The following is a 72,089-nucleotide window of genomic DNA, read 5'->3' as shown; positions in this document are numbered from 1 at the left end:
CGGGCGGGAAGAGGGGGCTTTTGGCGGGAACGAGATTGGGACGGCTGGGGACAGGTGTGGAGAAGAGGAAAGGATTAAAAAACAAACCCCCCTGCAATCTTGTGTCGGCTCTCCTTTACACTTGCAGGGATTATAATGTGGTTAAGTTCGTGGTTACAATGCAGTTGTGGCTGTAATTATATTCGCAGCTGATGTTGTTACGTGTCGTATTGCGCGTGGTTATAATGTGGTTGTAGTTATGGTTGTAGGTGTGGTTATATTGTGGTTGTTGTGGTTATGTGGTTGTAGTTTTGGTTATGTGGTTGTAGTTTTGGTAATAACGTGATTATAGTTTTGGCTATAATGTGGTTATGAAGGCTATGGTTATATTTTGGCTTCGGTTGTGGATGTGAAATAGGTATATAGCTGTTGCTCATATTCATACACGCAGTGTCGGTGACATTAACATCAATGTTGTTTTTGACAAGTCATTGTGAATGTTGATGTTTATATATCACTAGCGGGAAGTACCCGGCGTTGCCTGGGCGAAAAAGACACACACACATCGACTTACACATACACCGACATCGACCCACACACAAAAGAATGTGCATATCAAGAGGAATTTAGCATATTCATGGGAAATGCGTAGGAGGTGGGCGGGGGGGTTTCAAAGTCATATTATGCCCATGCATTATGCAGGATCAGCAGCACCAAGGGAGGGTGCAGGGAGTAGCATTAACAAAGGAAAGGAATGTTAATAGTATGTAGCTGCAGTTACTAAACAACCACGTAGAAAACTAAAATATAAACTACATAAAAAACTAAAGTATAATCTGCATAGCACCATCAGTATATTTACTATACTCTACAATAAGCTGAGTTACTAACAGCAAGTAATACATTACAATTCTACATCGTAAAGAGCCGTCTCGAGAAGGTTTATTACATTGGTGTCAGAAGTTCTTCTGGGACCGTTTGGGCGATCTTCAAGATGTCCAAGCACCTCAGAAAGATGAACCCGCCCGAGCCTCCATCGGAGGAAGAGGTCGAGACGGACGAAGATGATCTGCTGGGGGCTACAGCTCCTCTGCCGCCGGCTGCTGCTACTCCCCTCGACGCCTCTCAACGCCAACAGGGTGAGGATACGACCACCGCGGGGGCGAAGGACGGATGGCGGCTGATGGCGGAGCAGATCGAGTCATTACGCGCTATTCTGCTCAGTTTGGTGACTGCGGTGGCGTCTTCACCAGCCGTGGGTCGCCAGATAGCGGACCAGCTTAACGCCGCGAATAGAGATCCTGCCCAGGAATCGGCGTCCGCCATTGCTCCTGCCACGCGGGAAGAGACCGCCATCGTGGGCGGGGCGGCAGCACCGGAGCCGTTGGGCGCCATTTTGTGCGAGCCTGCCACTACGCAGTCGCCGGACGCCATTTTGCCTGCGACGGGTGGGGCGCGGGAAACGAAGTCGGAGACGCCCGCGGCGTATGCCTGCCACCGCGGACATCGCCTTCCACAGATCAAGGAATTTATCACCGGGGGCGATTGGAGTGCTTTTAGGTGGCGCTTCGAGTCGGCCTTCAGATCCGTGCATTGGACGGAGGCGGAGGCGCTGGAAGCGCTACCTACACTGCTCGATGATGTTTCTTTGGGGGTCTTCCGCTCCATCACGGCGTCCAAGAAGAAGACGCTGCGTGATGCGTTCGCAGAGATGGCGGAATTCTACGACCCGCCGACGGCGACCACGAGAAAATTTATGTCGCGTCGCCGAGGACCGCAGGAGTTGCCTTTGGCTTATCGGGGGGCGTTGGTGGCGCTGGTCCATGGCCGCGTACCCCAACGCGACAGCCGATCATCTGGATCCTCTCATCCTCTCCCGTATGCTGGAGCTGTCCCAGGAGCTCAACATCTCGCTGCCGGTATACGGCCACGAACCGCTTACATCGCGATGGGTGGCGCGCTGCCTGGACGCTAAGTTTAACATCAAGCGCTGGGACCAGATGGCGGCGTGGACGGGGAAACCTGAAATCGACGGGCCACCATTGGGGTGGTCTCCACGACTGGTCGTCCACTGCTCCGACAACTCCGGCGACGACGACGTGCTGGCTGCTGCTGCTGTTCCGCACGGGATTCCGGGACGGCGGCCGCGCGACTAGCGTGGTGGCTACGCGAGCCGTCCACGTGCGAGGGCCGAGTTGTCCAACCGCCGGCCGACGACGGCCACGTGTTTCAAGTGCGGCCGACGAGGCCATTTCGCCCGCGACTGCCGCTGCCGACCTCTGCCTTCGCCTCTTCCGCCGAGGGGGCCTCCATCTCCCCCGCCGGGGGCGGAGCCGCAACACCAACGGGCGAGTCGGCACAAATCGGACACCCGGCAGGTCGTGTCACATCATTCATCCACTCGCACACATTGTTGTACTCCTGATGATAATTGTCCCTCTTCTACATCATTTCCACGCTCTGCTACACAATGGAAAAAATTGGCTCGTAGGGTTGTGGCTGCGGCATCGGGCTCATCGACGGTACGGGGTACCATTGAGGGCGTCGACGTCCGTATTTTGGTGGACACTGGTGCATCTGCCACCATCATTTCCGATGTGATCTTTCATCTTTTGTCCATTCCCACGTCACGGATACGTCGGGTTAATGATGCGTGCGTAGCTGCAAATGGGGGTAGCATGGGTATCTACGGTCAGGTCGATGTGAGTATCGCTATCGGGAATATTACCGCTAAGGGGTCCGTGTTGATCTCGTGCTCGCTAGCTGTCCCATGTTTGCTAGGTACAGACTTCTTGCGCCAAATGCCACTAACTATACGGGTCGACCAAGATTGTTTGGAAATGCCGGGGGGTCGTAGGATGTCGTTCCTGCCTTCCCTGCTGGGCAGTACGCCTCCGGGTAACGCTGTTACCGCCGTCGTCGCTGCTACGGTTGAGGTCCCATCAGGCGCACAAATGCTCATTCCGCTGCGTTACCGGAAACCTCTTCAAGTTAAAAAGGGTGCAATGGGCGTGCTTTTGTCCCCGTGAAATTCGGTAGCTAAATCTTTTTCCTTGGCGGCGGCCCAAACGATCGTGCGGCCAGGTCAGGCACCGTTCATACAGGTGTTGAATGGGGGGCCTGACCGGGTTGTTGTCCCGGAGGGATCGGTCTTGGCTCACGCCACTACCGATTTCGCCACTTTTGACGAAAAGCCGCACGCCCAAATACCCACTGGTGGACGTCCACGCGATCGTTCGCAGGAACGGTGGATCGCGGATTTGTGCGGGGAAAATTCTTCCTTGTCGAACGAGCAAAGGACTGCCCTGCAGTCATTATTGCTATGCTACGCTGACGTTTTCAGCAAGAATGACTTGGATCTCGGCCGCACGTCACTTTTGTCACACCATATTGACACCGGTGCGACACCTCCCATCTGTATGCATCCGCATCGCATGAGCCCGGCGGAAAGAGAATATGTGCGCGGCGCTGTGGACGAGTTGTTGGCGGCAGATATAATTTCGCCGTCCAACAGCCCTTGGGGTGCGCCCGTGGTTCTAGTTAAGAAAAAGGATGGTGGGACAAGGTTTTGCGTAGATTTCCGCCGGTTAAATAAGATTTCAGTGGCGGATGCGTACCCTTTGCCAAGGATGGATGACTCTTTGGACGCTTTATCGGGTGCTAAATTCTTTTCCACCCTCGATTTGTCCTCGGGCTTTTGGCAGCTTCCCCTCGATGACGAGTCAAAACCCAAGACGGCGTTCCGCACGCCGCAAGGTCTCTTTGAATTTAATCGGTTGCCTATGGGCCTGAATGCGGCTCCGGCGACGTTTCAACGACTCATGGAATTGGTACTGGCTGGATTACAGTGGGAAACGTGCCTCATATATTTAGACGATATCATCGTTTTTAGCCGTACGTTCAAGGAACACCTCCAACGCCTGGAGACGGTTTTTCAAAGGATGCGGTCGGCTGACTTAAAGTTAAAACCTAGGAAATGCCACCTTTAGCAACACTTCGTCCAGTTACTTGGGTCATATCGTCAGTTCGGATGGCGTGTCCACTGACCCTCAGAAAACGCAATGTGTCCGAGAGTGGCCCACACCCACTTCGGTGGGCGATGTTCGGCGGTTTATTGGGTTCGCATCCTATTATCGCCGCTTCGTTAAGAACTTTGCAACATTGGCTAAACCATTGCATGTTCTGACGGGCAAAAATCAAAGGTTTAAATGGGGGCCGGAGGAGGAAAGCTCTTTTCACTCGCTTCGGGATCTGATGTGCCGGATGTGCCGCTTGCCTCGCCCGTTAATCCCCAGGGGGACTGTTGTGTGCCTCCTGCAGATGAACAGGTTCTGAGGGCTGAAGAAGCCCCCGCGGCCCCCCTTCCAACGGGACCTGGCCTGGACATGACCGAAAACGACCAATCTTCTTCTTCACGCCTACCCCCTCCTGTCAAACCGGCGACGAGGCGACCATACGCAGGAAGCGGAGAAGGCCCCGCGTCGCGTACGCGATCTAAATCTCTCCCGTTTCGTTAGCGTTTGATTGTCTCGCTATTCCTTCCCTGTCGTTACCGCGCTGCAGGGGCGCCCTAATGTATGTCGGATTGTTCATGGGTGATTTTGTTTAAGTGTTGTGTGGCGCAGGGACGCCGTTTCACCCTTCATTGTTAAATGCGCCTTGGTGCCCTAATAAGCAATTTTTATGGAATCGGTTGATCGCCCTTTTCCCAGCCGAGTCGGCTGATTTTTTCACCGGGGGGGGGGGGGGGGGGGGTGATGTAATAAGAGCCATGTATGGCTCACGTGGCGATTGGCTTGCCGGTCCCGCTTTGTAGCCAATGAGGGGAGAGCCAGGGAGCATGGCCTCGGCGTGATCACGGCATGTTAGCTAGGGTCATTGGCTTGGCCAAGTTGAGCCTCAGCTAATGGGAAGCCGGATCAGAGGCGTGGTCCCGGGATTGACGGGGAATGATCTGGAACGGGCTGGGCGGACTACAGAGGATTGGCTGAGGGGTACCACGTGACCGAGGGATGAAGAGGGGGAGTGACGAGGGAGTCGGGAGCAGACCTGGGTGCCACGTGCGCGAGTGACTGAGCTGGTTGTCTGCCCGCTTCCCGTTGCCTGTCAGCAACGGGGAGTGTGTGTAACTGTGGGAGTGAAAAATAAAGAACTGATTCCAAGAGCCGTCTCGAGAAGGTTTATTACATATGGACTCAAGCTCACAAACATCGACTTACACACACATGGACTCACACACACACATAGACTTACACACACACACATGGACTCGCACACATACATACATAGACTCACACACACGTCGACCTACACACGCAAACATATGGACTTACACACCCACATACATATCGACTAACACACAACCGCCATTCGCCACTAAGTGGCGGTGACGTCACCACGACACTTGTGCCAGGCCATGTGCACCTTAAGGCCACGTGAAGTGTTGACTGCCCGCTGGCAGGAGGTCACGGGGCAGACCCAGGTGCCACGGGGGCGACTGACTGAGATGACCGGCTGATGCACCACCTGTGCCCCCTACTGTGCCAACTTGCTGTGCTTTAGCCACCCGGCGCTCCGCTCTTGATGTGAGCGTCGCTCCTCCACCCTCCGTTGTTGTTGGAGGGCGACTGCCTCCAACTGCCCAGTAGTGTCCTTGACACCGCTGGTACCAGTAATCGGCAAGTCCACTCAGCTCCACGTCCTCCTGTACCACACGCACATACTTGGACTAACACACACACACACAGACTCACACACACACACGGACTGACGCGCACACATCGACTCAAACACACCTATTAGGCCGTAAGGTGAACTAGGAAAAAGTGGCTAGAAAATGATTTTCGTTCCCACACCTGGGAACTACTTTTTAAATGAATTTTTTCATAGCCAAAACCATTTTCGACTTTATGTTTAAAGTTCTCCGCAAAATACACTGCAGTTTTTTTTCAAAATCCATAAATGTACATAATTGTGAATTTGAAAAAACTAAAATCTTATGCTGCTGGTTTTGTTTGTAACTTTATTTATATACATTTTAGCAACACCAAATATCTCTCAAACTGACACTTATACATGTACCTAAACACTTGAGACAGGTTTTGGTGCATTATATACTCAAGTGTGAATGTAGACCATGAAATATGGCACATTTGTAGAAAATATGCTTCAACTTCTCGGATTGGCACTAAGCAAAATTAAACAAACATTTTAAATTTAGCAAAACTGTGATGTTTTGTACATCAAAATTTTCAGTAGGTACTGTGTAATCACAGAAAGATACAAATATAAGCACACTTTGGCCAAAGTTGGCTGAAATGACTCGAAATGCTACACTGTCCCCTTGTTTTGGAATGCTGCGAATTTTTTTTACAATTCTACCACAGATTTTTTACAGCTCAAAATCACCTTCAATTATAACACAGCGCATATTTACTCATCGGTATCATCCCTATCACTATCAGAGCCATCATCCCATGTAGGTCTTTCTTCTGTTTCCTGTGAAACATTTGCACAATTTTGGCACCGCCATAAATCAGTACAAGACAGTCTTGCAGACATACAGGAACATCTTCCAGTCTCACATTTGCTATGCTTGCAACTGCAGTGGACTGCCTGCAACACACTTTCAGGGGCAGGATTTCTAGTCATCCAGGTCACTGTTAACTCACCATCCTCGAGGTGCCATCCATTGCCAACGGGTGAAGGGGCACACATTATACCTTTCAGAGAATGTCTCATTATGGCTCCTTGGTAGTTTGTCCTTTTGCAGTGTTGGTACAGGGCGTCACTTGTCGGGGGCATGGATAGTTCTGGAAAAGCTGACGATGCAATACAGAATGCTTTGTAAATTGCATCGTTCACATTTTCGGCAGATGACTGGCCATACAGGTGGCACACATATGTGCAAAGTAGCTCAAAGGTAGACTGGTCTAGGTTAAAACTGATACCCAGATTTGTAAAAGCAGTCAGATATTCATCTTTCTCACAAGCAACAGAAAATGCCTTTCTTTTGCTTTTGCCATAAAAGGCACTTGTAGAGTCACAACCTGAGAAGATATGGATCCCAATAAGTGCCAAACAGACACTTGTGCCAAGAGCTGACGACACCTTAGCTAAGTCAATGAGCCTTGTTTTGTTGCCAACCCCCGTGAAAATATACAACCTACATGGTAAATCTGGCTGCAGACTTAAAGAAATCACTGCCACATCAGTATCAGGGCTTTAGATGACTACAGTTTGATGTTCCTGTGCAGCATGTTGTGCATGTAAAAACACCCTGGTGTCACATTCCTCATGATCACATGTCAGATCTTCAACAGCACTGAGAGTATGTAAACCCTCCATTACAGTCACGCAGTGACACAGGTCTCCATGTGCTATGTACAAGCTTAAGTCCTTTCCCACAGTGGTAAGATCAGCCTCTCGCCACACAACATAGAGGAATTCTGCCAGTGCTTCTTTGTTTGTTCCATCTGATAGAAACTTTTCCATTGTGTTGGTGTCTTCTGATCCCGTCCATAAATTTTCACCAGTTGTGTACCACCACCTAGCTCTACGTGACCGTTCTAGGTTTTTAATACTCATTTTGGGATACTGGTCAATCACAAAGTCTATCCTTGTACAGTTGTGTTTCAGAGCAAGTTTGACTATGTACTGCAGTATGGTCTCTGCAAGCTCTCCAAAGGAACTTGGTATTGACCGAATGGCTTGAATGACTGCCATGCCATCAAAAAGAATAGCTCCATTTGTCGGAACTTTGTCAACTAAACAGTCTCTACCTTTGGTTTCCAATAAATCCATAAGAGCTGATTTGTTTGTTTTAGCAAGTGAACCATCAGCAGTGCCTAAAGGATATGACACAGTTCCCAAGGAGTAAGACAGAATTTCCCGCAGGTCAATTTTTCTACTTTGACCTATGACGAGTAATCTGGAGAATAGTTTCTTGTCGGCACGTAGAATCACTTCCTTGCCTGCTGCAGATTTCTTCTTAGTCTTTGCTTGGTCACTAAAGGTCTTCAGTTTTTGTGTTTTGATGGAAGTAAATATGTCAACTGATGGTGATAACAGTCTTTGGTCCATAAACTCTTTGACAGCATTTTCCCCCTTTTCCGGAGCTACGAGCAAATCCCAGATGATTTCTTCAGCTGCTATTGTCCCAGAGCTAAGACACACAATGCCATCTTGGTGTGTGTCAAAAGGATTCAGCATGGAATCTAGGGTGGAAATTATTCTGGTCACAGCCCTTTCATCAGCATGAATTCGTGTGCTGTCAAGGTCTTTTCGTTTCCTTATATCGGGAGATTTACCTGCCATTGCCTCACATTGTCTTGCTATGGCAGCCCTTTCATGTTGCGACAATATCCAGCGATATACTGCAGCCCGATGCTGTGTTAACCCTGTCCAACCACCCTTTGTCTTGGAATCTCTGTTGCATGTTTGCTCAATGGCCTGGTCACAAGCAATCGAGGCAAATCCATGGACACTTTGACGTTGGACAGTCCACTGGCCTTTAACACTGAGCTCACTGTGGCAAGAAGGATGTGTGAGGGGCAAATTGATCATTTCCAGCCAATAAGAAGATAAATACCTAGCATAATTTACACGATTGTACGCAAAAAACCATGCCATCATCAAGCGCACTGTTGACAGGTGAAGCTGCCAATCCGATTCTCGTGTTGCTCTCACAAATAGAAGGGGTATCTGTACCATGTCGATGTATGAACTCCAGAAGGCAAACGTTGGGTTTTCTGCACTTCTTTTTTTAACAAAGTCTTCATATTTCGAACACATTTTGTCAAATATCTCATTTGCACACAAAACAACAATTGTTCTGTCCGGGAATGCACATTTGATCTCATTAATGACATCCAGACACTCATATCTCTCCTCTTGTGGCAGATAATCTAAGAAGGTGAGAAGTCTCATGCGTTGCAGACTCTCATACAGAAGTTTGTGTGCCCTCATGCTGCGGTTGTAATGATGACCAATGATCACTCCATTGATGGATCCTGGGGCAACAACTTTGGACTCAATGAGTATGTCTTGCAGTCCTGCATCTCCAAACCTTTTTCCTAGAATGCTCAGGTAGTCAATGCATGTGTGAAATTCACCTAGTCTAATCACTTTACGCTGAGTAAAGTCATCACCTTTCCAGCAGATTTGTTGAGCTTTGGCATATATAGCTTTGTCAAAAACTAACACTATATGGTCCAGTTCTAGCTGATTATAAATTTGGACACTTTGCTTCAGAATTGTGTTTACTGTTGACATCTCTGTCGGTGAAGCCTCAATGACTGTAAGATAATACAGTGCTGACTTTTGCAGAGTGCCATCACCTTGAAGTAATGTATGTAAACCTGTCCAGCTTGGTATTGCACATCTTTCAGCATCTGTGGACTTTACAAAAACATATGGCAGTTCAGTTTGTACAGCAGACACCGTGTTAAATTTGTATGTGTCTGCCTGTAATGGCACACTTTCCTGATGAAACAAGTTCTGTGGTCCTTGTCAATTAGACTGATGGTACTGTTCGACAGGGATGCTAGGGGGTACTTTCAATGAGGGTTTTCCCTTCTGTAGTGGTTGTCTGTTGTTGACACAGGTTCAACTACAGAACTTTGCAGCATAATCCCATTTGTGTGGTGGGTAGTTCTACGACCTGACAGTGTCTCCTCCCCAAAGTCAATATTGTCCCACACAAGTACTGTAGGAACCTTCTTTGAGAATCCCTTTGGTATTTTGTCTCTGCCCTCTACTAGTTGAAGTTGGGCAAGGCTAGTTGTATAGACTGACAACTGTGTCCCATGCTGCACAATGTCCTAGTCTATTTAGAAGTGACACAATTTGTGATGAACCTGTTAAATGGCGAACCGTTAGACCAAGACACAATGATTTAGGGGTCTGCCTCCGACCCTTAGATGCAAGATACACAATGTATTGACAGATAGATATCACTTTTAGGTTCAAATCATCTGGAATATCAACATAATGGGCCAGTGTTGGTTCCTCAGTTGCACCAATAATCCAGGAAATCAGATTGTACAGTTCAATTGGAACGACAGATTTTGCCTCGCTCACATTTAGGTCATCTGATGTGGGTGGCCACGGGCATTTCATACCAGGAGAGTCACACAGAAGCATATTTAATATTAATGCCGCACTGTAAAGTGTCCTCGTGTCCTCTGCAGTATTGATGGAGGCCATTGAACTTGGTCTTTGTGGACCAGCTTTTGCACTAGCCCTGTTTTCACAGTCACTTTCGCTAGTTACCTCAGTTGACTCCGTTGTTTCTGTACCTGATGGATGAGGTAGCCTGTTTATCAGCTTATCTGCAGACAATGTCTCAATGAAAACCATCTCACTTATGTTGCGCTTCTTGGGGGAGTGAAACACCAGATGGGGGAAATCACGGGCCAACCTCCTACTTTTGAAATGTGAAAATGTGAGGGAATTATTCATTAATATTTATTAATATAAAATATTGCTAACTCACTGTTCTTCTGAGGTCACAGTAACTGATGTACTAGACTTTGTCAAGAACCTGGTGTACTGTCTATAACAGGACTTGTGGTATCGCACCTCCAGAGACACACAGTCTTTGTCTCGAATATGCACAAGAATGCTAGTGTCTTCCTTCATCTCAGCAGCTTTCAGCAAATTGCCTGTAAATAAATAAATAAAAACGAATTAAACTAATAAAAAACTGTGTTAAGAGTTAAACAATATTGAGTGTTCTGGCTGTAGCTGTATGCAAAACAATGCAAATCTGTCTCTGACTGTAAAATAAACATTACATAAATTATGTAATTGTAATTGAAAGTTAGCCATGGTACCCAGCATAAGGGAATAAAAGTTCAAACGTGTGTTTGTGTATTTTGTTTTTACTTACCTGCTGACGTTTCTGCCTGTGAAAGATGGTCCTTCTGGCGTTTGCCTCCCACAGTAATGTACTTGTCCGTTTTCTTACACATTATGTACAAGGCAGAAAGCACAGGTCCAGCACAAGCTACTGGCAGGCCGGTCCTGGACCTAAGTTTTTTTGCGGGACAATCAACTGCAGCGATACTAACGTTACTATCCAATGGCACAGACTGGCCTTGATCTTGAGCTTCAGGACGCTGTGTGGCCCGTTTCTCGGCCGCATCCAAGCGCTTTTTGTCAATGAAACGCCTGTAGCAAGTGGAGTGAAATCCAGCGTCTTCGGGAACATTGTCAAACTCGATTCCTAGACAATGTTTGTATGTTTCTGCTATTCTCCGATTCTCACCTTGCAAAAAAAGCCACCGTTTGACGCAGTTTCTGAATGTATCCCACCGTGTGCGTGTAAAATCCTTTGTTTCTTCTTTCTTTATGGACGTGAGATGCATGTAGCATTGTTTAAAATACTTTTAACGGACTTTTGAAGGAGGTCTGGCCGTAATTTCCTCCTCTTCACTACTCGATATTGACAACAAGGGCGCAGACATCTTGGACTAATGTTTACCTCTCGTCCCAAAAAGCGGCCACCTTATTGGTCTAGCGGGAAGCACGTGACGATTGTTCCGCGAAGCCTCATCACTGATGATCAAAATATAATTATGCGAGGAAAGAAATATTGCCGACTTTAAACAGTAATAAAAAATAAACTGCAGGATTAGACATGGAGAACTTTTATTTTCATGCCCAAAAACAATAGATCTTTTTATTAGAATGAAAAGAATTTAGTGCCCCATATATGGGAATGGGATTAAACGTAAAAGTCTTCACCTTACGGCCTAGATGGAGTGTGGCGAGATACGACGATGTATCACTCCTACTACTGTCACTGCCACGCATGCCACGCAGCGATATGGTGGGACTATTCACTGAGGGTACGCACGCCACCGCGCTACCATATCACCCCGCGTACTGCATCACTGCAGCACTCAGCCGCACAGCATCTCAAGAAAGTAGTCCGTCGTCAACCGCTCAGAAACTGCGTTATAATGGCGAGCGTTCCACATTATAGCAAGGGTGCATGTTCGACGTTATAGCAAAGGTGCACGTTCTGCGTTATAACAAGGGTGCGTGTTTCAGCCCCGCCCACGTACCCTACCTATATAGCATCTTGCCACGGCAGCTCTCTCGCCTGCTTCAGCAGTTATCCTGCTGTAATTGTCTCACCTGATGACGATCACTTGTGCTGCGATCGAAACATCGTGATCTATTATTTTCTACCTACGTGATTTTACCGAAAGAACCAAAGCACTTGTAAAATTACACTTTGCACTGCTGACAGGGGTTGCCCCTAGCAACGAGCACACGATCGGCACACATTTTCATTCGCGTTAAACATGCAACTAAAACACACAAAACGCTGAGGTTATTTCTTCACAGTATGATGTCTCCTTCTCCCCATCCCACCCCAATGTGTCCTTGTTACCACTATAGAGCCCCTAAATATTAATATTACAGCGCTTAGATAGTATTATTGTAGCGCGGCCGGGGGAAGCGGCCCAGCCCCCAGCCTACCTCAGCCGGCTGCGCACGCTAGGTGAGGCCGGGGGCTCTGCACGGGACTAGGCCGAACCACGGCAATGTTAAAAGTACAATTTCCCTGCTTCTTTCCCTAACCTCACCTTGATAGAAACCAGTGGCGGCTCCTGCAAAATCTTTCAGGGGGGGCAAATGTCTGGATGATTGATAAGGATAAGGTCCACCTGTTGGATCTATGCCCTGTTTTCCGTTATTAATATTAAGAATAATTAAGAAAAAAAAACTATTTCTCTTTTTATTATATCTATATATACCTTTTAATTAAATAATGAAAACAACCCACTACAAACACACCAGGAATCTGTGAAACGGCCATTAAACTGGTAAGAAGTCGGTGACAGAGAGGTCATAGACATCCAGATGGACAAAAGATGTATGGACTAACCTCCCAAAGACATCTGGAGATGTACAGATAAGGTGCAGAGCAAACAACGGTTGAAACTCGCGTTTTCTTAACGTTTTCCTTACCGAAAAGTAGAAACTTAACATAGATAATTAACCAACAAACAATAATATTATTATTAGTAATTCCCTTATATTCACCGCATACATATTATTTAGAAGTATATGTTTCCTATCTACACGACCTTCCGAAAAACTAAAGAGTACGAATTCCAGAAAGCTTAAGTGCATGTGCACTTAACCTCAGGACATAAAAAAATTAACTCAGAATAAAACACCAATCTCTGGAGAACTAAACTTGGCGAACCCAAAATAATAATGTGACGAGGATCATGGCGAATATTCATTAAACATAGACGAATGATAACCCCGATACCAAGACCGAAGGAACTCATAAAATATAATTCAAGAATAAATGTAACACACAGGACCACATAAATGTATTGCAAACATCTCCTCAGCCACCTTTGTCTTCCAGCAGGGCCTGACAAGCAAAGAGGGAGTAAAAAGGTCACAAGGGGCGGGGGGGGGGGTTTGTGCTGACATTGGTTGTTTTCTCTCGCAAGAGACGCGGAGAGAGGAGTGGGTGCTCGCGTGTTTGAGTTAAGCACGGCCGCCTTTGTCTCCCCGCAGCACAAACAGATGGCCCAGGAATGCTTGGAGGGTTAGGAAAAGGTCACGAGGAGGGATCGCGCCGGTGTCTGCTTCTTCTCGCTGTTTGTGTTTTTTTTTTTGGTTGCCCGCTCGCAAGGAATGCAGAGAGAAGGGAGTCACGTTTTAAGTTAGACACACACACAGCGAACGAGCAGTCTAGTCCGAGTCGAGCTCAGCGTTGCGACGGGGCACGCAAGGGAGCTGTGGCAGTCGTGCCTCGAGGAGAGATGGAACGACGAGACATCGTTAAAGTGACAGTCTGAGAGCAGTCTGTTCGAGTCGCGCTCAGTCTCGCAACTCGGCTTGCGACGCAGCGTTGCGACGGGGCACGCAAGGGAGCTGTGGCAGTCGTGCCTCGAGGAGAGATGGAACGACGAGACATCGTTAAAGTGACAGTCTGAGAGCAGTCTGTTCGAGTCGCGCTCAGTCTCGCAACTCGGCTTGCGACGCAGCGTTGCGACGGGGGCTCGCAAGAGAGCTGGGGCGGTTGTGCCTCGAGAAGTGATGGAACGAGGAGGAGTCGTTCGAGTTGCAGAAGTCTGAGTTCAACCTGGGTCGGGGCTGGGTTTCAGCCGTGCTCCGGCTGGTGGAGCGTCGTGAGGACACGAAACACCGATGCCGATAGCCGGAGTCGCTTCTCGCAGAACGAAGTTAAGTGCGAGTGAAGCTGGCCGCTGCACGAACAAGGGAAGCACGGAGCAGAGAGAGTGACGAGTGACGACAAGCAATCAACCTGTAAAAGGGCGGAGATCGCCAAGCGTCGACCAAGTGTGCAAAGCAGAGAGCGCGAAGCAGTGGAGAAAGCCTGGTCAAACGGCTGTGAGGAAGAGGACAGCACCATCAAATGCGCCGTGTGTTTGAGGGCACACCTACCAGAGACCAGTGTAAACAGACAAGACGTCACCGGGCGTCACCGAGCGTCGTGCCAACTCGTCATCCAGCAGTGGAGAAAGCCTGGTCAAACGGCTGTGAGGAAGAGGACAGCACCATCAAATGCGCCGTGTGTTTGAGGGCACACCTACCAAAGACCAGTGTAAACAGACAAGACGTCACCGGGCGTCACCGAGCGTCGTGCCAACTCGTCATCTAGCAGTAGAGAGAGAGCGCAAGAGCAGCACGACTCGGACGTCACCGGGCGTCACCGAGCGTCGTGCCAACTCGTCATCCAGCAGAGGGAGAGAGAGCGCAAGAGCAGCACGACTCGGACGTCACCGGGCGTCACCGAGCGTCGTGCCAACTCGTCATCCAGCAGTGGAGAAAAGAGAGAGCACAAGCAGAGACGCGTCCGAGCGAGGGAGCAGCAGGAGCTTGCGGCGGCCACGCCCAATCGAGAGGAACACCTGGCCGCTGTTTGTATCCTCCTACACCACACAAGCTAACGACACAATTAATATTACGAGAGGACAACGCACACACAGCACGCACACGAATAAGACTTTCAAAAAGTGATCTTTGCGTTTCAAAAAGGGTTGCCATTTCGAGGTGGTGCGTTCAATATCAACTGATCGTGCAAAGCAGTTGCTGCCGTCGAGCTGCATGAATAAGAAATGTTTAGTCATTCATTTTCGTTAACTGCATAATTTCGCCAATGAAGAAGTATTTTTAGTCATTCAATTTCGTTAATTGCATAAGATTGCCCATGAATTTATTGACGTATACTCGCTTTCGCATACTAGAGTGTCATGTGCTTGTTTAGAATTAAAATTGCTTAACACCAACTGTTCGAGTGCTTCTTTCCAAGTCCATGCAAAACTATCTTATTCTTGATAGCTGTATCCTGTGATGAGATCTGAACCTGGAGACCTAAAAATAACAAACACACTAAGATAATCAGCAAATGTTTAATCGATGATAATCGTGTTATCCTGATTGATATAACCCTGGATAAACGAAACCAAGCCTAATTAACATAACTGCACACATTAACATAACCGCAAGCATCCGCATAAATTACTACGATTATCTCTACGATTATCATAATTTATGCATATAATTACACGCATTATCATAATTTATGCATGTTAATACACACACTATCATAATTAATGCGATTTGCGCATTTTTTGGAAAATTATTATTTTTATTATTTTTATCAAAAATTCATAACCCGACACATACAACATAATGGGTGGCGTCGTCCGGGATCTCTCACAGACAGTGTTTTGCATGGATGAAGGAATGAGTCACTACGTGTTAAACAGAATATCGTGATCGAACATTGCATGGTAATTGTAAACGGGCGTAAAAAAAAAACGCCCTCTAAGGTTAAAATCCAGAATAGCAAGTTGAAACAAAGACAGTGGAATTTAGATAAATCATATCGAACCGATTGTATCCTGTGATAAATGGTGTTAGAGGTACGCACTCTGAATCGGAAAATAACAGAATAGATCGAGCAAAAACTGACCACACTCTGTGAGATAACTGTTTTATATGCACTCTGAAAGGAAATGTCAAAGTAACTCTTGGCATACTTAAGATGCTAGGATTAAGAATAATATTTGAATGGGTTACGGGATACTGGAAACTCGTATTAAAACGTACCGACCAATCTGTTACAAAGCAGTACAGTCAGAGAGACATATGGGAAGGGAGCTGTATCGATAACACGAACACACCTCGAGGGAAACTAAGTGACTGGATAAAATGTAACAAAGGCGAACACGATGCAAAAACTGCAGAGAAGGCAGGACAGGACTCATGCCTTCTCACACAGTAATACAGACAGGGATTGTGGAATGAGGAAAAATTCGGAAAGGAAACAGGAGAAAAATCGTCTCTAATAAACGAGGAGAAATGTCCCCACACCCTCGAGAGGGATGAGAAATCAGTGCTCGCGACACCAGCGAAACTCACAGACGTTGATCCACAGAATAAATATGGAAGTAACATTAAATCACACTCTTGGGTACGTGGACAGAGTCCAGGAACTGATCGCACAAAAGTTAAAGTAAAATCGCCAGGACATGGTACACTAAGGGCAGAGGCAAAAACTGAAGGGAAATGGCAACACGAGCGACACAGCACTGGGCGCGCACACAAAAAATGCACGCCACTTAAACACAAGCGACACAGCACAGACCAAAGTGACAGATTGCCTGATGATAACTTGTTTGATGATGACGCTGTCGGCAATCAACTTTCGGAATACCTATTCACCAGTAAAACCCTTAAGTTGATGGACAAGGCTCTAGTCAGAATTCCCGATTTTGACCCCCACAATAAGTCCATGGATATACATACACATATCGCGACAGTGGAAGAGGAGGCAATGATTAGAGGGCTGATGAGACGGGATGAAAAAGCGAGTTTGTTGAAACGAAGCTTACATAATTCTATCCCATGGGTAAAGTCACTACCACACAAGGTTAGAAATGATTTTAAACAACTGAGCCTGGCAGTGATTCGGAAGTTTGGAGAATATTCGACACTCACTGAAGGGTTTTATGCTGTAAAATCGATGACCCAGGGCATGGACCAAGATCCACGTGACTACCTCGTACAATTTAAAAGAGCGTATTACGCAGGCGATGTGAATCAGTACCACGAAGGAGATAAAATGTTCAAAATTATGTTTTTTGAATCCTTGAGCCCAGAGATTACAGAAAGGGTGAGAATGGTTTTGAATCCAGAAACCGCATCCTTACGCCGCATAGAGAGCAAGGCGTACATGGCATGGTTATACAGAGCTAAGAATCATAATTCGGATCCAGAACACAGGGAGAGGGATAAAGAACCCAGCCTCTCAGAGAGAAACAAAAATCACCGAGCAGTCCCACGATGCAGGGAGGAGCAAAAACGCACGCACACATGGCAAAATAAACCAGAGAGAGGTTGGCACGAGAATGAGAGCGGCACAAAGCCGAACATTCAGGAGAATCACAGAATGTGGAGGCCAAGGGCAGAATCATATCAACACCCCATGCCCCGACACACGCAAGGTCAAAATTACCCACAGGGATGGCGAAGTAACAATCCAAAAAAAATTTGGCACCCAAATGGGAGAAACACTGGGCCAAAAATGTACGAGAATCGCAGGAGGGAGAGGTTCAGAGCAGAACCATATCAACACCCCATGCCCCGACATGCGCAAGGTCAAGATTACCCACAGGGATGGCGAAGTAACAATCCAGGAAAAAATTGGCACCCAAATGGGAAAAACACTGGGCCAAGGGTGTACGAGAATCGTAGGAGGGAGAGGTTCAGAACAGAACCATATCAACACCCCATGCCACGACACACGCAAGGTCAAAATTACCCACAAAAATGGCGAAGTAACAATCCAGGAAAAATTTGGCACCCAAATGGGAGTAACACTGGGCCAAAAATGTACGAGAATCGCAGGATGGGAGGTCAAAAACAATCAGTCCAATTACGACCAATTCCTCCACCGGCTATACCAGGAGGGAATAGAGGAATAACACAGAATGCGGTCCAAATACATGATAAACAACCCACAGTGAGCGCGAGCGAGCGGCCAACACGCGCCCCACCCGCCGAGGTTTTGTTAAACCCGGAGCTCAATGGGAAATACAGGCAGGCTGCAAGTGACAGGGCGGGCAAAAACGTGGACAGTGCTCCCGTAAATGACGCGCGGATCGAATACAAGGACAGGGTTGCATTGAAGCGTGATCGGACAGTACAAAAACAGACAGCAGGGACACGCCCTGAGGAGCGCAGGCATGAGCCTTTGAATGGAAAATATCCAAGGGAAACCAAAATTTATGTGGATCGGAGTGCTAAAATGGAGACGAATGTCCATGACGTATCAGGAATGGTGTTGAAATCCAACACACTCGTAAAAACAAAGAGGGCAACATTACGAGGGACAGAATTAAATCGACACACTGACTCGGCAAATGTGCATGTAATCGCAGAGAGAGCGAATGCCTCGAACCAAGTGTCAAAGTGGGTCGTGTGCGCGAATTCTGGTTATGTGCAGCACAATTTTTCACCACACACTCCCACGACGCGAGAGAGTGAGAGAGGAAACTACAAAAACGAACCCGAAAACCGTGATCGAATTATCAAAGTGATAAGTGGTAAACGAGGCAACATGAGGAAGGTAACGCATAAATGCGTTCGAAACCGCTACCTAGCGTTTCCCAGGATTTAACAAAAACAAAAATGAATATTCGTCGGAGTTATGATGTATGAGAACCGATGTAACGCAATATCGATGTTTAACGTTTGTTTAATTTTCTTTACTCAATTCAAATGTAACCATATCAAGACTGTAATACGTGCACGCGCGTCGTAAGAAATAACCACCGAGAGTGAGGGCGGCTGATGGATTTATAACGAAAAAACAGGGCATTTACTTTGTTTAAAAATTCGCCAGTGGCCGAATCGACCACTGAAAATTTTTAAAAGGGCGGATTGTTGGATCTATGCCCTGTTTTCCGTTATTAATATTAAGAATTAAAAAAAAAACTATTTCTCTTTTTATTATATCTATATATACCTTTTAATTAAATAATGAAAACAACCCACTACAAACACACCAGGAATCTGTGAAACGGCCATTAAACTGGTAAGAAGTCGGTGACAGAGAGGTCATAGACATCCAGATGGACAAAAGATGTATGGACTAACCTCCCAAAGACATCTGGAGATGTACAGATAAGGTGCAGAGCAAACAACGGTTGAAACTCGCGTTTTCTTAACGTTTTCCTTACCGAAAAGTAGAAACTTAACATAGATAATTAACCAACAAACAATAATATTATTATTAGTAATTCCCTTATATTCACCGCATACATATTATTTAGAAGTATATGTTTCCTATCTACACGACCTTCCGAAAAACTAAAGAGTACGAATTCCAGAAAGCTTAAGTGTGCACTTAACCTCAGGACATAAAAAAATTAACTCAGAATAAAACACCAATCTCTGGAGAACTAAACTTGGCGAACCCAAAATAATAATGTGACGAGGATCATGGCGAATATTCATTAAACATAGACGAATGATAACCCCGATACCAAGACCGAAGGAACTCATAAAATATAATTCAAGAATAAATGTAACACACAGGACCACATAAATGTATTGCAAACATCTCCTCAGCCACCTTTGTCTTCCAGCAGGGCCTGACAAGCAAAGAGGGAGTAAAAAGGTCACAAGGGGCGGGGGGGGTTTGTGCTGACATTGGTTGTTTTCTCTCGCAAGAGACGCGGAGAGAGGAGTGGGTGCTCGCTTGTTTGAGTTAAGCACGGCCGCCTTTGTCTCCCTGCAGCACAAACAGATGGCCCAGGAATGCTTGGAGGGTTAGGAAAAGGTCACGAGGAGGGATCGCGCCGGTGTCTGCTTCTTCTCGCTGTTTGTGTTTTTTTTTGGTTGCCCGCTCGCAAGGAATGCAGAGAGAAGGGAGTCACGTTTTAAGTTAGACACACACACAGCGAACGAGCAGTCTAGTCCGAGTCGAGCTCAGCGTTGCGACGGGGCACGCAAGGGAGCTGTGGCAGTCGTGCCTCGAGGAGAGATGGAACGACGAGACATCGTTAAAGTGACAGTCTGAGAGCAGTCTGTTCGAGTCGCGCTCAGTCTCGCAACTCGGCTTGCGACGCAGCGTTGCGACGGGGCACGCAAGGGAGCTGTGGCAGTCGTGCCTCGAGGAGAGATGGAACGACGAGACATCGTTAAAGTGACAGTCTGAGAGCAGTCTGTTCGAGTCGCGCTCAGTCTCGCAACTCGGCTTGCGACGCAGCGTTGCGACGGGGGCTCGCAAGAGAGCTGGGGCGGTTGTGCCTCGAGAAGTGATGGAACGAGGAGGAGTCGTTCGAGTCGCAGAAGTCTGAGTTCAACCTGGGTCGGGGCTGGGTTTCAGCCGTGCTCCGGCTGGTGGAGCGTCGTGAGGACACGAAACACCGATGCCGATAGCCGGAGTCGCTTCTCGCAGAACGAAGTTAAGTGCGAGTGAAGCTGGCCACTGCACGAACAAGGGAAGCACGGAGCAGAGAGAGTGACGAGTGACGACAAGCAATCAACCTGTAAAAGGGCGGAGATCGCCAAGCGTCGACCAAGTGTGCAAAGCAGAGAGCGAGAAGCAGTGGAGAAAGCCTGGTCAAACGGCTGTGAGGAAGAGGACAGCACCATCAAATGCGCCGTGTGTTTGAGGGCACACCTACCAAAGACCAGTGTAAACAGACAAGACGTCACCGGGCGTCACCGAGCGTCGTGCCAACTCGTCATCCAGCAGTGGAGAAAGCCTGGTCAAACGGCTGTGAGGAAGAGGACAGCACCATCAAATGCGCCGTGTGTTTGAGGGCACACCTACCAAAGACCAGTGTAAACAGACAAGACGTCACCGGGCGTCACCGAGCGTCGTGCCAACTCGTCATCCAGCAGTGGAGAAAGCCTGGTCAAACGGCTGTGAGGAAGAGGACAGCACCATCAAATGCGCCGTGTGTTTGAGGGCACACCTACCAAAGACCAGTGTAAACAGACAAGACGTCACCGGGCGTCACCGAGCGTCGTGCCAACTCGTCATCCAGCAGTGGAGAAAGCCTGGTCAAACGGCTGTGAGGAAGAGGACAGCACCATCAAATGCGCCGTGTGTTTGAGGGCACACCTACCAAAGACCAGTGTAAACAGACAAGACGTCACCGGGCGTCACCGAGCGTCGTGCCAACTCGTCATCCAGCAGTGGAGAAAGCCTGGTCAAACGGCTGTGAGGAAGAGGACAGCACCATCAAATGCGCCGTGTGTTTGAGGGCACACCTACCAAAGACCAGTGTAAACAGACAAGACGTCACCGGGCGTCACCGAGCATCGTGCCAACTCGTCATCTAGCAGTAGAGAGAGAGCGCAAGAGCAGCACGACTCGGACGTCACCGGGCGTCACCGAGCGTCGTGCCAACTCGTCATCCAGCAGAGGGAGAGAGAGCGCAAGAGCAGCACGACTCGGACGTCACCGGGCGTCACCGAGCGTCGTGCCAACTCGTCATCCAGCAGTGGAGAAAAGAGAGAGCACAAGCAGAGACGCGTCCGAGCGAGGGAGCAGCAGGAGCTTGCGGCGGCCACGCCCAATCGAGAGGAACACCTGGCCGCTGTTTGTATCCTCCTACACCACACAAGCTAACGACACAATTAATATTACGAGAGGACAACGCACACACAGCACGCACACGAATAAGACTTTCAAAAAGTGATCTTTGCGTTTCAAAAAGGGTTGCCATTTCGAGGTGGTGCGTTCAATATCAACTGATCGTGCAAAGCAGTTGCTGCCGTCGAGCTGCATGAATAAGAAATGTTTAGTCATTCATTTTCGTTAACTGCATAATTTCGCCAATGAAGAAGTATTTTTAGTCATTCAATTTCGTTAATTGCATAAGATTGCCCATGAATTTATTGACGTATACTCGCTTTCGCATACTAGAGTGTCATGTGCTTGTTTAGAATTAAAATTGCTTAACACCAACTGTTCGAGTGCTTCTTTCCAAGTCCATGCAAAACTATCTTATTCTTGATAGCTGTATCCTGTGATGAGATCTGAACCTGGAGACCTAAAAATAACAAACACACTAAGATAACCAGCAAATTTTTAATCGATGATAATCGTGTTATCCTGATTGATATAACCCTGGATAAACGAAACCAAGCCTAATTAACATAACTGCACACATTAACATAACCGCAAGCATCCGCATAAATTACTACGATTATCTCTACGATTATCATAATTTATGCATATAATTACACGCATTATCATAATTTATGCATGTTAATACACACACTATCATAATTAATGCGATTTGCGCATTTTTCGGAAAATTATTAATTTTTATTATTTTTATCAAAAATTCATAACCCGACACATACAACACACCCATGCAATGGATAAATTAACAGCTTAAGCATGTAAAGGCAACTTCACTTCTTTAATGTTAATGAAAAATAAAGTGACTCTTACAATACATCTTGTTTGTTTCTATACTCACTATTTAAACAAACCACTCAAGTTTATTTCATTAAAGATTCCACTAGGTGGCGATAAATTATATTGTTGGATGAAACGTGCTTACGTATGATGACGTTAGCACGTATGATGACGTAAGCACGTTAGTGCATGCCCTCCCGGAAGCCATAGAGAATGCATTGGAGCGCCCGCCGTTCGAAAAAAACATCTTTGAATGAAAGTCTATGGGGCCACTCGGGGCGATTCTCAGCCGGAGTGAAATCGCCCAAAAAGAGTCGGTACTCCACAGAACGTGACATGACGCTGATTGGACTATATCCAGAGGCACAGTGACGGCTAGCGTGACTCTGTGGTTGAATGACATTGGTGGTGCGTCGCCCAATCGCCCTAATGAAGAAACCGCCCCTGATAGAAACCCAGTATTTTAATCATCACCTTGCTAATATTATATTATCTTCTTGGTTCTTTCGGTAAAGTCACGTAGAAGGGAAGTAATAAAATAATAAAAATAAAACATAATATAATAATTCTCACGACGTTTCGGCCACAACACAAGCAGCCGTCCTCAGGTGAAAACCAGGTCTGTCGGGGAGACAGCGTCTGAGCTTGTTGAAGGATCTCAAAGTTATGTGGAATCCCTCCCCGTAGAGGCGGTTAAATTTCGATTTAAAGCTTTCGTGACTGCAGGGATTCATATTCTTGGTTCTTTCGGTAAAGTCACGTAGAAGGGAAGTAATAAAATAATAAAAATAAAACATAATACTCATAATCAACGATTTTTGGGTTTAGATCGCGTTTATTTATAAATGTGTCGTAACCCTCCACCACCCGACACGGCCAATCAGTAAAAAATGTGTCACGTTGACAAAGACAAATAGTTCACTGCTTTAGCCCACCGGTGTGTTGAAGCAACAACATTCACAATTTGAGTACGACGTTTCGCTGGTAATTACAACCAGCATCATCGGGCAATTCGCCAGAATGGTGAGGCTCTCCTGTGTCTCCCGTTCTTATATAGAGCAGCAGCAGGATGACGTCATCATTAACTCATTAACTCATCAGGTGCAAAGATTCAAGGGGGGAGTGATTGTAATTATATACTAGATTAGTAATCAGGCTATTGTTACGATGCGAGTTGTAGATTAGTAATCATTTGGAATGTGTTTTATTGTGATTATGCTACATTAGTAATCAGTTATTGGTTGTTTCTCTTATAAGTAATTGTAATGTATCTTATTTAATAATACGCTTCCAGGCCGCACTAAGCCTGTAGCTGTCTGAGCGATTAAAGTTATTTCTGTTTCTCTCAATTTCAATCGATTCTCTAATTAGTCTTTGCCAGTAGTAACTAGTTTTACACAACACTTCCACGTTGTCAAAATCAATTGAGTGTCCCTGTTGGCATGCATGTTCTGCTACTGCCGACAGTTGTGTTTGTGATAGTTTAATATTTCTCTGGTGTTCTTTTAGTCTTACACTAACGTTACGCCCTGTCTGTCCAATATAGCATCTGCCACATACACAATTAATCCGATATACACCTTCTGTTGATAATTTAGGTAATTCGTCTTTAGTGCACGTTACTAGTTGTTGAATTTTGTGTACTGTACCAAATCTTACTGTAATGTTTTGCTTTTGCAAAACACGGGCTAATTTATCAGTTACTCCTGAGATAAATGGTATTTTTATTGTTTTAATAATCTGATCGCTTTCAGCAGTGTTGCTTTGCGATCGTGATTTGGCTTTTAGTGCTCTGTTAATTTGAGCATTATTGTAGCCATTCTGTCTTAGTGCTTCTTTAACATGTTTAATCTCTCTCACTAGACTTTCACCATCTGACACTGTTTTAGCCCGATGTATGAGCGTCTTGATAAGAGAGGATTTCTGAGCTGGGTGATGATGCGAATCTGCATTCAGATAGGCATCAGTGTGCGTTGGCTTTCTGTAAACGCTGTGTGTTATTTTACCGTTTGGGCCATGCCCAAGTAAAATATCCAGGAACGGGAGTGTGTTATTCACCTCCATTTCCATGGTGAACTGAATGGCCGGGTTTTGTGCATTGAGATGATTTAGAAAATCGTTAAGTGTATCTTTACCATGTGGCCAGACAACCAAAGTGTCATCCACATATCTAAACCAAAAGGATGGTTTTAATGTGCTCGAGGCAAGTGCATGGTTTCATAATACTACTTCCCTTCTACGTGACTTTACCGAAAGAACCAAGAAGATGAATCCCTGCAGTCACGAAAGCTTTAAATCGAAATTCTCACGACGTTTCGGCCACAACGCAAGCAGCCGTCCTCAGGTGAAAACCAGGTCTGTCGGGGAGACAGCGTCTGAGCTTGTTGAAGGATCTCAAAGTTATGTGGAATCCCTCCCCGTAGAGGCGGTTAAATTTCGATTTAAAGCTTTCGTGACTGCAGGGATTCATCTTCTTGGTTTTTTCGGTAAAGTCACGTAGAAGGGAAGTTATAAAATAATAAAAATAAAACATAATAAAATAATTCTCACGACGTTTCGGCCACAACGCAAGCAGCCGTCATCAGGTGAAAACCAGGTCTGTCGGGGAGACAGCGTCTGAGCTTGTTGAAGGCTCTCAAAGTTATGTGGAATCCCTCCCCGTAGAGGCGGTTAAATTTCGTTTTAAAGCTTTTGTGACTGCAGGAATTCATCTTCTTGGTTCTTTCGGTAAAGTCACAGACCTGGTTTTCACCTGAGGACGGCTGCTTGCGTTGTGGCCGAAACGTCGTGAGAAACGTCGTGAAAATTATTTTATTATGTTTTATTTTTATTATTTTATTACTTCCCTTCTACGTGACTTTACCGAAAGAACCAAGAAGATGAATCCCTGCAGTCACGAAAGCTTTAAATCGAAATATTACATTAACTATGTTTGTGTGCAGACTACTATTTTTGTTTGCCTGCTCACAACTAATCTTTTAACACTCAATTTGCCATTTTTATTATATTTATTATTTGTCAACTCACCCTTATACGAAACTATTTTCTATAACCACCATCATAATATTACATTAATACTATTTGTGTGCAATGAGCTAATATTTCTCTCCCTTGCTTATTTCACTAAACTCACGTACATATAATCCTGTTATTTTAATATTCACCTTCAAAATATAAACAGATTGATTTTAGTGTGCTCCCATCTAATATTTTTTAAATACCTTGGTCATTAATAATATGATTATTATTATGTCAACTAACGTTGACAGAAACCTGTATTTTAAAGAATCACCTTGTACATATTACATTCATAATGTTTGTGTGCTGACAACTAAGATTTCTAAATTTACTTGGTCAATATTAATAAGGTCTAAGTCCTTTTGTGCGTGTGAGTCCATGTGCGTGTCTGCCACCATGTGTGTGTGTCAACGTCCGTGAGTGTGTGTATCAGTCGATGTGTGTGCGACTCGATGTGTGTGTGCATGAGTTGATATCTCTGTGTGTCAGTCGCTGTGGGAGTGTTAGTCAGTGTGTGCATGGGGTGTGTGTACACAACTAATATTTAACAATTAAGTTACTTCAATTTTAAATAATTACGTGTATGTCTGCGTCGATATGTGTCTGTGTGTGAGTCGACGTGTCTGTGTGTGAGTCTATGTGTGTGTGCGTGAGTCATTATGTGCGTGTCAGTCGATGTGTGTGTTTTAGTCAATGTGTGTGCGTATTTTGTGTGTGTGTATGTAAACAACTAAGATTTCACATTTAAATTAGTACATTTTTTATTTGTATGTGTGTCTAAGTACATGTGTGCGTGTGAGTTAATGTGCATGTCTGCGTCCATTGTGTCTGAGTCGATGTGTGCGTGAGTCGATATGTGTGTGTGGCTCCATGTGAGCGCATTAGTCAATTTCTTTGTGTGTGTATGTGCGTGTATGTGTGTGTGTGAGTCGATGTGTCTGTGTGTGTCAGTCGATTTGTGTGTGTGAGTCGATGTGTGTGTGAGGGTCCATGTGTGCTTGTGAGAGTCGATGTGTGTGTGTGTCAGTTGATGTGTGTGTGGCTCCAAGTCGATGTCTTTGTGTGTCTGGGTCAATATATGTAAGTGTGTAGCTCGATGTGTGTGTCTGTCTTTTTCGCCATGGCAACGCCGGGTACTTTCCGCTAATATGTTATGATGGGGCCCTAAATAATAATAAAAATACGTAAATATTTAAACATAAATGTTTAACTTGCATAGTAAAGTAATTGTATTTTTTCATTTGCTGTACAGCCGGATAATACGACAAATCGCTCTACAATCATAAACATGCATTTAGAGTATTTGGCTGCTGCAATAGATCTGCACACGATGGGCCGCTTCGTTGAGCTATAATGTGCAATAGCTACGTCGCTTTAGTAATGTAGTTTTAATATCAGAACCGGTTTTGCGGTCCTGCTTTGTCAGTCTTTAATGACCAGCATGGTGCAGTATGGCCAAATAACCCCATGACCTAAATATGTGGCTCAAACTTTATCCATTAGTGCACTGACAAAGAGATGCCTCGAACAATCACCAGAGCAGTACCTGACTGCGTCAGATTTTGGAAGCTAAGTAGAGTTGAGCCGGAATAGTTTATGCACGCTGAGTAAACTATTAAACTATTAAAAGTAAACGATGTCTTGTTTGACCAGGTAAGGCCCACTGAGCTGCTGCTCAGCGAAGTGGCTTACCTCGTTTGTTGATTGATGGTCACGATGTCAGTCCCACACGGGATGTCGGAAACCTTGGCGTTCAGTTTGAACAGTCATTATCTTTTGAGGCACATATCTAAGGTAGTTAAAATGTTTTTTTTCCACCTAAAAATATTGCTAGAATGCATCACTTGCCGTCACCTGCTGGCTTGGAGAGACTGGTCCATGCTGTTGTGTTATTCCGAATCGACAACTGCAACTCCTTACAGGTTGGGATACAGAGCAAAGTCCTGGTTAGACTCCAGCTTGTTCAGAATGCAGCTGCTGGGTGCTCACACGTATACCATTTTGTGAGCACATTACACCAGTTTTCTTATCCCTTCATGGATACCGGTTACATTTCGAGTGGATTTTAAGATACTGCTATCAACCTATACGGTTTAAAAAGGGCTACCCCACATGAATTGCAGGAACTAATATGTTAATATCGTGGTCCTTAAGATCTTCTGATTTCCAACTACTCAATACTCCAGTTATAGGTTGCACTTTTGGTGATTGGGCTTTTGTTAGCGTGGCACTCAAGCTATGGAACGCCTTGCCACTTGCAATCAGGCAATCACAGTTGGTATATATGTAGGACTTGAGAAACACTCGTCACGCGTTGGATTGTGATACGGGCACGCGGCGGATAGTGAGGGCAAACGGGGACACAGGGAGCGGGGCGACATACTGTTGTGGTTGTGGTAAGGTAATTAAGGGGGGCCTGCAGGTGTTCGGGGGTAATCGAGGACGCAGGCCGGTAATTGGACGAGAGGGATGGGTGTCGGGAATTGGCGCCTCGATGTCTACAATAACAACACCACGTGAGGCTGGGGGCTGGGGCCGAGTGGAGAAGCGGGGGATGATCTAATTGATTAAGGGAAATTGGTTCGGGGATTAAGGCAAAGAAAGTGGGGAGAAACGGGAGTTGGTTGGTGCCTGGGACAAGAGACGGATAGAGGAAGAGAAAGAGCAGCAGACAAGATAGTATAGTATACGGTAGCAGCAGACAAGAAAGTATAGTATACGGTAGCAGTGGACAAGAGAGTATAGTATAAGGTAGCAGTGGACAGAGAGATAGTGTACCGTAGCAGTGGACAAAGAGAAAACAGAGTATGGTAGCAGCGGATAAAGAGAATACAGTATAGGATAGCAGCGGAGTAACGAACCTTGGTGGAGAAGCTACGACGGAGTGAGACGGCAGAGAGAACAAAGAGCGACCGAGCTAGAGAGAGAGAGCAGTGAGGGAGGTCGCTGGAGAAGAGGAGCAGAGGGAGAGCGAGCGAAGCCAGCAGAGCAAGCGAACGGATGGGCATTGAGTGATGTTGATGGGGAGTTGTGCGTTGAAGAGAATGGAGGGACATTGAGCGATGCCGACGGAGATGTGAACTATACACGTTAATAAAGAACCGAGAAAGACAAAGAGCTGTTGCGTCAATACGAGTCCTACAGATATATTCAAGTGGCATTCTCTATTTAGTTCGGTCGGTTGCACGAGTTTTGTTTTTGTTTCCTACTTTCCATGCATGGTGCATTGCGATCCTACGATGGAATGCGCATTATTAATTCGAAATAGAATTATTATTACATTGAGGGGACATCGAAAGGGAGTGTATGGGGTGTGCGCGTGTGGAGTGTGTGTGTGCAGTCCCCGTTAATGAAAATTGTGAAAAATTATTGAACTACCAAATTAGCAGTTTCCTGTCTGACAACAATCTATTACATCAAAAACAATCTGGGTTCCGAAAAAAATACAGCACCACATCTGCTGCATTAGACTCTCTGAATCACATTTATAATAGCCTTTATTTAATTTATTATTTTATCTTTATACGTGACTTTACCGAAAGAGCCAAAGAGTATAGTAGCCTTGATAATAAGCAGTACTGCGCCAGAATTTTTCTTGACTTGGTCAAAGCCTTTGATACAGTCGACCACAACACCCTGCTTAGTAAACTAAGTTGCCTCCGTTTCTCCAAACACGCAGTAGAATGGTTTATAAATTACCTCTCTTTTCGCACCCAAACTGTACTCACAGATGGTTGGTGGTCAAACAGTGTTAAGATAACAAAAGGGGTTCCACAGGGTTCAATCCTCAGCCTCCTCTTGTTCTCTCTTTATATCAATGAATTGGGCACTGACCTGGATCATTCCATGGTATATCTTTTTGCAGATGACACGAAAATGATTACTGCTGGCCGCTCTCCAGATGACGTGATTGCTAAGCTCCAGGGTGATTTCAACAAACTACAACATCAGCTAGTTGCTCTTAAACTAGCCCTGAATACCTCCAAAACCAAGGTGCTATGCTTCTCACCAGGACTAAAGCAGGACGTTATTTTTCCCCAATTACATTCCTCAAATAATTATCAAATAGAACAAGTCAAGATCTATAAGTATCTTGGGGTCATTCTTGATTCAAAACTGAAATTTGAAGATCACATTGATTATATTGGTAAAAAGACAAAAATAAAAATTGGTTTTCTGTATTGACACAAGCACTGCTTCCCCCTATGTTCCGTATGGAATTGATAAAAGCTACCATACTGCCTCTACTTGATTACTGTGACATCGTGTATAAATCAGCCCCAAGTACTGTACTGAAGAAGCTTGACTCAATGTATCACTCGGCCTTAAGATTTGCATTGAACTGCCCATATAGGACTCACCACTGTGATCTCTACATTGGGTCAAATTTAACATCTCTCAATGTTCGACGGCTTGTGCATCAGATCTTATTTATTCATGATGTACTTACAAAAAAATCCGCAGATTACCTGCTGGACCTCCTCTCTGTTTCAAAGAACAAATTTGACCTAAGGTCTTCGCTCATTTACCAGCTTCACATTCCCTATTGCCGTACAAATACTGGAGGAAGGGCCTTTGCTATTGATGCCCCCAGGGTCTGTAATGCTATTACCAATAAACTGCAACTTGAATCACTACCTATGAGATCGTCACGCAAAACTGCTCTCGAGGAGTTGTACACCCCAAGCTGCCACTGCAATTTAGTCGTCTAAAATACAATGTTTCGCTCCGGATGATCGCTGCAAAGTATGCAAAGTATGATCTGTATTTTGATTTAGTGTGCCGATCTTAAAGGTGCATTGAAAAATGTTGATACTCCGACTGATGCTCCTACTGTTGTGGAGTGACTCATGCAGCCAGCTATGGCTGCAGAGTTTGGTAGTACATGTTGTTTACGTCGTTTATTGTGAAAATTCGGTCACAGTCCCTATGACCACTGTTTCATTGCTTTATGGCTTTATTTTGGTGATTTTCTAAAAGTTTTTTGGTTTGGCCATGTTTGTTTGTTGTAGTACAGAGTTAGACTGATTGCTTTAATCTAAGTTGTCTTGTGGTTGTTGTTGTTTGACTTGCATCCCACTGGGATATTTGCACAGGGTTGGTGTAAGGTAATTTTTCTGCAATATTTTGCTGTCTTTTCTTGGATTTTCTGTTTGCACATAGTCATTTTAAGATGTTTTCTTGTTCATGTTTTTGTTTTTTGTTTGTTGCGGTTGCACCCGATTCAAGAGCCGAATGGCTCACAGGGCTATACCACTTGGAGGGTTCTGCAGGATTGAAAGGATGCCCTGGTGGTCCTTCTCTTTAAGAAGACGGACCACACAGATTGTAACAACTACAGGGGCATCTCACTCCTCAGGTTCTGGCAAGGATTATTCAGCATCGCCTTGCGAGGCACACTGAGGAGAGGCTTGCGGAGCCCCAATGCGGTTTCAGGAAAGGGCGGTCCTGCACAGATGACATTTTTTCTGTCCGTCTGCTACAGCAGAGGTGTAGGGAATTCCAACAAGACCTACATCTCTGCTTTATTGACCTGGTCAAGGCTTATGATACCATCAGTAGGCCTGGGCTCTGGGTTGTTCTTCGTGCTTTCGGAGTCCCTCACTCTCTGCTCACAATCATTAAATACCTTCATGATGGTGAGTGGGCCCGGGTAAAACTACGTGGGCCGGAGTCCGAGCCATTCCCTGTACACCTTGGGGTGCGACAGGGATGTCCTCTGGCTCCCACATTATTTAACATCTATTTTGACCACGTAGTTCGTGAAGCCTTCAATAGCTGTACCGAGGGAATTTCCATTTGGTACAGATATAATGGGAGGCTGATCGATGCCCCGGTTCGATCAAGGGATGGCTCCCTATTGGTCAACCACGTTATGTATGCCTATCTATATATATAAAATCGTGAATCTGTCTATCTGTCTGTCTGTGTGTCTGTGTGTCTCCGGACCATACGCATTTTCATTGGACGGCGGTTGCCCCTGGCAACGGCTAGCGACACCTTCGCCGCTTTCATTGGACCTGGCAACGGCTAGCGACGCCTTCGCCAAGGGCTGCAGTTTCATTGGACGGCGGTTGCCCCTGCCAACCGCTAGCCACGCCTTCGCCACTTTCATAAGCTCCGTAATTAATTAAATAATAGCCATTACACAGTATTGTTGGAGCGCTAGGGGGGGGGGAAGGAACGCCACCCGTACCCTGCCTCTTCCAAGCCGACAATTTTAGGCGAGGCCGCAGGCTTTGCACGCTACTAGGCCTCGACACCCACCACGCCACTCTGAGGTAAATTCATCAAAGTTTTTCCTACTCTTGACTACACCCCCACCACAATGTGTGCTATTAATATTACTTTTAAACCCAACGCGCCAACAATCGATTACTTTAATGTTCACTGTACAAATACTCATTAAGCTGGGTGAGCGTACTGACAGTCTATTATGTACACTGTTGCCTGCTTATTAAGCTCTGTGAGCGTACTGCCACTCTATCATGTAGACTCTAGCCTGCTTATGAAGCTGAGTGGGTGTACTGGCAGTCTATAATGTAGACTGTAGCCTGGTTATTATAATCGATTCTTTAAATGTTCTTTGTACAAATAGTCATTAAGCTGCTTTAGCGTACTGCCCGTCTATTATGTAGACTGCTGCCTGCTTATTCAGCTGGCTGGGTGTACTGCCAGTCTATCATGTACACATTAGCCTGGTTAGGAAGTAAAGTTAGTCAATTTGTAACACGTACGCTTTCGCAAACATTATTCATAAACAACGTTATTGCGTTTAGATCGCCTTATTTATTAAGGTGTTGTCACCCTTATCCACCACCCGACACGCCCAATCTGCACAAAATTGTCACGTTCATAAAAGACTAAGACTTGACTGCTTTAGCCCACCGGTGTGTTCAAGCGGAAAACCACAACAATTACCATTTCTCATGAAAAAACTACTGTATAATTATGTTTAAACCCCACGCGCCAATAATGGATTTGTTTAAATGTTCACTCAACAAATACTCATTAAGCTGGCTGAGCGTACTGCCACTCTAGAATGTACAGTGTAGCCTGCTTATATTTCTGGGTGGCTGTACTGACAGTCTATCATGTACACATTAGCCTGCTTCTTAAGTAAAGTGAGTCTTTTTGTAACACGTACGCTTTCGCAACCATTCTTCAAAAATAACTTTATTGCCTTTCGCTCGCCTTAATTATTAATGTGTTGTAACCCTCCACCACCCCACACGGCCAATCAGTCAAAAAGTGTCCCGTTGATAAAACACTCATAAGTCTCTGCTTTGGCCCACCGGTGTGTACAAGCGTAAAACCACAACAATTCCCATTTCAGAGTACGTCCTTTCGCTGATGCTGGATGCAATTACCAGCCAAACGTCGTACTGTTCAGTTGTCTGTCCATCTGTGTACGATCGCTTGCGAGAGATTTGCCGGGAGGCACGTGCCGTGCCCCGCGATGGGAATACGCATGTCACTGTGTATGTGTTTGTGTGTATGTATGTGTGTTTGTGTGTATGTGTGTGTCTGCGTGTATGTATGTGTGTGTATGTGTGTGTCTGCAGCAAGCGCGTGTATGTGTACCTATGGACGCGCGCACGTGTGTTGTGTAGGGGGAACGGTAGTGTAGTGCTTAGCGTGCTGTCTGTGTCTGTGTGTGTGTGTCTGTGTGTGTGTGTCTGTGTGTGTGTCTGTGCGTGTGTGGTGTGTGAGGAGCGGTGGGTGTAGTGCTTAACGCTACACTGCGCTACCAACCCGGCGAACCCAGTTCGATTCCCGCTCACGACCACCACCGGTGACGATTATTTGAACCTCCCGTAGGTCGACTCTGCCTCAAACGAGTAACTGCTGTGGCGTATTAACATCGCCACTGGGGAGACAAAGGCGGCCGGCCGTGGTGGATACAAGTCCCGGGCGAAGCCGGGTAGTACAGCTAGTGATTTGATAATAGCTGCTCAATCAGAGGAGGAGTTGGAGGTGTTGCTGCTGAAACTGGAGTGTGTCACTAAGAGGTGGGGCATTACCATCAGCCCCACCAAAACTAAGCACCTGCCTGGGTATTTTGTACCATCGGACACTCCACCCACACAACTCCCAATCGGTGATGGGGCAGTTGTGGAGAGAGTGGAAAGTTTTCCATACCTGGGCAGTGTGCTTATGACTGGCTCCATCAGAGCTCTCACTCCGAATCAGTCAAGCGGCAATATCTTTTCATCGGTTGCGTAACGCTGTGTGGAAGCTACCTGGTCTGTCGCTCCGCACGAAACTTCAGGTCTTCTCGGCCACAGTCATTCCCTCCCTTCTCTACGCTTGCGAAACGTGGACCCCCCTAATGGAGCATCTTCGCTGGTTAGAAACATTTAAGCTGGCCTGCCTACGATCCATCCTGGATTGTGTGAGGAGCTAAGAATATGAATAGGAGCTCAGAAATTCTTGAAAGATCTGGGCAAAGTCCCATCGGTGAGCTCCTCCGGCAGTCAATGCTGTGTTGGCTGGGTCATGTAGCCCGCATGCCCAGCCACTGCATGCCTAAACAGCTTTTGTTCAGACGGATCGAGGGGGCTAGACGGGCGCGGCACGGGCTAGAAAGAGATGGAGTGATGTGGTACAGGAGGACGTGGAGCTGAGTGGACTTGCCGATGACTGGTACCAGCGGTGTCAAGATCAGCCTCTGTGGCGGAGGCTCGTGAAGGACGCTACTGGGCAGTTGGAGGCAGTCTCCCTCCAAAAATAACGGAGGGTGGAGGGGCGACGGTCACAACAACGAGCGGAGCGCCGGGTGGCTAAAAGACAGCAAGTTGGTACAGTAGGGGGCACAGGTAGTGCATCAGCCAGTCATCTCGGTCATCTCAGTCAGGCGACCTGTGGCACCTAGGTCTGCGGGCGTTCGATACTTCACGTGGCCTCAAGATGCACATGGCCTGGCACAAGCGTCGTGGTGACGTCACCACCGAATGGCGGTTGTTGTGTGTGGGGGATATGTGTGTGGGTAGTTTGGGTGTGTGGAGTGTGCGTGGAGTTTGTGTCTGGTGTGTGTGTGGGGACTGTGTGCAGGGTTTGTGTGGGGTGTGTTTGGGGTTTGTGTGTGTGGAGAGTGTGTGTGGTGTGTGTAGTGTGTGTTGGGGGGGGTTGTGTATGTGTGTAGAGGATACTGTGTGGGGAGCGAAAGTATAGTGGTTCACGCGTTGCGCTAAGAATCCGGCAACCCGAGTTCGATTCCCACTCCTAGCCAACACCAGTGACGATTATCCGAACTGGTCCTGCGCCTCCCCTCGGTCGACTCAAGCCTCAAGTTAGTACCTAGTTCGGTGTGCAAACATCGCCGCTCGAGAGACAAAGGCAGTCGGGCGTGGTGCTAGCCACCCACCTCCCCGTGTTCCTTGCTGGCCTTCATAGGTGCTAATCGCTAACAGCACCTGCTTCTACAGTTTGTTAAGGCTACACGAGGGACCTTCGTCTTTGTGGAGTGTGCGTGTGGAGTGTGCGTGTGGAGTGTGCGTGTGGAGGGTGCGTGTGGAGGGTGCGTGTGGAGGGTGCGTGTGGAGGGTGCGTGTGGAGGGTGCGTGTGGAGGGTGCGTGTGGAGGGTGCGTGTGGAGTGTGCGTGTGGAGTGTGCGTGTGGAGTGTGCGTGTATTTATCTGTGGGGGGTGTTTGTGGAGTGTGTGTTGAGTGTTTGCAGAGTGTGTGAAGTTTGTGTCTGTGGAATGTGTGTGCAGAATTTGCAGTGCCATGGTGGGAGGACAAATTTCGATTGGCCATTCCCCTAATGGCGTTTGTAGCCACCACAGCGGCAAAGGGGGCTCTGGACGGGTGCGATGGGCTGGTAACCTTCAATCCAAGTACCACTAAACCACGCAATCAAAATCTAATTAAGTTTGTGCCGGAGGCCCCTTGGGGGACAGACGTCCATGATGTCTCCTGGCCAAACCCCATTTAGTGGAGCGAGGAGATTGAATCCTTACTCTCGGGGTTCCTCCAGAAACAGCAAAACGCCTCTGCGGATGACCACGTGGAATGTTGAATTCTCACTGTGGAGGAATGGCTGGCACTCCTCTGTCAGGAGCTGGACCGGTACCATCTTGATCTCTGTGGTACTCAGGAGGTCCGGTGGACCAGCTCTGGCTCCTGCAACCATGAGGGGTGAACAGTCCTCTAATCACGACAGGAGACTGAAAAACAACAAGGAGTGGCTCTTCTTCTGAACAAAATAATCAAGGGGGCGTGACAACGGGGCGGTGAGTTGTGGTAAGTTGTAAGCCCCAGGCTATTATGGGCTCGCCTTCCCATCAACCAGGGGCGAGGAGTGGTGGTCGTGGTTATATATGCCCCCACCGAAGACGAATATCCGTGGAGGGATGCAGGTAAGGCCGATGAATCAGATGCTTTCCATGACCTCCTGTCACAGGTGCTCGCTAAAGAGGCCTCTCGGGATAGAGTCATCCTTTTGGGTGACTTTAATGCCTGAGTTGGTCATGATGCTGGCACCTGGTCTGGAGTGATTGGAAGGCATGGGCCAGATCAGCTCAATAACAATGGTAGGAGGCTGCAGGATTTTTGTACAGTCCATTGGCTTTTAATTACTAACGCACTGTTTCAGCATAGGTTCATCCACACAACATCATGGATGCATGCCAGGTCCCAGCAAGAACATCTGCTGGAATATATAGTGATGGAAGAGCGGATGTGGGCCCATGTTCTTGACACCAGGACCTACCGTGGAGATGATTTGCCCACTGACCATCGACTTGTCATCTGTAAGATGCGCCTGCCATTCTTCCACTCTGATAGCGGGTGTACATCCAGGACCCCATTCAAACTCATGGTGGCCTGGTCTCAGCTAGCTGATGAAAGTTGCAAGCGAGAATTTCATCATCGCTTGCGGCTGGGGTTCACTCCTCCTGAAGTCGAAGGGAAATGGGCAAGGTTTAGGTCTGTGGCTCATGCCGCTGCAATGGCTGCATTGGGTACATGGTCTAGACCTCCCCAGATACCCTGGCTGACAGAGGAAGTGTTTAGGCTGGCTGAGAAAAAGCGACAGGCCCACTCTCATCGTCTACAGAATCCTACATCAGAGAATGTGGAGTCTTACCGTGGCCTACGCTCGGAGTTTCGGAGAGCTGTAAGGCACTGCAAGGATGGGTAGTGGTCGCGGGTTGGCTGAGGAGATGGAATCTCCCTCAGTGCTCTTTAATTCCATCAAAAAGGTAACTTGCAGCACCACACCTATTACCCTAATTAGGGGAACGAACGGTGATCCAATCTCCACACCCCAAGGAACAGATCTGCAGATTTGCTGAGCATTTTTTTGAGGTCCTGGCGGAGGGTAAATCCTTCAGCCTGGAAACATCATGGGACAAAGTGGGGATGACCCTGCTGAGGCTGCGGTGCCTCAAATATTGGAAGAAGAAGTCACCCCCTGTGAGTGGCTGGCTGAGGTGCCATCTGTTGATTAAGTACTGAAGGCGATCCAGAATCTGAGACCAGGAAAAGCACCGGGCATATATGATCTCCCAAGCGAAATGCTGAGAGAGGCTGGCGTTTATACACAGACATGACATCATGATAACAGTTTGGACTACTTGACGGGTTCTGCAAGATTGGATTTAAGAAGAGGGACCACACAGATTGTAACAGGTACAGGGGCGTCTCACTCCTCAGTGTGCCGGGAAAGGTCCTGGTAAGGATTATTCAACATTGCCTTGCCAGGAACGCTGATGAGAGACTTGTGGAGCCTCAATGTGGTTTCTGGAAAGGGCTGTCCTGCACAGATGCCACATTTTATATCCGTTTGCTACAGCAGGTGTGTAGGGAATTCCTACAATACCTGCATCTCTGCTTTATTGACCTGGTCAAGGCCTATAATTCCATCAGTGGGCCTGGGCTATGGGTTGTTCTTTGTACTTTTGGAGTCTCTGACTCTTTGGTCACGATCATTAAGGACCTTCATGATGGTGAGATTACCCGGGTAAAACTACGTGGCCGGGAGTCGGACCCATTCCCTGTTCACCTTAAGGTTCAACAGGAAATGTCCTCTTATCTTCTTGGTTCTTTCGGTAAAGTCACGTAGAAGAGAAGTAATAAAATAATAAAAATAAAACATAATAAAACAATTCTCACGACGTTTCGGCTACAATGCAAGCAGCCGTCTTCAGGTGAAGAATGAGACACTACCAAGCTAGGAGCTTATATATACGCTGGGTTGGAGGTGCAAGAAGGGCGCCTTAACAAAAATAATGTGCATATGAATAGGAATTTAGCATATTCATGGGAAATGCGTAGGAGGTGGGCGGGGGGGTTTCAAAGTCATATTATGCCCATGCATTATGCAGGATCAGCAGCACCAAGGGAGGGTGCAGGGAGTAGCATTAACAAAGGAAAGGAATGTTAATAGTATGTAGCTGCAGTTACTAAACAACCACGTAGAAAACTAAAGTATAAACTACATAAAAAACTAAAGTATAAACTGCATAGCACCATCAGTATACTTACTATACTCTACAATAAGCTGAGTTACTCACAGCAAGTAATACATTACAATTCTACGTCGTAAAAATTATATAATATGCTTCCATCTAAACTTTATTCTCTTACATCACACGAGCATACACCGTACTATATACTGCCATAGATAAACCCAACATTAAATTATATACTGTATTGCTATAAACCACCCTATACCTTATACATTTTAATATAACACTATGTATTATTCTACCCACCTTAATGTGTATCACACTGCTATATGTTTACTATACAATTACGATACTATATATTACGTTGTACATTGTATTAAGCATATAAATGTTATACTATTTATTATTATACACTGTACCATTGACCGTCGTGTCAATGGGTGAGTCGTGGGGGGAAAAACTTGCAGCGGAGCAAAGAATCCATTCCCTGCGGAGAATACAATGCCAGTGAGTGGAAACGCGGTCTGAAAGTCACCGTAAACGTGAACACAATCAGTTAAGATCCGAAATGGTTTGTATTCTCCGCAGGGAATGGATTCATTGCTCCGCTGCAAGTTTTCCCCCCACGACTCACCCATTGACACGACGAGGGTGGTTTATAGCAATACAGTATATAATTTAATGTTGGGTTTATTTATGGCAGTATATAGTACGGTGTATGCTCGTGTGATGTAAGAGAATAAAGTTTAGATGGAAGCATATTATATAATTTTTACGACGTAGAATTGTAATGTATTACTTGCTGTGAGTAACTCAGCTTATTGTAGAGTATAGTAAGTATACTGATGGTGCTATGCAGTTTATACTTTGGGTTTTTATGTAGTTTATACTTTAGTTTTCTACGTGGTTGTTTAGTAACTGCAGCTACATACTATTAACATTCCTTTCCTTTGTTAATGCTACTCCCTGCACCCTCCCTTGGTGCTGCTGATCCTGCATAATGCATGGGCATAATATGACTTTGAAACCCCCCCGCCCACCTCCTACGCATTTCCCATGAATATGCTAAATTCCTCTTCATATGCACATTCTTTTTGTTAAGGCGCCCTTCTTGCACCTCCAACCCAGCGTATATATAAGCTCCTAGCTTGGTAGTGTCTCATTCTTCACCTGAAGACGGCTGCTTGCGTTGTAGCCGAAACGTCGTGAGAATTGTTTTATTATGTTTTATTTTTATTATTTTATTACTTCCCTTCTACGTGACTTTACCGAAAGAACCAAGAAGATGAATCCCTGCAGTCACGAAAGCTTTACATCGAAATGTCCTCTTAATGAACATATATTTCGACCACGTAGTTCGTGAAGATTTTTAGATGTTCAAATACCAAATAGATACCATTTGCAAGGAATCAAGTCGGCATTAGCCTCACACGTACTTGTGGTGAAAATGCAATAAAACATGCTCTGATAATATATGAAGGAGGTTGTGAGATCGATTATGACATTGACGATGCCTTCTGCTGTATATATGGAGTTTGCGCCTCTCTCTCTCCCCTCGGAGTCGGGTAGATGTTTGTCCGAGTCCTTCACTTTTTCCCTCAACATTTTAGAATCAACAATTTTAGATTATTTGGCTGCTCCTATCATTTTCCCTCATGATGAAATCAGGAACTTCGTTGAACTATCATTTGTCATAGCTAGGTTGCTTCTGAATAAGAGCTATGTAGCTCAGTGGAACCTTACCTGGTAAAATAAATTAGTTTAGATTTAGTCTCCATGCCTCCACTCTGTAGAGCAGGATAGGTAACACAAAAAAAAAGATCACCCGTATTTCCTAAACAGACTATTGGGGCCAGTGCTGTTAGCGAACAGCACCTATGAATATCAGCATAGCAAACAAAGGGGGGGGGCGCCGGCAACTAGCCCGACCGCCTTTGTCTACCTCGTGGCGACGTTCCTGGCCTCTTGTTGATGGGGAGGTAAGAGGACAATAGCCTCGGACTTACAGCTTCCCACACCTCACGACCATGCGCTGACACCCCTTTCGTTCTTGTTTAAAATAAACGCCACTCCATGTTTTTGGCACTTTCCTATGAAGATAAAAAAGATCCCCCATATAGCCTTAAGAGAGTTGGGGCAAGTGCTGTTAGCGAGCCCCTATGCAGGCCAGCACAGCACACGAGGGGATGGGTTGCCAAAACCACACCCGGCCGCCTTTGTCGCCTTAGTGGTGATGTTTACACATCACCCATCAGGTAACTCATTTGCGGTTGAGGCCCAGGACCGGTTTAGATAATTAATCGTCACTGATGTTGGTGGCCGTGAGCGGGAATTTAACTTGGGTCTCTGTCGGGTTTGTAGCGCAGTGCGGCATGCAAACCACCGTGCCACGGCTCCCCCACCAAGGGGCGGGTAACACCTGGGCACTTAACACCCATACCACCTTTGACCAGACCTCTGCCAAAAATATCTTGAAACCTTAAAAATTTTCACTTAGGCCAGTGGTTATTAACCGTTTCTGCAGCCTTGCACCCCTGTGCTTCTCGATCGTTAAACAATCTATAATGTTAATACATACGTAGGGTTTGATGAAACTAAGTATTTGTATTTACGTGCCCGTGCTTAATTTGTCTTTCAATGATTTACCTTCTGTAAAAAAAAAATTGGTAATGTCTCGCACCCCCAGAAAGGGCTAGACGTTAATCTATCTGCAAGTTGCGGTCGCCATCTGATTGATTGAATTTTTGCTGAAAGCGTCGGAAAAAAACCATAACATTAAGAGGTCGACCGCAGAGGCTTATCAACAGAACTCGACTCTGCCACTGGCACGAACCGGTGAAGTGAGGAGGAGGAGGCCGTGATGTGGGTTTTGTGGTCACGGTGCTGCACGGCAATTAGAGTGAGAGAGAGAAAAAATTAACCGCTTGCGAAAATTCGCGAACAACGAGGACCTTGTCCGCCTACGCTGTGTGCGCAGGCATGCGAAGGTAACTTGACCATACTTCCCCACGCTGGACTGTACGAGTTGGTGAGGTTGGAGTGTGCGGACAAGAGATGCAAGGTGCAAGTTCACGCATAACTCACCCTCGACGTTCGCCGTGGTTACAAAATTTCAACTCGGGTTTCCTGGGTACAAAGTGTGAATTCGATGCCCACCCATTGTGCCACCGCTCCCCACTTGCACAAAGACGAAAAATCCCCCCTACAGCCTTAACAGACTGCAGAAGCAAGTGCTGTTAGCTATTAGCACCTATTAAGGCCGGCAAGGCACACGGTGGGGTGGCTGGCAAGCACCATGCCTGGCCGCCTTTGTCTCCCGAGTGGTAATGTTTACACACCAGACCAGGTACTCATTTGAGGCTGTTTTCTATTCCATTAGACTGTGCATTCTCAAATACACGCATTTCTGTCTTTCAATGCAACTCCATTCAGAAGAAAATCTGAATTGGAATGTTTATTTTGGCTGCTGCAGGAGGAATCAGATGAGCTGTAAAGCTCTCTCACAGATGCCCAGTACTGGGGCAGGGGCTCAGCAAGGTTACAACAACAGCCAACACAATCATTGCCTTGCCTCGTGAATTCATCACCAGCTCCAATAAAAGCGAGCGAGCTCCGTCTCACCTCCAGGTCCACTCAGACGTAAAACCTCCACATCCTCCTAATTCCACAAAGGATAAAACCTATTCTTATTCATTATTATTATTGTGTCATCATCAAAATAATAACAGTTAATATTTTAAACTTGATTTGAAGCTTTCGTGACTGCAGGAATCTATACCCTTTGGTTCTTTCGGTGAAGTCACGTAGGTAGAAAAATATATATATATCAGGACGTTTCGATCGCAACACAAGCGATCGTCATCAGGAGAAAACCGAATCCAGCAGTAGAACTTCTGAACTCGGAAGAACACAGCGAGAGAGCTACTACAACAAGGGGTTATATATGTTTGTAGGGGGGTGTATCCCAAGGGCAAGCAAGCAGGGTCCGAGCTGGAACGGAGTCCCGTCCCCACATGCAAGCACATCAATTGTGTTAATGCGGGAGATTAGGGAGAGAGAGATTAGGGAGAGAGATCAGCATGTCAAAGTAAATGAGCTTCCGTCGCCGCATGAGAGCACTGTCGCCACACATGAGCACAGCAGCAGTGTTAATGGAAGATTAGCGTTATGGTAATGGAGAGATTAGCGAGAGTGATTGGGGAGATTAGCAAGTTAATGTCAAGTCTATGTGCAGCACAAGCTGTGACCAGGCCTGCGCTGTGAGAGGCAAGCGCGTCAACGCAAGAGAACCACCGCAACAGCGGCCATGCCAGTGAGACACACATCCCATAAAACAGTAAGAACCATCGATACATCGAGGCAAAGGGAGCAGAGGTGGCCATGTTAGTGAGACCCCAGTCCGTTAATGCAAAGTCATCCCACAGGGCAATGTAGCAGCTCTCTCGCTGCATTTTTCCTAGTTCAGCAGTTCTACTGCTGGGTTTGGTTTCGCCTGATGATGATCGCTTGTGTTGCGATAGAAACGTCGTGATATTTTATTTTAATTTTATTTTTCTACCTACGTGACTTTACCGAAAGAACCAAAGAGTATAGTTAATATTTTGTTCAGTTTGCTATGCCATGATACATTCCCTGTGTTTCTCTCTCTCAATTCAATTCCGGTCATTAGTAAGAGGATGAGAATCAGAATGTTTATTTATACTGCGGCAGGAGACATCCGTCTGGCTATGCAGATATTTTTATATCACAAATGTCCAGTTCGGGGCACGGGGTCTGCAAAGTTACCACAGCCAACACAAGAATAATACTAATTACATTACCTCGTGAATTCGTCAGCACCTCAGACTCAGCAAGTGGGCACCGTCCCACCTTCAGGTCCATTCTGACATAAAAGCCCAGCATCCTCCTAATTATAAATAATTAACTATACGGATAATATATATAAAAATATATATAGATATACAGGGTGCTTAAACATGTTTACACTTATATGAGACTATCGTTTTTAATCGAAAAAGAAGGGATAATATACTGTAACATGATAACAAATGTTTGATAATAGCTTCGAAAAGTCAAAGAGTCTTCACTTGTTCGTCATCATTGTCAACACATGCTGGAAACTTCTCCAGGCGGCTTACAGAGCCCGGAGTCACATTTATTGTGCAAATTCACGGAAGTGTTAACATTTTTTGAAGCACCTTGCATATATAAATGGTAACATATGGTTAGACGTGCTCGTGGGAGATGATGCTCATTTGAGCGTCTCTAGCATAGGGCCAGGCAAACCGCAATAACAAGAAGAGACATTTTCTATATTGGAATTTAGTAAACCAAAACAAACTCCATGATTAAAGAGGGGCACAATGCAACGTGGTGAATACAATAGGGTAAGTCGATAATAAATAAACATAACTATTAACTATTTCTTATTTTACCAGGTGAGGCCCATTACTGAGCTACGTAATTATTTTTCAGAAGTGACCTGCCTATGACAAACGATAGCTTAATTAAGTGGCTGATATCAGCATCACGTGGACATTTATAGCAGATGCGAAATAATGTAAAACGCGTGATATTGATTCTAAATGTGGAGGGAAAAACCAAAGGATCCAGAGAAAAATCCACGCAACCACAGGGAGAGAGAGAGACGTAAATTTAAAATATACAGCAGGCACCAGGGTCAGGATCGAACCAACGACCTTCTGTATACCAGTCGAGGTAATTAACATCTCCTACCCACCGTGGCACCCCCAAATAACGTCTCACGAAGCAATTACGGAAGAAGCCGAATTCCACTCCAGAGACGGTGGTTTGCCAACCCCTGCTCGAGAAAACAAGCAAACCCGTTTCCGGAGCTCTGTGTATGGGGGCGTGATCAGCCCCAGCTCGAACCCTCCCTCTCTAGCCCGCTCCAAGCCCAACACCGATCCACTATTGAGTTTGTGGAAAGTGAGCAAACACGCAAAGAACCTTGCTAGGCTGTCTATGAATGGGCTGGATGATGGTTCCAGCACACCCAGCCCTGCTGCTTGGAATCGTCTGCCTGAGTCTGGTGATGGTGATCTGCAGTGCAGGTGAGGGGGCACTAGCTCTGCCTAAAATCTCTAACACTAGCCCTCGCCTCTATGCTAACACTAGACCTACCCTCTATCTCAAACACTAGCCCTGCCCTCTGTCTCTATATCTAACCTAAGCCCTACCCTATATCTCTAACACTAGCCCTACCCCATATCTCTAACACTAGCCCCGCCCTCTGTCTCTATATCTAACACTAGCCCTGTCCTGTATCTCTAACACTAGCCCTGCCCTCAATCCCCATTTCTAACACTAACCCTAATCTCGAACACTATCCCTGCCCAAAATCTACAACACTGGACCTAGCCTAGATTTCTAACACTAGCCCTGCGCTGAATCTCTAACGTTAGCCCTGTCCTCCATCTCCAGATCTAACAATAACAATGCACTCTATCTCTATCACTAGCCCTGCCCTCTATCTCTAACACTAGCATTACCCTCTATCTCCAACAGTAGACCTAGCCTCGATCTCTAACACTAGCCCTGAAGTCAAACTCCATTGCTAACAATACCCCTCCTTTCAATCTCTAACACTAGCCGTACCCACTATCTCTATCATTAGACCTAACATATATCGCTAACACTATCCCTGCCCTCTGTCTCTAACACTATCCCTGCCCTCTGTTTCTAACACTATCCCTACCCTCTATCTCTAACACTAGCCCAGCCCTACCCTCTGTCTCTAACACTAGCCCTACCCTCCGATATGTAACACTAGCCCTGCCCTCAATCTCCATTTCTAACACTAAGCCTGTGTGTATCTCTAACACGAGTTCTGCCATCTATCTATGTATAATAATAACTAGCGCGAAGAGCCCGGCGTTGCCCGGGTGATAAATGTATTTCAAAACTTGTCTTAAAAACCTTATATATACATACACATATAGTAAACTATTGTAAAATCCCGGCGGGCCGTTTTTCCATTTCTCCATCAAAAAAAGTTAGAAGAGGCTTGCAGAAATCCAATAAGGAGTAGAAAGTGGGTTAAATAGTTGATATGAAAGGTTTCCGAAAAATGTGACCCCCCCCCCCCCCCCGCTTAAAAAAAAGATTCTAACCCCCGCGGAAGGTTGATATATACATACACACCCAACAGACAACAGAGTAAGTAGTATTGTAGTATTTACTGACCGTAGTGGTATATACTGACTGTTGTAGTATGTACTAACTCTTTATAGCAGTATCTCGCAACTCGATACAAGGAGATACTATTACGACAGCAGTGCATACCGACTGTGGTGGTACCTGCTATCACTGTAGCAGGGCACACCGAATGTGGTGGTACCTGCTATCACGACAGCAGTGCATATCGACTGTGGTGGAACCTGCTATCACTTCAGCAGTGCATACTGTGGTGATACCTGCTTTCACTACATGAGTGCATAATGACGGTGGTGGTACCTGCTATGACAACAGCAGTGCATCTTGACTGTGGTGGTATCTGCTATGATTACAGAAATGCATAGTGACTGTGGTATAACCTATCACTACAGCGGTGCACACTGAATGTGGTGGATAACCAGCTATCACTACAGCAGTGCATACTGACTGTGGTTGTACCTGCTATCACCACAGCAATGCATATCAACTGTGGTGGTTACCTGCTATGACATCAGCAGTGCATACTGTGGTGGTACCTGCTTTCACTACATGAGTGCATGCTGATTGTGGTGGAACCCTGCTATAATTACAAGAGTGCATATTGACTGTGGTGGTTCCTGTAATGATTACAGCAGTGCATACTGACTGTGGTGGTAGCTGCTATGATTACAGCAATGCATACTGTGGTGGAACCTGCTTTCACCTCAGCATTGCATACCGACTGTGGTGGTTCCTGCTCTCACCAAAGCAGTGCATACTGACTTTGGTGGTACATGCTTTCACGACAGCAATGCAAACTGATTGTGGTGCGATCCTGCTATGACCACAGCAGTGCATAGTGACTGCTATGATTACAGAAATGCATAGTGACTGTGGTGTAACCTGTCACTACAGCAGTGCACACTGACTGTGGTGGATAACCAGCTATCACTACTGCAGTGCATACCGACTGTGGTGGTACCTCCTATGACTACAGCAGTGCAAACCGACTTTGGTGGCACCTACTTTAACAGCAGCATTGCAAACCGACTATGGTGGTGCCTGTTATCACCGCAGCAGTGCATACTGACTGCGGTGGTACCTGCTATGATTACAGCAGTGCATAGTGAATGTGGTGGTAACTGCTTTCACTACAGCAGTGCAAACCGACTGTAGTGGGACCTGCTTTCACTACATCAGTGCATACCGACTGTGGTGGTACCTGCTATCGCTACAGCAGTGCATACTGACTGTGGTAGTACTTGCTATGACTACAGCATGTGCATATTGACTGTGGTGGTAGCTGCTCTGATACACCAGTGCATACTGCTTTCACTGCAGCCGTGCATACCAACTGTGGTGGTAACTTGTTTCACTACAGCAGTGCATACCGACTGTGGTGGGTGCATACTTTCATTACAGCAGTGCATACTGAATGTGGTTGTAGCTGCTATGATTATAGCAGTGCATACGGCTGTGGTGGTGCCTGCAATGATTAAGCAGTGCATACCGACTGGTGGTACCTGCTATGATTACAGCAGTGCATACAGTGGTGGTACCTGCTATGATTACAGCAGTGCATACTGTGGTGGTACCTGCTATGGTAACAGCAGTGCATGCTGACTGTGGTGGTACCTGCTATGATTACAGCAGTGCAAACTGACTTGCGGTGGATAACTGCTATGATAACAGCAGTGCATACTGACTCTGGTGTTACCTGCTTTCACTACAGCAATGCATTCTGACTGTGGTGCGATCCTGATTTGACCACAGCAGCGCATAGTGACTGAGGTGGTACCTGCCATCACGACAGCAGTGCATATGGACTGAGGTGGTACCTGCCATCACGACAGCAGTGCATATGGACTGTGGTTGTACCTGCTTTGACTACGGCGGTGCATACTGATTGTGGTGGTACCTGGTTTCACTACAGCAGTGCATACTGTAGTGGTTACCTGCTATAACTACAGCAGTGCATACTGTGGTGGTACCTGCTTTCACTATATGAGTGAATGCTGACTGTGGTGGTCCCTGCAATGATTACAGCAGTGCATATTGATTGTGGTGGTTCCTGCAATGATTACAGCAATGAATAATGTGGTGGTACCTGCTGTGACCACAGGAGCACATAGCGACTTTGGTGGAACCTGCTTTCACCTCAGCATTGCATACCGACTGCTGTGGTTTCTGCTCTCACCACAGTAGTGCATACTGACTTTGGTGGTACATGCTTTCACTACAGCAATGCATACTGACTGTGGTGCGATCCTGCAATGACCACAGCAGTGCATAGTGACTGAGGTGGTGCGTGCAATGATTATAGAAATGCATAGTGACTGTGGTGTAACCTGTCACTACAGCGGTGCACACTGACTGTGGTGGATAACCAGCTATCACTACTGCAGTGCATACTGACTGTGGTGGAACCTGTCATCGCTGCAGCAGTGCATACTGACTGTGGTGGTCCCTGCTTTGACTACAGCAGTGCATACTGACTCTGGTGGTCCCTGCTATGACGATAGCAGCGCATACCGACTTTGGTGGTACCTGCTTTCCCGACAGTAGTGCATACCGACTATGGTGAAACACAGACACAGGAGCAGGTTGAAAAACATTTTTGTTCTCATGCAAGTGGGCACACGTGCTCCATGCCTCGGGAACTTATGAACTACATCGACAAATGTTATCGGAGAGTTCAGCGTGCCTAGCAAAGGCGATGTTGAATAATCCTTGCCAGGACTTTTCCCGGAACACTGAGGAGTGAGATGCTCCTGTAGTTGTTACAGTCTGTGCGGTCCCCCTTCTTAAAGAGGGGGACCACAAGGGCATCCTTTCAATCCTGCGGAACCCGTCCAGCGGTCCAGACTGTTGTTATGATGTCATATAGGGCAGTCTGTGCACAAACGCCACCCTCCCTCAACATTTCTCTTGGGATATCATCTCTGCCTGGTGCCTTTCCTGGTCTCAGACTCCGGATCGCCTTCAGTACTTCCTCAACAGATGGCACCTCAAGCAGCCACTCACAGGGGGTGACCTCTTCCAATATTTGAGGCACCGCAGCCTCAGCAGGGTTATCCCCACTTTGTGCCATGATGTTTTCCTGGCTGAGGGATTTCCCTTCCCCCAGGACCTCACAGAAATGCTCAGCAAATCTGATAACCTGTTCCTGGGGGTCGGAGATTGGATCACCGTTTTTTCCCCTAATGATGGTAATAGGTGTGGCGCTGCAGGTTACTTTTTGATGGAGTTAAATAGTGATTTGTGATCGCGGGCCACTGAGGCAGACTCCATCTCCTCAGCAACCCGCGACCACCACCCATCCTTGCAGCGCATTACGGCTCTCCGAACCTCCGAGCGAACCTCCTCATTCTCTGACGTGGGATGCTGTAGCCGATGAGAGTGGGCCTGTCGCTTTTTCTCAACTAACCTGAACACCCCCTCTGTCAGCCAGGGTTTCTGGGGAGGTCTGGACCGCTTACCCAAAGCAGCCATTGCCGCTGCATGAGTCACAGTCCTAAACCACACCCATTTACCCTCGACATCAGGAGGAGTGGGGGATGATGCCAACCCCAGCTGCAAGCAATGATGAAATTGTCGCTTGAAACTTTCATTAGCTAACTGAGACCAGGTCACTTTAGGTTGGAATTGGGTCCTGGGTGTACACCCACCACCGGAGTGGAAGAATGGCAGGCGCATCTTACAGATGACTAGTCGATGGTCAGAAGGAAGATCAGCTCCACGGTAGGTCCTGGTGTCAAGGACATGGGCTCGCATCCGCTGGTCCGTCACTATGTAGTCCAGCAGATGTTCTTGCTTGGACCCGGCATGCATCCATGATTTTGTGTGGATGTGCCGATGCCGGAAGAGCGTGTTGGTAAGTACAAGCCCATGGGCTGCACAAAAATCTAGCAGCCTCCTACCGTTGTTATTGAGTTGAGATGGCCCATGCCTTCTAATCACTCGAGACCAGGTGCCAGCATCATGACCAACTCGGGCATTGAAGTCACCCAACAAGATGACTCTATCCCAAGTGTCCACTTTAGTCAGCACCTATGACAGGAGCTCATAGAAGGCATCTGACTCCTCGGCTTTGCCTGCATCCCTCCACGGATGTTCGTCTTCTGTGGGGGCATAAGTAACCACGACGACCACTCCTCGCCTCCGGTTGATGGGAAGGCGAGCCCAAAATAGCCTGGGGCTTACAGCTTCCCACACCTCAACACCACACTCCCACGCGCCCTTCATTTTTTTGTTCAGAGGAAGATCCACACCCTGTTGTTTGGCAGTCTCCTGCCCCGAGTAGAGGACTGTCCACCCCTCATGGTGGCAGTAGCCAGAACCGGTCCACCGGACCTCCTGAATGCCACAAAGATCCAGGCGGTATCGGTCCAGCTCCCGACAAAGGAGTGGCAGCCTCTCCTCCGCAGTGAGCATTTGAACATTCCACGTGGCCATCCGTAGTGGCTTTTCGTTGTTTCTGGAGGAGCCCCGAGGGTGAAGGTTCAATCTCCTGGCTCTGCCAATTGGGGTTTGGCCAGGAGACGTCATAGACGCCTGTCCCCCCGGGGCCTCCGGAACAAGCTTATTAGTTACATATTTATGTTTAAGTCGTAGTTTCGTGGTAATGAATTGTATGTGGAGGGGTTACCAGCCCCTCACACCCGTCCAAAGCCCCCGTTTAGCCACTGTGGTGGTCACAGATGCCATGAGGGGAGAGGCCAATGGGTATTGGCTTTCCCCCCACAGCACTGTGCACGACAGAGTTCCCCGTCCAGCACCGCGAGGAGGTAGGGGGTTGTTTTGCCAGACACACACACACATATGCGCACACACGCACACACACGCGTACACACGCACGCACGCACACGCGAACACACGCACACACACGCACACGCACGCACGCGCACACACGGACACATACACGCGCACACACACGCACACAACGTGCCCTTATATAAGAGCGATCACAATCGGCGTGTGCCACCTGGTGTGACGTGAGAGGTGCGGAAAAGCGGAACATTTAGTGGAAGGTGCAAGAAGAGAGACAACTGAAACGATCGCAGGTAAGCACTGCCAGAATGCGTGCGTAGAACGACACAGAGAGAGAGACACACAGAGAGAGGGGGGCGGCATTGGATTGGTGAACTCATGCAGAGTTTAACGGCATCGTTCAAAGCGACAGCAGTGTTTCGTCGTCGTCGTCGTCACGATCACCACGGGCAGATAGGCCGTTAGGTTTCCTCTGCACACGTCGTATTTCGTTGTTTCCACTTTCCCCTCTCTGCCTTGTAGTGCCAAATGGCTCAAGTCGTGGCCACATCTTTCTCGCACCAATTTCTTCTCACAACGTCATTGTCAAGCCAATATCTGTTAGGTCTTCCCCTCTTTCTGGTCCCTTCCACTCTTCTAAACAACAACAACACTTGTAATGTTCCTGTTGTTTGTCAATCATACTACATATGGGTGTCTAAATAGTGCCCAAGTCTCCTTCTCATCACTGCCTGTATCATCATCATTCTGGTATGTTGCAACCTTTTTTTTAACTATTAGAGGAAACAAGAAGATGCTCCTTCTAGATTTGAAGCTTTCGTGACTGCAAGGATTCATATTCTTAGGTTTTTTCGGTAAAGTCACGTAGGTAAAACATTAAAATTAATAAAAGTAAAATAAAATAAAAATCACGACGTTTCGGAGGCAACACAAGTCTCCGTCATCAGGTGGGACCGTCACAGCCAGATTTGCTGCATCGTGCCGTCTTTGAGCCCCGCCCCCCTCCCTCCCGATACGTTCCATTCATTGGCTACCACATTCTGATGAGACCCCCCCCCTCCTCCCCCCTCAACTTACTTTTAAGGGATTACATCTTGAATCATTGCCTCACTTGATGCAGCAAATCTGGCTGTGACGGTCCCACCTGATGACGGAGACTTGTGTTGCCTCCGAAACGTCGTGATTTTTACTTTATTTTACTTTTATTAATTTAAATGTTTTACCTACGTGACTTTACGGAAAAAACCTAAGAATAAGAAGATGCTCGGTGTAGTCAGCACTTTGCTTAATTCGTAATTTATTTTCAATGCTTTGCTGTATGTGCCCCCCCCCCCTTTTTAAATGAAATATTTCACGAAAGATGTTACGCTCTGCTCTCCTCCTTCTTACCCCTTCCCTCTCTCTGTACCCCCTCTCTCCCTACTCTATGTCTATGTTCTTCTTGTTTTCTTTGTAAAAAATGTTTTACACTATGACAAGTGCTGCATCTGCACCCAGCCTTCCTCACAGTGCTACGGCCTCTGACGATAGCTCATATCTGCATGTGTAGGGGTGTTAAAGAGAGGGCCCGTTATGCATGGCAGTCTATGGGAAACAAACACAGTGGGCGGGGCTACGTGTGTGCACGGGGAGATGCCCTTTGCGACGTCCGAGCCAGACACCCTGGGGGGGGCTGGTTCGGCGTTATGATCCCCCGGGGCCCCACCCCTCAAGGAGGGGTTGGGTATAAAAGGGGATGTTATAAGGGCTCAGGGGAGTTATGTTAAAAGCTAACCAGAGAAGACTGAAGACGTCTTAGATAGAGCCCTGGACTCCCCTCGTTCGATGTCCTTATCAGGGCCGGACAGGACTGAGCCAGCGGCGTGGTTCCGAGAGCCAGAGCCGGTGCTCTTGTAAGAGCTGGTCTGGGACTCCGGGTACCGGGCCCGACTTACCAGTGTCGGGCCAGACAGCCTCCCTTAGCCCATTAGTGGAGGACTAAGAGGCAGGTTAGGATTAGCTAGGAAGTGTATCCTTAGCTAGTCGGGTGAGGGGGCCGATACCCCCTCCAGTGCTGTATGCCACGAACGAGTTGTGTTAAATAAATATACGTGTGCCTCAACCTCGTCGTCAAGTGTCTTCACCGGTACTTCAACTGGTGTCAGAAGTAATTCGAACATGGACACGCGGAAGACAGCGCGGGCCAAAGTACCGCAGGAGGAAGACACTGCCGAGATCGTCGAGCCCGAGACGGCTCCACAAGATATGGTGCAGCCGGGGCCTGACGCCTCCTTACCGGGGCATCGGAATGAAGAGGGGCCGCAGCCAGACGCGTTGCGGCTGGCTCACGGGAGGCTGGCGGAGCTGCTGTATGCCGCTGCCGCCACGCTGGAGACCATCACGCGGTTGGGGGCCGGTGATCCATCACGGGGCGAGGCGGGCCAACGGCCAGGGCGCCTTCCCGCCATTTCGGAGCTGTCCAAGTTTGAAACTCCCGCCATCGACGCTGCAGCTGTTCGGGGCGTGGCCAGCCTACACATCCACTCCGACATCGCCGTCGCTGAAGTTGCGACGTCATCACAACCGCGACAGGCGATCCCATCGGCCGCTCGCACCGACGCACAGCCGAGTGGGGGTGACATCTGCCCGCGGGAATCTACAACGACCGCTGTCCTCCATCAGAGGCTGCCCCCGCTGAAGGAGTTCGTCGGCGCGGAGGGGGACTGGGCCGGTTTTCGCAGACGTTTCCTCGCCCATCAGGAGATGGCGAAGTGGTCCGATGAGGAGGCTCTCTGCGCACTGCCGGCGCTCCTCGACGGCGACGCGCTAGCCGCCCTCACATCGGCGCCAAGAGAGAGGCGGTCTACGTTACCGATGGCGCTGCAGCTGCTGGGAGGAGTCTATGGACCATCGGCTGAATGCAGACAGCAATTCTACGACCGCAAGCGGGGCGAGAAGGAGTCGCCCCTGGCGTATCGAACGAGCCTCTTGGCAATGGCCAAGTCGGCCTTCCCCCGTATGGATGACGACGGCATCGACGCTATGGTGACGGAGAAAATACTCCTCCTGGCAGACGACCTTGACATCGCTGTGGTCGCGCAGGAGGACGCAGAGATGACATCGCTCCAGGCGGCAAGGGTCCTCCACGCCAACCTCCTGTCGCTCCGGCGAAAAGCCAGCAGGGCATCTGCGGGGCGTGCGGTGGCTGCAGCCACCCTTCCGACGGAGGAACTCTACGCCGTCGACCACCGACGGCAACAGGCGACGGGGGCACGGCCGGGCCGGGACGGGTCGGGCCGTTCCGACCATCCGTCACCTCCGACGCCGCTTCCGCGGTGTTTTAACTGCGGCGTCCGGGGCCACGTCGCCTCGGGGTGCCGCTCTCCTCGTCAGCGCGGGACGACACCTCACCGGGACGACGGGCCTCATCACAAGCTCCACCATCATAAACCGGCGAGTCGCGGCACCCCACACGTTTGGCCCACACACACACCCGTCACGCACTCAAACACCTCAACAAGAGGGGGGCCGGTATCGCGCACCATCGCACCATCACGCACCACCCCGGGTACTCATATCGAACCCGGCCAGTGGTCCGTGCTGGCCGATCGTGTGGTAGCCGCATCGTCGGGGTTGTCGGCCGTTGTGGGGTAGATCGACGGGGTTGAAGTGCGCGTCCTGGTCGATACGGGAGCATCGGCGACTATTATTTCGGAATTGATTTACAATATTCTCCCTGTCCGGAGTCGTCCTTTGATGCCTGTTAACATACCATTCTATGCGGCTAACGGGGGCTCACTTGGCATCATCGGACAAATTCGTGCCCAAATTTGTATTGGGGAAATTAAATTGTCTGGGCCGATTTTTGTTTCCTCCTCGCTGGCGGTTCCGTGCCTGCTGGGGACGGACTTCCTGGCCAAAATGCCGATTAGGATATTGATCGACCAGGGATGTATAGAGCTTCCGTCGGGCAGACGCATGGCGTTTCTGCCATCACCGGTTGCGACTTGGACGGCGTTCGCGACGGTGCCGGCGTTCGTAGAGAGAACGGTGCGCGTCCCTCCGGGGGCGCGTCCCTCCGGGGGCGCAAATGTTGATACCTTTGAAACTTCGCCGGCCCTTCGCTAAGGGTATTGGGGCCCATGGGGTTCTGTTAGGACCGTCTAGGGCCGGGGTTAGTGGACCTCATTTACTTCCGGCCCAGACCATAGTAAGGGGGGACGGTGAACCCTTCATCGCGGTCCTCAATGTGGGCTCGCAGACGGTGGTGGTCCCACAGGGAACCGTGCTTGCTCACGCAACGCCGGTGCCTTGTGAGGAACCCGTAGTAAATCACGCCAGCACTGTCCCTGCGTCGCGACCGCATTCGGACAGCGATGAAGGGTGGCTCGAGGCGCTTTGTGCGGGATCGACGGACCTGTCAGATTCAGAGCGTCAACAACTTAAAACACTACTGCGGGAATTTTCCGACGTTTTTAGCCGGAATAAATACGATTTGGGTTGTACTCACCTGCTGCGTCACCATATTGACACGGGTGACAGCGCGCCAATTCGACAAAATCCGTTTCGGTTGAGTCCCGCCGAAAAGGACCATGTCAAATCGGCTGTTGATGACATGTTGGCCGCCGACATCATTTCTCCTTCCACCAGCCCTTGGGGAGCGCCGATCGTCCTGGTTAAAAAGCAGGACGGTTCGTTGCGGTTTTGCGTTGACTTCCGGCGTCTTAACAAAATTTCGGTTGCCGACGCATACCCGCTCCCTCGGATGGATGAATCGCTGGACGCCTTGGCGGGAGCGCGATTCTTTTCCACACTGGATTTACTTTCGGGATTCTGGCAGCTTCCTCTGGACGATGATTCTAAGCCTAAAACTGCTTTCCGTACACCGCACGGCCTGTTCCAATTCAACCGGTTGCCGATGGGCTTACACTCAGCGCCGGCAACTTTCCAGCGTTTGATGGAATTGGTTTTGGCTGGATTGCAATGGGAGTCGTGCCTCATTTATTTGGATGACGTTATCGTCTTTAGTAAAACTTTTGACGAACATCTCCAGAGGTTGCGGGCGGTTTTCCTAAAGATGCGGGCTGCTAATTTGAAATTCAAGCCCCAAAAATGCCATTTGTTGCGCGATTCGGTGCGTTATTTGGGGCACATCGTGGGACGCTCAGGTATTGCTACCGCTCCCGCCAAAACGCAGTGTGTCAGCTCCTGGCCGACTCCCACCTCGGTGGGAGAGGTCAGGAGTTTCATTGGGTTCGCGTCGTATTATCGACGGTTTGTTGCTAATTTTGCGACAATAGCAAAACCCCTGCACGCTTTAACATCTAAAGGGGTTCGGTTCCACTGGGGTCAAGAGGAGGAGGCTGCTTTCTGCTCCCTTCGGGACGCCCTGGTAAAAGCCCCTCCCTTGATCTACCCAGATTTTTCTAAGCCCTTTTTGCTTGACACCGATGCGAGCAACACGGGTATTGGGGGTGTGCTTTCCCAGGTGGTTGATGGCGTGGAACGGGTGGTCGCGTACGGTAGTCGGGTGTTGTCTCCTGCGGAGCAAAGATACTGTGTCACCCGTAGGGAGCTGTTGGCAATTGTTTATTTCATCCAACAGTATCGCCCATATCTGTACGGTCGGCATTTCACCGTCCGCACAGATCATGCGGCACTACAGTACGCCCTGCGAGTTCAACAACCATCGGGACAGTTGTCTCGATGGTTGGAGGTTCTCCAGGACTTTGATTTTGAAACCACCTACCGTAAGGGCGTTCGCCATACCAACGCGGACGCTCTGTCGCGCATGCCAACCACCTCCGAATGTGCATGCCTCCTGGGGTCGGGACGTTGCAGGCCTTCGGGGGACGCATCGGTTCCTATCTTGGCAGCCACCGACGACGACGAACCACTGCCTAATAATTCGATCGAACAACAGGGAAGAGATTCCCTGTTGGGGTTGCCCGTCACTGAGTGGGGGCGCCTCCAAATGGAAGATGCCTCCCTCCTCGGGTGGCGTCGTCGCGTCGGGGGTGCTGGGCGGGGGAAAGGTGATTCAGATGCATGGGAAATGGTGCAAGGTCTGCTGATGCATTGGGACGGCAAATCCCAGCGACATCGGCTGGTGGTCCCCTCTGAGTTGCGAGGCAAGGTGGTATGGGCCGCGCATGAGCGCCTATTACACCTGGGGACCCAAAAGACTCTTGCACTGCTACAACTTGATTTTTTTTGGCCTGGTATGACGAGGGATGTTGGGGATCTATTGGGTTCATGCCCGCGGTGTGCGCAACGGAAACCGCCGGCGCGGGAGTCTAACCCGCCCTTGCAATCGATCAAGGTATCCAGAATAAATGAGCTTGTCGCGCTGGACATCTTGGGCCCATTTCCCGCCACCCCCAGGGGCAATAGGTATTTGTTGACAGGTGTCGAGTATTTTACGCGCTGGCCCATGGCCTGGCCCCTTGCCAACCAGTCGGCAGCAGCCATCGTGGAGGCCTTTGTTCAGGGATACGTCCTGGACAAAGGTGCTCCGGAGCGGCTGCTGACCGACCAGGGCAGAAATTTTTCCAGTAAATTACTTAAACAAGTCTGTGACCTCTTGGGCACGAAGAAAATTCGTACCTCCCCTTATCACCCGCAGACTGACGGAATGGTCGAGCGCCTGCATCGCACCATTTCGTCAATGATGTCACAGCAGGTCTCAGATTCGCAGACTGACTGGGACCTGCATATTCAAGGGGTCTTGGCGGCATACCGGATGGCACCCCATGCAGCTACGGGATTTTCCCCTTTTTACCTCATGTACGGTCGCGAACCCGACCCGTCTGTTCGCGCCCAGCTGCAGATCCCCGACCCGCAAGGAAAAACTAAATTGGCTGACCACGTCAAATTTAATCTGGCCAAATTAACAGAGGCGCGGGATGCTGCTATGTTGAACTCGGACCTCCGTCAAAAGGCGAATGAGCGCCTCAGGCTGGGTCGGGCGCACGTGATACAGTGGAAGCCGGGGGACAAGGCATGGTTGCACTGTCCCCAAGTGCCCCTGGCTACCTCCCCTAAGCTAGTGCGGCCGTGGCGGGGCCCTGTGGAGGTGGTCGAAATTTTGCGACCACAGTGCGTGCGCATTAAATGGGGGAAGCGGCGATGGTTCGTGCACCCCTCTAGGTTAAAACCCTTCGTTGCGGTACACAAACCCACTTCACACATGCGTGGCCAGACGTGTGGGGGGTCGACCGACTCCCTGGGTCCGTCTCCGCCGTTCTCACCTAATGCCTCGCCGGCCGTGCCATCTCCAGGTGCATCAAGACTGACGGGCTCACGCCCGACCACCCCTTCTGGGGATACCAACGGTCACGCGGCATCGGAGGAGGTCTCACTCCGGGACGGACAATTGCCACCTGACGGTCCGCCACCCGGGGTTACCCCGTGTGAGGGGCCCGCTGCAAGGACGCGCGCAAAAATGCGCAGACTGTTATGAGGCCGGAAGATGTGTATATAGGTTGTGTTCATTGTGTGTTGTGTGGGTGGTGTGTTCCCTGCCCATTGAAATGTACATACGTTGGGTTCACCTGGTGTTGTGTGTATGGTGGGTTCCCTGCAAATTGTATATAGGTTGTTTTTTTTACGGAATTCGTATTTATTCAAGGGGGGGGGTGCGTCGGGTTGTTTTCTCTTCTTGCTGTTGCATTTTGTTGTGTTCTTGTTGCCGTTCTTGTTATTGTTGAAAATTAGTGAGGCACACGCGCGGTTACGGTATAAATTCATTTTTATTGTCATTTTGTATGTTGGCAGCCGGGACGGCTGCGAGCTATGCGGGGGGGGGGTGATGTAGGGGTGTTAAAGAGAGGGCCCGTTATGCATGGCAGTCTATGGGAAACAAACACAGTGGGCGGGGCTACGTGTGTGCACGGGGAGATGCCCTCTGCGACGTCCGAGCCAGACACCCTGGGGGGGGCTGGTTCGGCGTTATGATCCCCCGGGGCCCCACCCCTCAAGGAGGGGTTGGGTATAAAAGGGGATGTTATAAGGGCTCAGGGGAGTTATGTTAAAAGCTAACCAGAGAAGACTGAAGACGTCTTAGATAGAGCCCTGGACTCCCCTCGTTCGATGTCCTTATCAGGGCCGGACAGGACTGAGCCAGCGGCGTGGTTCCGAGAGCCAGAGCCGGTGCTCTTGTAAGAGCTGGTCTGGGACTCCGGGTACCGGGCCCGACTTACCAGTGTCGGGCCAGACAGCCTCCCCTAGCCCATTAGTGGAGGACTAAGAGGCAGGTTAGGATTAGCTAGGAAGTGTATCCTTAGCTAGTCGGGTGAGGGGGCCGATACCCCCTCCAGTGCTGTATGCCACGAACGAGTTGTGTTAAATAAATATACGTGTGCCTCAACCTCGTCGTCAAGTGTCTTCACCGGTACTTCACATGCAGAGCTCTCCGTCTTCTGCCACCGAGCACATGGCCTCCTCCAGCGCCCACTGCTCCTTGAAGGCCGGCACGGCGTGGGTCAGCCGCGCATACCGGAACTCCTGCCACACCTTGGCCTTCTGTTACGTCGCTCACCCTTTAAGTACAGCTTAGGGGCCGTCCATAAATGACGTCACGCGATTTTGGACGATTTTTGACCCCCTCTCCCCTTCGTCACACGGCGTCACAAAAAGTCAGACCCCCCCTCAAATATGACGTCACAAAGCTCTTCCCCCCCCCCCCAAAAAAAAACCACATGCTTCAAATCGCTTTAAACTATTGTCATTTTAGTGCGTATTTAATGTGGCGCTGCACTCTGATGTTGTAGGAGAAAACATTTTTTAAAAAAGTATATTTTATTAGGTAGATCGTGTTGTCTATATTTATTTGAAGTTGCGCATTTTGATGTGACGTCACATTTCTCAAACCCCCCTTGTCACACATCGTCACAAATGTCTGACACCCCCCCCCCCTAGGTGCGGCCCCTTAGATGCAGCAGCAGCATCCTTCTGTAGCTTTAGATGACTGGAAACAAATCAAGTGCAAGCACCTTACATGTAGAAACACGCATCGCTGTACTTTAGAAGGAAGTGATTGCGATGGGTGGGGCGGAGGGGGGAGATTTCCGCAGTCCGTCTTGTATCGACGTGACATCAGGCTCGCACTCGATGGTCGCCGAGGACCCGACCGTGGTAGTAGCCGCGATTCCGTTTCTCACAACTGCCGTTGGACCTCACACTGAACCGCGCTCGGATGCAGCACGGGAGATTGTGCGTCATCACTGTTCCATAAATGCAGAATCAAATAATCGCCATTCTGTGACTGTGGTAAAGCCCAGACCATCAAATCACCGATGACGAGTTGCGCCATCCCACGCCACACACGCTGGCGGTATCGCTGCAATCCTTACAGCAACTACCGCCGCCTTGGATTGGTTGAATGACCTTAACATTGAACTGTGACATCATCTATGCAGCTGTTGCTCACATGCCATACGAAAGAAGACATCTGGCTCAAGTGGGCGAGTTGAAAGAGATTTAAACGCGAGATAGAGACAACATAGCTGTTATCTCTATCGTTAGAGTTTAGTCAGATGAAAGTTATAACGAGAGACAGAGGTTGTACACCCGGAGACAAAGAGATACAGATCACAATAGACGCGAGAGATGCGCGAGAAAGATATCGGACATTTGCATACAAGAGACATAAACAATTGATTGATGAGAGATCTGTAGACAAGATGTACAGATCAGCCAAACGGATCAAAACATAAACGGGAGATAGATACGGGATAGCTCGCGTGAGGATGCTGAGAGGCAATCATATTACATAATACCATTTTTTGAAACGCGGCGTGAGGACCCTTCCGTTGGCCGCGTGCTGCTCTAAGCGTTGATCACAGACTGTGCTTTACCCTAACTATTATTAACCACTTTATAGGAGAACAACAACAGACTGTGGTCTCACGTCCGACCGCATAGTCCCCGAAACTGCACACAGTTGGGGAAACTAGTAGCGTAGTATTCACGTTTAAGAGAAAAAGGTACGAACAATATATTCTTGAAATGCTGATGGTATGGTGGTGGTGATTATGGTGATGTTTACATTTTTGTTCTTATGCAGGTGGGCACATGTGCTCCATGCCTCGGGAACTTATTAAATACTTTTACAAATGTTATCTGAGAGTTCAGGGCAGATAGCTATTTTACATTGGTGATATTTCAGGCTTCAGGTGAATTGGTTAACTGGTCGGGGTGTTTTACAAATGTCAACAGGTGTACACTGGTAAAATTATTTCAGAGGAGGTTCATTGTTTAGTGACGCCATCACTCGTGACTTTAAGAGCCTTTATTCAGACACAGCACTTACGATGCCCAGGGCTGGGTCTTGAGGTTTCAGCTTGAGAGCCGTCTCCTCTCGAACGTCCCATCTTGTGCTGTCTCCTTGTATACCTGCAGAGCCCCCTCTCTGGAAGATTCCATCACCCCACTCCCTTCGGCCAATCCTCACCCTTCCCCACCAACGTTTCTCAACCATCCTTCTACAGTCTACACTTGCTTGCTGCCTTTTTACTTTTCAAATATTTCCTCTAATCGCTTTAAATCTTGCCTCCAGACCAATCACTGTGAAGGTCTCTCTACACCAATGGCAGGCCTTGGCCTACTTCATGATTGTTTGTCTGACCGTACACTTGTGTCAGATAAGCGGTCTGTTATCTTGGTCATTTCAATTGTCAAGGTACAGTACTGGCTATTGATGACATTTTACATTTAAGTTTTCAGGCAGAGAGTCCTGGAGGTGAGTTTTCAGTTAGATTTTTTGACACAGGAAGTGTATCATCGGATTTCCAGGGTTACAGGCAGAACGGTACAGGAAGCATATCAATGATTTTCCAGGGTTATAGGCAGAGTGATACAGGAAGTGTATGAACAAGTTCAGTGTGACAGGCAGATGGTTTGAACGAGGCAGTGTGTAAACAGGTTCCGTTTTACAGGTAGGGTGGTATTTAGGCAATTACCGGCCATCACTGTGTCTGGGTAGCAGCCGTGACCTGCATCTGCCATGCACTTCAAGGAGGAAGCGTTTTCTGTTGTTGATGAACCTCCTAGGCCTCCACATTTCTGCAGCCTGTGACCTGTGGGCATCCGATGGCTATCGTATTGTTGAGAATTTAGCTCAGGGGTCTGAGGCTGCACACTGATCCTGAGTGTAACTCAGGGGTCTGAGTCTGCAAGCTGCTCCTGAGTCTTGCTAAGGGGTCTGAGGCTGCACGCTGCTCCTGTGTCGGTGGTTCTTTATTTCTGGCTGACTGTGCTGAAGAGTAACTGTGCACTGAGAGTTTGTGTGGACTTGACGGCTTCATGAGCGGTTTTGGAGAGAGGTCCTCACGGACCCCAACCCAACTGTCATTGCTTCTCCAACCCCTCTCTAACCTTTCCCACCAGTCTTGTCACCTTAACTCCACCACCGCATTTAATAACAACCTGACTATTTGTAATCAACCACTATCATTGTATTTACAATTATATTGCTCGATAGTGTCTTGGAAAAAGGTGCTATATATTTAAATCTATATAAGATTGACATCCTCATCGACACGGTTCTCCTGCAGAGATGGAGTTCACCTCCCCGGTACTCACGATCAATGGCGTCGATGGAAGCAGCTCCACACTGCACTGCTTCAGTTCAAGTCCCACGGTGCAACCGCGACGCGTGACGTGGTACAAGAACTACCCGGACGAGAAGCTCGCCTCGTGGGACGGGGCAGGAGGCGTGGTGTACCCCCCTCACGGAGGGAAGCTCTGGCACCTCCTCCTGGGAGTTGAGGGAATGAACTGGAGCCTGAAGCTGAATTCCACGCGGCATGACGACGCTGGCCTGTACGCTTGCGATGCGCAGTTGGAGGACGGACGGGAGGAGGTCATGGTAGTGCGTCTGAGCGTCATGCACGGTGACTCCCATAAAGTGAACATTTGTCACTAGTATGCTGCACCAAGACAAGACAAAGATCTCCCGTATAGCTATTAATATACTGTAGGGGCAAGTACTATTAGCGAGTACCTATAAAGGCTGGCACGGCACACCCTCCCGCCTTCGTCTCCGCAGAGGCCATGTTGACACACCACAACAGGTACTCGTTTGAGGCTGAGTAGAGCTAGCGGAGGCCCAGGACCAGTTCAGATAATCGCTATCGCTGGTGTTGGTGGCCATGAGTGGTAATCGAACTCGGGTTGCCGGCTTCAATGCGCAGCTTAGTGCTAACCGCTGAACCACTCCTACCACCGTTTTGCACCACCGCCACCATTAACAATCATAATCATCACCCATGTCTCGACTGGTACCAAAAAAATCCACATGACCACGACGAGATTGACACACAGACTCGAAATATACAGCAGTTAGGTTAGGATTTAACTGGGAGGGACAGCATTAAGTTGACGCTTAAGCCAAGGAAAAACTTGCAAGAAGTAGCAGTTTTTTCTTGCTGTGGTTGTCCCACCTGATGACGATTGCTTGTGTTGCGATCGAAACGTCGTAATCTATTATTTTCCTACTTACGTGACTTTACCGACAGAACCAAAGAGAAAGTGGAGTAAGTTTAATCGTTACGGTCATGAAAACTCAATCACCTTATGTTGTGAATGTGAATTGTTGTCTCTTTGCATGTTGCAGCTTGCCGGATCGTCCTGACAAATGAAGAGATACCGAAAACCTTGGGTGACTCCGTTCTGTTTTCGGCTCACATAACCACGCCTCCGAAATGCACACTCAAGACCATCATGTGGACCAAGGCTTCATACATTGACAGAACCAAATGGACGTCATATAAGCTCCAGATCGCATTAATCAACAGCTCGACGCATGTGCACCCGCGCTACAGGGGGAGAGTCTGCCTTTACGGTGACAACTCCTCCAACTCCTCACTCTCCATTCAAGCGCTCACAGCAGATGACGCTGGATACTACAAAGTTACAGCTGTGTGGGACTCGGGTGATGGGGAACTGCGATCTGAGAGCCAACAGTTCCTAGCTGTCCATGAAGGTAACGTGACGGCCTTGGCCCTGAGTACCTGCAGTTCTGTCTGGTCCCCCAGACATCTGGTAGATACATATCTTGTGCTCCTCAGGCCAGGGTCTGTCGAGGGTGCGCCTAAGATCTGGAAGTCACTTCTGCCGGCCCCTCATATTGGCTCCGAGCATCAAACATTTCAGGAAACTCTGCAAGACTTTTTTTTTTCCTTTTAGCTTTTCCTTGAGTATGACCTCTCATTTTGATATTTTTATACGTGTCTTGATTTTATAGGTAGGACGAGCTTCGTTTATTTTATACTGTAAAGAATTGCGAATCCCTCTTTAGTGGGGGCGAGTTCTTACTCAAAAAAAAATTGAATAAATGAAATCACTCAGTCGTGAGTGGTACGAGTTTGATAGCAGGGCAATGAGATGGGAAAACTTGTAGGTTAATTCCAGTAATAAAATTAAGCGTGTTTACCAAGGGAACCCTCACTGAATTGTACAACAAAACGATTACTACTTAACCAAGTTTGTATCTTAACCAGGTAAGGCCCCCACTGAGCTGTGTAGCTATTTTCCATAAGTTACCCGGCCACGAACGATAGCAGCCCAACAAAGTGGCTCATGTGGACATTTTTAGCAGCAGCCAAATACTCTAAGCACGTGACCATTTATTCTAAAACCGGAGGGCCCAGATAAAATTCCACACGATCACCAAGGGAGAGAGAGACTCTCAAAACTCCAAAAATACAGCAGGCATCATCAAGGTCGGGATCGAACCCACGACCTCATGCATACTAGGAGAGGTAGATAACATCTCATAGCCACCTTGGCGCACATTACAATTGCCTTTAAGGCGAGTCCTGCCACATTTTTACAGTGGAATGCGAACCTGCTATGTCCAATCCCAATTGAGTAATTTGCAGCATTGTGATGTTTGGCCAACAATCCGGCTACAATGTAATTATTTGTTTTAGCTATTAGGAGGAAAGCAGAGAAAATCCGTCAAGGAGCTCCTCCGGCAGGTGAGTATGCGTTGACTGGGTCATGTAGCCCACATGCCTCGACCTCGGCACCTGTATGCCCAAGCCGTTTGTGTTTGGCCAGATAAGAGGGGCCTAAATGGGTGCGGCACAGGCTGGAGAAGAGATGGGCTGATGGGGTACAGGAGGTTGTGGAGCTGAGTGGACTTGCCGATTGTTGGCTATCCACCCCCTCGTGTGCCCTGTAGGCCTTCATTGGCGCTACTCCCTAACAGCACTTGCCCCAACAGTATGTTTAGGCTATATGGGGGATCTTTGTCTTCTGTACCTGTGTGATCCGTGTGTGTAACCTTGTGTGTGTGTACTTGAGTGTGTGTGTACCCGTATGTCTGTTTGTACCCATGTGTGTGTACCCGTGTAGGTAACCGTTTGTGTGCATACCCGTATGCCCAGCCACTGCATGCCCAAGCAGCTTCTGTTTGGCCGCATAAAGGGGGCTAAACAGGCACGACATGGGCTGGTGAAGTGAAGGACTGATGGCCTGATGCGGTACGGGAGGATGTGGAGCTAAGTGGACTTGCCGACAACTGGTAACAGCGTTGTCAAGATCGGCCTCTATGGAGGAGGCTCATGAAGGATGCTGCTGGGCAGTTGGAGGCAGTTGCCCTCCAGCAACAACGGAGGGCAGAGGAGCGATGCTTAAAACAACGAGTGGTGCACCGGGCAGCTAAAATGCAGCAAGGTGGCACAGTACGAGGTACAGGTCGTGCATCTACCAGTCATCTGACCAAAGACGCCTGGGTCTATTCTGATACCTCCTGTCAGCGAGCCTTCGACACTTCACGTGTTCTCAAAGTGCACCTGGCCTGGCACAGGCGACGTGGTGATGTCATCGTTACTCAGTGGCCTGGGGCGCTTTGATATAAAAATGTTTCCATCCTGTTTGAAGTCAACTGTTACACCACGCCGGCCTTTTAAGTTTTTGCGCAGCAGTGATGTAACAGAGAGAAGGAAGATGTTATAAAAACAACTGTTGTGTACCAGTGTGTGTGTACCCATGCGTGTGTGTACCCGTGTGTGTGTTGTACCTCTCTGTCCCTCTGTGCCCCCTCGCAGGCTGCGAGGTTTACACTCCGCGAGATCCACTTCGCTGCGCTCCTGGGGAGACGGTGACGCTCCCGTGCCAGGCGTACTCTCCGCTCTGTGCCCTCGACACGGTCACGTGGCTCAAGGTCACCTCAGGGAATCAGTCAATTGTGAGACGCATGAAGACCGGCAATAACCACACGGAATCTGGGTTCAAGGGCAGGGTCCGCCTGGCAGCCTTGGGAGCCCACGACGCCTCCCTGATCCTCACCGACGTCAGGCTCAACGACAGTGGAATCTACACGTGCCAACATCGATGGGGACCCGAGAACAAAATCCGTTCCAGCGATGCATCCGTTGCGCTCGTGGTCCAACGTGAGTTGTTGCCGAGGCCCCGGGGTAAGGACGATTCTTTAGAGTGAGTTTCACGGTGTTGGCCATGGGCGGGGGAGAGGTGGAACTTCGTTTAAACAGACTCAGGCTACCGACCCAGCCACGTGAGCTTGATTCCAGTGTGACGGGCTAAAATCGATGGTGAGCAATATCTAAATCTGTGCGAGTGCGCCCCTCCCCTCCTGCATGAAGTATCGTCAAACTATAATAACTAAACTATTCAATGAGATCTCTTTTACCAGTGGCAAAATATAATAGTAGGGTTTTACCCTTTTAACTGGTACAAAACTGACACCTTTATTCAAGGCATCATGTTTGCAATGACCACAACACAAGTAGTCAAAAAAGCAAACAAAAAGAAGCAACTTTGATAATGATAATGTACCAACTAAACTATTTTTTGTATTTCACCACGCAAGGCTGAGTGCCATAAGACGTTCGTGTCTTGTTTCATGTTTATCACGGTGTTTTCCGTCATCTTTACCTCCAGGTTTTGCAGGCCCTCCTCACAGTGTCACCTCCAGGTGGACTGCTGTCCAGTAAGGTCTTCTGGCTGGTCGGTTTGATGCTGCACTTTTCATGGCTAACTTTTAGCTGGTCCTTGTAGCGCTTTTCGGGGCACCTGCAGAGCGATTTCCATGGCGTAGTTAGCCATGTAAAATCCTCTTAGAAAGCCATTGCCCTGGCATTCGTGTGACATGTGTTGTATGTGTTGGGATTATGAAATTTTGATGAAAATAATAAAAATTAATAATTTTCCGAAAATTGCGCAAATCGCATTAATTATGATAGTGTGTGTATTAATATGCATAAATTATGATAATGTGTGTAATTATATGCATAATTTATGATAATCACGGAGATAATCGTAGTAATTTATGCGGATGCTTGCGATTATGTTACTGTGTGCAGTTATGATAATTAGGCTCGGCTTCGTTTATCCAGAGTTATATCAATCAGGATAACACGATTATCATCGATTAAACGTTTACCGATTATCTTAGTGTGTTATGATATTTTAGGTCACCAGTTTCAGATCTCATCACAGGCAACAGCTCTTATGAATAAGATAGTTTTGCATGGACTTGGAAAGAAGCACTCGAACAGTTGGTGTGAAGCAATTTATTCTAACAAGCATGTGACATTCTATCATGCAGGTCAAACATGCGTCAATAATTCATGAATAACCAAACTCTTATACATTTGCGATATTATGCATTTGACTAAAATGAATGAATAAACTCTTATGCATTTGCGATACTATGCAATTACCTAATATGAATGACTAAAACATTTCTTATTCATGCAGCTCGATGGCAGCAACTGCTTTGCACGATCAGTTGATATTGAACGCACCACCTCGAAATGGCAACCCTTTTTGAAACGCAAAGACAGTTTTTCTTTTAAAGTCTTATTCGTGTGCGTGCTGTGTGTGCGTTGCCCCCTTGTAATATTAATTCATTCTTAGAGTCGGGAGTTGTGTCGTTAGCTTGTGTGGTGTGGGAGGATACGAACACCGGCCAGCTTCCTCTGGGTGGGGCGTGGCCGCATCGAGTCGTGCTGCTCCCTCGCTCGGCGTGTCGCTCGGCTTTTGCTCTCTCTCTCTCTCCACTGCTCGATGACGAGTTGGCACGATGCTGTCCTTGAAGATGCTCGGTGTCGCTCGGTGTCGCTCGGTGGCGCACGGTGGTGCCCGGTGGCACACGGTGGCGCACGGTGGCGCCCGGTGGCGCACGGTGTCGCTTGGTGGCGCACGGTGGCGCCCGGTGGCGCACGGTGGCGCACGGTGGCGCCCGGTGGCGCACAGTGGCGCACGGTGGCGCACGCTTGGCGATCTCCACCTTTCCTGCGGGTTGTTCGCTGGTCGTCACTCTGACGAGTAGCGATGCTTCGTTCGTGGCAGGGTGGACGTTGGCGTCTTTGTTGGCTTCACTCGCAACTCGGCGACTCAGGGTAGCAATTTTTCTCAGGTGGTGCAGACCTCGGCTTGTAGCGGCACGTCGCTACCCCGCAAACCTCGTCATTCTGGATGACGAAAACTTCTTGACGATTTCTGGTGGGGCCCGTGGCCCGGACGATGTGGGGCTCAGAGCCCCTGGCGATCTGAGTTGAATGGATTTTTCCCCGGCTTATATTCAGAAAATCCACTCAATCTTCCCGAGTTGTTTGAAGGCCGTCATATATCTTTCTGTGGGTTGAACACAATTGCGTTCGTGTGTTTCGTGTGTCGTGTGCGTGTTTATTAGTAAAGACCCAGCGGTGTAACCATTCTGGGAGGAGGGGTGGGGAATGTTATTTTGCTTGCGTGTGTAAATCTTGCAGTCCGTGCTGCGGGGAGACAAAGGCGGCCGTGTTTAACTCAAACGTGGGCACCCTCTCCTATCTCCGCGTCTCTTGCGAGAGAAAACAAACAAAAAAACAGAGGGAGAAGAAGCAGACACCCTTACGACCCCGTACGCGACCTTTCCTAACTCTCCGAGCATTCATGGGCCATTTGTTTGTGCTGCGGGGAGACAAAGACGGCCGTGCTTAACTCCAACACGCGCACCCTCTCCTCTCTCCGCGTCTCTTGCGAGAGAAAACAAACAAAAAAAAACAGAGCGAGAAGAAGCAGACACCGGCGCGATCCCTCCTCGCGACCTTTTCCTAACCCTCCAAGCATTCCTGGGCCATCTGTTTGTGCTGCGGGGAGACAAAGGCGGCCGTGCTTAACTCAAACACGCGAGCACCCTCTCCTCTCTCCGCGACTCTTGCGAGAGAAAACAACCAATGTCAGCACAAACCCCCCCCTTTGTGACCTTTTTGCTCCCTCCTTGCTTGTCAGACCCCGCTGGAAGACAAAGGTGGCTGAGGAGATGTTTGCAATACATTTATGTGGTCTTGTGTGTTACATTTATTCTTGAATTATATTTTATGAGTTCCTTCGGTCTTAGTATCGGACGGTCGTGTAGGTAGGAAACATATACTAATAATAAAAATAATTAGTGTTTGTTGGTTAATTATCTTTGTTAAGTTTCTACTTTTCGGTGAGGAAAACGCCAAGAAAACGCGAAGCTTCAACCGTCATTCACTCTGCACCTTATCTGTACATCTCCAGATGTCTCGGGAGGTTTAGTCCATACATCTTTTTGTCCGTCTGGATGTCTATGACCTTTTTGTGACCGAATTCCTATCATTTCAACCGCCCTCCATGTCTCATGGACTCCCGGTGTGCCCGTGAGTTGTTTTCATTATTTAATAAAAAGAATAAAATAGATATTAAAAAAAAAAAATTCTTAATTATTCTTAATATTAATAACGGAAAACAGGGCATAGATACAACAGTCCGCCCTTTTGAAAATTATCAGTGGTTGATTCGGCCACTGGCGAATTTTCAAACAAAGTAAATGCCCTGTTTTTTTTTGTTATAAATTCATCAGCCGCCCTCACTCTCGGCGGTTATTTCTCACAACGCGCGCGCATGTATCACAATCTTAACATGGTTAAATTTGAAATAAGCAAAGAAATAATACAAAAGTTTAACATCAACACCACAAGTTACATTGATTCTCATACCTCATAACTCCGACGAATATTCATTTTTGTTTTTGCTTAACATGGTTACATTTGAATTAAGCAAAGAAAATAACAACACGTTAAACATCGATATCACCAGTTACATGGTTCTCATACATCATAACTCCGACGAATATTCATTTTTGTTTTTGTTAAATCCTGGGAAACGCTAGGTAGCGGTTTCGAACGCATTTATGCGTTACCTTCCTCATGTTGCCTGGTTTACCACTTATCACTTTGATAATTCGATCACGGTTTTTGGGTTCGTTTTTGTAGTTTCCTCTCTCACTCTCTCGCGTCGTGGGAGTGTGTGGTGAAAAATTGTGCTGTACATAATCAGAATTCGCGCACACAACCCACTTTGACACTTGGTTCGTGGCATTCGCTCTCTCTGCGATTACATGCACATTTGCCGAGTCAGTGTGTCGATTTAATTCTGTCTCGTAATGTTGCCCTCTTTGTTTTTACGAGTGTGTTAGATTTCAACACCATTCCCGATATGTCATGAACATTCGTCTCCATTTCAGCACTCCGATCCGCATAAATTTTGGTTTCCCTTGGATATTTTTCATTCAAAGGCTCGCGCCTGCACTCCTCAGGGCGTGTCCCTGCTGTCTGTTTTTGTCTCTGCTGTCTGTTTTTTACTGTCCGATCACACTTCAATGCAACCCTGTCCTTGTATTCGATCCGCGCGTCATTTACGGGAGCACTGTCCGCGTTTTTGCCCGCCCTGTCACTTGCAGCCTGCTTGTATTTCCCATTGAACTCAGGGTTTAACAAAACCTCGGCGGGTGGGGCGCGTGTTGGCCGCTCGCTCGCGCTCACTGTGGGTTGTTTATCATGTATTTGGACCGCATTCTGTGTTATTCCTCTATTCCCTCCTGGTATAGCCGGTGGAGGAATTGGTCGTAATTGGACTGATTGTTTTTGACCTCCCATCCTGCGATTCTCGTACATTTTTGGTCCAGTGTTACTCCCATTTGGGTGCCAAATTTTTCCTGGATTGTTACTTCGCCATCCCTGTGGGTAATCTTGACCTTGCGCATGTCGGGGCATGGGGTGTTGATATGGTTCTGCTCTGAACCTCTCCCTCCTGCGATTCTCGTACATTTTTGGCCCAGTGTTTCTCCCATTTGGGTGCCAAATTTTTTCTGGATCGTTACTTCGCCATCTTTGTGGGTAATTTTGACCTTGCGTGTGTCGGGGCATGGGGTGTTGATATGATTCTGCCCTTGGCCTCCACATCCTGTGATTCTCCTGAATGTTCGGCTTTGTGCCGCTCTCATTCTCGTGCCAACCTCTCTCTGGTTTATTTTGCCACGGGTGCGTGCGTTTTTGCTCCTCCCTGCATCGTGGGATTGCTCGGTGATTTTTATTTCTCTCTGAGAGGCTGGGTTCCTTATCCCTCTCCCTGTGTTCTGGATCCGAATTATGACTTTTAGCTCTGTATAACCATGCCATGTACGCCTTGCTCTCTATGCGGCGTAAGGATGCGGTTTCTGGATTCAAAACCATTCTCACCCTTTCTGTAATCTCTGGGCTCAAGGATTCAAAAAACATAATTTTGAACATTTTATCTCCTTCGTGGTATTGTTTCACATCGCCTGCGTAATACGCTCTTTTAAATTGTAAAAGGTAGTCACGTGGGTCTTGGTCCATGCCCTGAGTCATCGATTTTACAGCATAAAACCCCTCAGTGAGTGTCGAATATTCTCCAAACTTCCGAATCACTGCCAGGCTCAGTTGTTTAAAATCATTTCTAACCTTGTGTGGCAGTGACTTTACCCATGGGATAGATTCTTTATGTAAGCTCCGTTTCAACAAACTCGCTTTTTCATCCCGTCTCCTCAGCCCTCTAATCATTGCCTCCTCTTCTACTGTTGCGATATGTGTGTGGATATCCATAGACTTATTGTGTGGATCAAAATCGGGAATTCTAACTAGAGCCTTGTCCATCAATTTAAGGGTTTTACTGTTGAATAAGTATTCCGAAAGTTGATTTCCGACAGCGTCATCATCAAACAAGTTATCATCAGGCAATCTGTCACTTTGATCTGTACTGTGTCGGGCGTGATTAAGCGGTGTGCATTTTCTGTGTGCGCGCCCAGTGCCGTGTCGCTCGTGTTGCCATTTCCCTTCAGTTTTTGCCTCTGCCCTTAGTGGAGCATGTCCTGTCGACTTTACTTTAACATTTTTCCTCCCTCTATCTGTGAAGTTGTCAGTCTCACATGTTTTTGTTTGCATATGTATCTCTCCATCCCTTCTCTCGAATTGTGAGGGTTTCCCTTTGTCAAGGATTTTTTGTTTGATATCCATAATTTTTGTGCGATTAGTCCCTGGACTCTGTCCACGTACCCAAGAGTGTGATTTAATGTTACTTCCATATTTATTCTGTGGATCAACGTCTGTGAGTTTCGCTGGTGTCGCGAGCACTGATTTCTTATCCCTCTCGAGGGTGTGGGGACATTTCTCCTCGTTTATTAGAGACGATTTCTCTCCTGTTTCCTTTCCGAATTTTTCCTCATTCCACAATCCCTGTCGGTATGCCTGTGTGAGAAGGCATGAGTCCTGTCCTGCCTTCTCTGCAGTTTTTGCATCGTGTTCGCCTTTGTTACATTTTATCCAGTCACTTAGTTTCCCTCGAGGGGTGTTCGTGTTATCGATACAGCTCCCTTCCCATATGTCTCTCTGACTGTACTGCTTTGTAACAGATTGGTCGGTACGTTTTAATACGAGTTCCCAGTATCCTGTAACCCATTCAAAAATTATTCTTAATCCCAGCATCTCAAAAGTGTGGCGGGAGTTACTTTGACATTCCCTTTCAGAGTGCATATAAAACAATTATCTCACAGAGTGTAGTCAATTTGACTCGAGCTATCTGTTATTTTCCGATTCAGAGTGCGTACCTCTAACACCATTTATCACAGGATACAATCGGTTCGATATGATTTATCTAAATTCCACTGTCTTTGTTTCAACCTGCTATTCTGGGTTTTAACCTTAGAGGGCGTTTTTTTTTTTGTTTTACGCTCGTTTACAATCACCATGCAATGTTCGATCACGATATTCTGTTTAACACGTAGTGAATCATTCCTTCATCCATGCAAAACACTGTCTGTGAGAGATCCCGGACGAGCCCCCATTATGTTGTATGTGTTGGGATTATGAAATTTTGATGAAAATAATAAAAATTAATAATTTTCTGAAAATTGCGCAAATCGCATTAATTATGATAGTGTGTGTATTAATATGCATAAATTATGATAATGTGTGTAATTATATGCATAATTTATGATAATCACGGAGATAATCGTAGTAATTTATGCGGATGCTTGCGATTATGTTACT

The sequence above is a fragment of the Lethenteron reissneri genome, unplaced genomic scaffold, assembly GCF_015708825.2.
Source record: "Lethenteron reissneri isolate LAM-NWPU_2019-01 unplaced genomic scaffold, ASM1570882v1 scaffold_214, whole genome shotgun sequence".
NCBI lineage: Eukaryota > Metazoa > Chordata > Hyperoartia > Petromyzontiformes > Petromyzontidae > Lethenteron > Lethenteron reissneri.
Note: the sequence above shows the minus strand (reverse complement) of the source record.